Raw genomic sequence first — 54,185 nt, forward strand, 5'->3', positions numbered from 1 at the left:
CTGGGATTAAAGGCGTGCGCCACCACCGTCCGGCCTGTGTGGAACAATTTGAGGAGTATTGATATTAGCTCTTCTTTGAAATTTTTGTAGAATTCTGAGCTGAAACTATCTGGTCCTGGGCTTACTTTGGTTGGGGACTTTTGTAAACTGCTTCTATTTTCTTAGGGGTTAAAGGTGTATTTAAATTGTTTATTTGGTCTTGCTTTAATTTTGGTATGTGATACTTTTGATAATTTTTGATAATTTTGGTATGTGATACAGAAAATTGTTCATTTCCTTTAGATTTTCCAATTTTGTGGAGTACAGGTCTTTGAAGTATGACTTGATGATTTTCTGGTGTCTGTTGTCATGTTCCCCCTTTCATTTCTGATTTTATTAATTTGGATATTCTCTTCCCACCTTATGATTAGTTTGGATAAAGGTTTATCTATCCTGTTGATTTTCTCAAAGAACCAACTCTTTGTCTCATTGACTCATTGTATTGTCTTCCTTGTTTCTATTTTTATTAATGTCAGTCCCTAATTTTATTTCCTGTCATTTACCACTCCTGGGTGAGTTTGCCTCTTTTTGTTCTAGAGCTTTCAGGTGTGCTGTTAAGTCGCTAGTGTGAGACCTGGTTTTTTGTGTAGGCACTTAGTACTATGAACTTTCCTCTTAGCACTGCTTTGATAATGATCCATAAGTTTTGGTATGTTGTGCAGTCATTTTCATTGAATTCTAAGAAGTCTTTAATTTATTTCTTCCTTGACCCAGCAGTGCTCAGTTGATGATTGTTCAATTTCTATGAGTTTGTGGGCTTTCTGCAATTAGTATTGTTGTTGAATTCCAGCTTTAATCCTTGATGATCCAATAAATTACAGGGGGGTTATTCTAATTTTTTTGTATTTGTTGAGGTTTGCTTTGTTACTGAGTTTGTGGTTAGTTTTAGAGAAGGTTCCATGAGGTGGTAAGAAAAATTTATATTCTTTTGTATTTTGGTGGAATGTTCTATAGATATCTGTAATTCCCATTTGTGTCATAGTATCTGTTAGTTCCTCTATTTCTCTATTAAGTTTTTGTCTGGCAGTCCTGTCTAGTGGTGAGAGTGGTGTATTGAAGTCTTCCACTATTAGTGTGTGGAGTTTGATGTGTGATTTCAATTTTAGTAATGCTTCTTTCACAAATGTGTTTGAGGCATAGATGCTCAGAACTGAGACTTCATCTTGATGGATTTTCCCTCCTATGCATATGAAATATCCTTCTTTAACTCTTTTGATTACTTTTAGATTGAAGTTTATTTTGTTAGATATTAGGATAGCTATACCAGCTTGTTTCTTAGAGCCATTTAATTGGAAAATCTTTTCCCAACCCTTTACTCTGATGTAATGTCTGTCTTGAAGTTGAGGCATGTTTCTTGTATGTGGCAGAAGAATAGATTCTGTTTTCATATCCATTCTGTTAGCCTATGTCTTTCTAAAGATGAGACCATTGATATTAAGGGATTAATGGCCAGTGATTGTTAGTTCCTGTTATTTTTTGTTTTTGTTGTTGTTGTTGTTGGTATTGTGTGTATGTTTTCTTTCTTTAGGATTTACTGGTGTGGGATTATTTATTGCCTGTGTTTTTATGGGTGTACCTAATTTCCTTGAGCTGGAGTATTCCTTTTAGTACTTTCTGTAGATCTGGATTTGTGAATAGGTATTGTTTAAATCTGGTTTTGTCATGGAATATCTTATTTTCTCCATATATGGTGATTGAAAGGTTTGCTGTGTATAGTAGTCTGGGCTGGCCTTCCTGAACTCTTAGTTTCCGTAGAAGTCTGTCTAGAACCTTCTGATTTTCAGAGTTTCCATTAAAAAGTTCTGAAAGTTCTGTGTAATTCTGATAGGTCTGCCTTTATATGTTACCTGGCCTTTTTCCTTTGCATCTTGTAATATTATTTCTTTATTATATATGTTTAGTGTTTTATTTATTATGTGTCGAGCAGACTTGTTTTTTTGCTTCTTTTGGTCCAATCTATTTACTGCTCTGTAAGCTTCTTGTACTTTCATTGACCTGTCCTTCTTTAGATTGGGAAATTTTCTTCTATGATTTTGTGGAATATATTTTCTCCTATCCAAGTACTAACCAGGTCCTACCCTGCTTAGCTTCCGAGATCAGACGAGATCGGGCGCGTTCAGGGTGGTATGGCCGTAGACTGTGGAATATATTTTCTGTACCTTTGATCTGGACTTCTTCTATCCTTATTATTCTTAGGATCAGTCTTTTCATGGTGTCCCAGATTTCCTGGATATTTTATGTTAGGAATTTGTTGGATTTAACATTTTCTCTGACTAATGAATTTATTTCCTCTATAGCATATTCAATGCCTGAGATTCTCTCATCTATCTCTTGTATTCTTTTGTTTTCTGTTTGCATATGTAGCTCCCAACTGTTTGCCCAGATTTTCCATTTCCAGAATACCCTCTGTTTATGTTTTCTTTATTGCCTCTAGTTCAGTTTTTAAGTCTTTAACCATTTCCTTCACATGTGTGATTGCTTTTTCTTCATTTTCTTTAAGGGATTTGTTGATTTCTTCCAATTTTTTGTTTGTTTTTTCTTCATTTATTTTAGGGAATTTTTCATTTCCTCTTTAAGGGCTTCTGTTATCTTCATGAAGTTATTTTAAAGATAATTTTCTTCTGTTTTATCTTTGTTGAACTATTCAGGTCTTCCTGTTGTAGAACCACTAGTTTCTGGTGGTGTATTTATTGATCTTTATGTTGTTCAGTGTATTCTTATCCTGTTATCTACATATCTCTTCCTTCAATCGGTGCAGCTGGGGCCTGTGGCTCTGGTTATCACTCCTCTAGGTGCAGATAGGGCTATGGCTCTGGTGTGGAATGAATTCTGCCTTTCTAAGTCACTTTGATTGTTTCTCCTTTTCTTGCAGAAGTGTGAGTTTGTCCTCTTGAGAGTCTATTGCTGTTCCGAGAGTTCCTTTTTTTCCAAGATGCCATATTATTATTACGTAAGTAATGGTGGCGAGCCCCCTCATCAATGGCTTTCATGACAGCATATGACTGTGAGGGATACTTGTAGGATTGTGATGAAATCCCCCTGGACCTCAGACTCTGTTGTTTCTGTGGACATTCTGTGGAAGGTAAGCTGAACCATATCAGTCACTCTTCCATTGCTATTTCTGTCACCAGTTCAAAGAGACGTCTGAGGTTGTGCAGAAAGCTATGTGGTTGGACATCATCAAGAAAAAACTGAGAGAGAGAGGTTACTCCCATGTGGAAGAGTTTGCGCAAGACATGAGGCTCATCTTCCACAATCACAGGACCACGTTCAAGGTCAGCATCCCTTTCTGGCTGCATTGCATCTTCTTTCCACTGGGTTACTCTTTCCCTCAGTTTCTGCTACCTGGAAAGTCTAGTTTCCTACACCTTCCTGTAAGAACGTAGCATAAGCAGTAAGTCTGAGAGTGCCAGACACAGTGGGGGCATGCCCTGATTATAGCCTTCAAAGACTGAATTAAGAGGATTGTCTTGTATTGAAAGCCTGCCTTGTCTACACTATTGGACCTATCTCAAACAAACAAACAAACAAACCCAAAAAAGCAAAAACCTGACAGTGAGCTGTATTTTTTGTTTCGTTTTGTTTTATTTTTCAGTGTAAGATCTAGCAGGTATCTAGACACCATAAAGGTCCCCAGCATCAGAGAGTTCAAAGCCTGTCTACAGAGAAAAGTTAAGCTATCCTTCTATATACACACACATGAGAATCTATTTCTATTAAATAGTTTAAAAATATGTCTGTGTGTTTAATCTGGGCATGATAGTACAGTATTTAAATCCTAGCATATGGAAGGCAGAGACAGGCAGGTCCCTGAGCCTGAGGCTATCCTCAGAGCAGGTTTCAGGACAACCAGTGCTACATAGAGAAATCCTATCTAGAAGAAAATGTGTGTGTGTGTGTGTGTGTGTGTGTGTGTGTGCGCGCGCGCACGCGTGCGCGTGAAAGCACAGTGTATGTACTTGTGACTTTAGGTGCCTATGGACTAGGGGCATTAGATCCCCTAAACTGATATCACAGTTCCATGCCATGAGTGCTGGGAACTGAACTTGGGTCTTCTGTAAAATCAGTATATATTCTTAACCAATGAGCCATTTCTTCAGCTCCTAGCTTAAATCTTTGTGTGTGCATATAGATATGTGTGTTGTATATGTGCGCATGAGTCTGTTTATGTTCATGTGGAATTGCAGCTGCTTGTATCATAGTACACATGAGGACCAAGTTAGAGAACAACCATGGGCTTTGTTCACATTTCTCCTGATTTGATACCTGGCAACCTGTCAATCACCACTGTAGAGGCTGGGATTATGGCTGTGCACTACCACATACAGGTTTCTGTGGGTTTGGGGATCTGAACTTAGGTCCTCACACTTGTGTGGCAAATATTAACCCACTGAGTCATCTCTCCAGTCAGAGGATTTTCTGCTTCTAATGTTCTCCTAGGCCCAGTTCTTAGAAATATCAAAGTCTGTTTCCTAACATGTGGCTGGACCACGAAGTACACAGATTCCGCCAGAGGGTAGAAACGCCAAGAAGGAGATGTCTCACTACTAACAAGCACCATCATTCTCGCCTTTGTTGTTTTCTAGGACCTCAACTTTGGTGAAATGGGACTTAGACTGGAGTCTGAGTTTGAGAAGAATTTCAAGGAAGTGTTTGCTATTCAGGACACAAATGAAAGCAGTTGACTGATGTCACAGATGCTGCTGCTGTCCTGGCGCCATGTCCTTTTCTGGCCAGGTCTTCCCATCTGCAGCAGTGAACGTTCTTTACTGATGCCATCATCTCCAAGGGATTCTCTGGGATCACACGCAGACAGCTGCAACTGGGAGTCACACCTCCAGGTCTTGTGGTCCATCCCCCTGCCTCCAACTGGAATAAAGGGTGTGCTAGGTTGCTGCTCTCTGCTCCTCAAATCCAACTGGCTCAGCTCTCCCCCTGGGCATAAGTTGCTTACCTTGTCCCTACTCCTGAGAGTGCTTTACAACAAACCACAAGCTTACAAGACTTCAACTTATGTGGTGATACACTCCTGTAGTCCCAGCCCTTGGAATGCTGAGGCATGAGGATAGCTGTAAGTGTGATGCCAGCCTGGGCTACATCGTGAGTTTCAGCTACTCTGGATTATAAAGATCCTTATTCAAGAGCAAACAACTCACCAAATAAGACAAAAAAAGACCTCAACTCTGAATCTTTTTCTAGGAGTCTCATCCTAAGATGATTGGTCTTAGAAGCAAAGCCTCAGAGTAGGATTCTAGAGTTGGGTCACTGTCCAACCAAAAGGTGATTGTGACATGTCAATAGGCCCTTGTGTGTTAAGCCAGCTCAAAAAACAAATATTATTAGCCTGTAGAAAGGCACTAATGACTGTGTGAGCTATAGGCAAAGTGGTATATTTGCTAGTGGATGGAAAAAAAGTAACTCTAAGGATGATGGGATTTGGTGGCTGTTAGTACTTTTTACTAATAGATTGACAGGAACCAAGCATTGGTGATGCATGCCTTTAATCTCAGCTCTCAGAAGGTAGAGGTAGGCGGATCTCTGTCAGTTCGAGGTGTTCCAGGATAGCCACGGTGGTTACACAGAGAAACCGTGTCTTGAGAAACAAACAAACAAAAAAAAAAAACAAAAAAAAAAAGAAGAAGAAGAAGGAAAAGGAAAAAAAATAGAAATTTGACATGCTTAGACACAGAATCCCAAGTATTAAGGAAAGAGACACCCAGTCCTGCAGCCGTATTTTCAGATAGCAAAAAAGGCATGTCCCAGGCCCTTACATTCAGAAAGACAGAACTCCAAGCAAAGACTGTATTCTAAGTTCATAAAGTCCCTTGTGCCAAAGTCAGGGTCTTGAACCTCAGGATGAGGTAGTGAAATAGTTATTCGGGAGAACTGTGAACTTGTTTCCTTGGAACCTACTTGTTAATGAAAGAATTGCTTTGCTCTTTCTCGGAAGAGTTACCTCTGTCCCCTCTCTCACTTGAATGAAGACTACGGGTGGCCTTAAGGATGGCCCAAGTAGACCAGCCCTGGATGGGGCTTCAAGGTGTGAGAGAGGAGCCACACACCAAAGAAATAGCAAGATTCGCAGACAGGAGGAGCAAAGGAGGTTGTGTTTGCGGGTGGACACTGGATAAAAAAAGCTGAAATACTAAACTGGCCAACAGTATTAGCAATATTGATGTGTTCTTTTTTTTATCTTTTAAATTTTTTACTCATTATACACACCAACCCCAGTTCCCCCTCTATCCCCTCCTTCTGCTCCTCCTACCTCCCCTCAACCTATCCCCCATCCACTCAACCTGGCACATTAAGTAGAAGCAGGACTGTTTGGATGGAAGCTCACCCTAGCCCCTGGCATCCATATATCTAAAGAGTCTGGCTTGTTTGGATGAGAGACACACCCTATGCCCTGGCATCCAGTTATTCAAAGAGTCTGGAATGTTCAGGTGGGGGCTTCAGCCCAAGCCCCCTCCCCTGGAGCCGCCTCAGTCCAGACTCTGTCTTCCCACCCCCACCCGAGAAAGCCTGCCAAACGGTGACTCCTCCCCAGAGATACTCAAGACATGGTCACAGGGTATTTAAACTGTCTCCCAGAGAACAAATACAGGGTTTTCCAGTCTTCCTTTCCCGTCTCCTTTCTGGAGGGTTGAAAAGCCATCAGGAGCATTTGTATCTATTAAACCTAGGCTTTGTCTAATTGGGTTTGATTTGGTCTTAATTATTACATCTGTGCAGAGTCTTATGGGGGTACAGAAACTTTTCAAGGACCAAGCCCCTCCCCCCTGCATCTAGTCACATTGCTTCCCACCAGTGAAAGGAATATATGGTTCTTTCAGGGGCTTTTGTACACAACATCTGATCTAATGCTGATATTTGGAAACCCAAGTCTCCATCACTGTCTCCTGAGAGAGGAGGCTATAAAGAGGTCAGGTAGTGTCCCTGCTACAATGAGTCCACTGGATCTCCAGAAACACCCAGCAACCATTTCCCCAGTTTCTAGAAAGAGCCAAAGCCATTTGTGCGGCCAGCACTAACCAGGAAGCCGGTTCTTAAAGAAACTGCATCTCTGCTCAATACCAGCAAACAAAGCCTATCTGAAAAATACAGCTACCAAGAACCTCCAATTGACTCCCGTTTTTGTGGGCCTAGAAGCTTCCCCTTTTTTTGCTTTCTTTGTCTTTATGTGGAAGTATATTGCTGAACATTGGGTGCCATTATGTAACTAGAGATTGCGCGTTCATTTCCTGGCCACCCAGACCCGAATAATCATACAAAAGCTATATAATTAAAGCACCATTTGCCTAATGTCTCAGGGGTATCCCTAGCTATCTCTTATACCTTAAACTAACCCATTTCTATTAATCTGTGTATCGCCATGAGATTGTGGCTTGCTGGTAAGGTTCTGGCATCTTTCTCCTTCAGCAGCTTCATGGTGTCTGCCTGACTCCACCTTCTTTCTCCCTGCATTCAGTTTGGCTTTCTTGTCTACCTATATTCGGCCCTGCCATAGGCCAAAGCAGCTTCTTTATTAATCAATGTTAATAAAAATATTCATAGCAAGCCGGGCGGTGGTGTCGCACGCCTTTAATCCTAGCACTCGGGAGGCAGAGGCAGGCGGATCTCTGTGAGTTCGAGGCCAGCCTGGTCTACAAGAGCTAGTTCCAGGACAGGAACCAAAAGCTACGGAGAAACCCTGTCTCGAAAAATAAAAAAAAAAAATATTCATAGCATACAGAGGGAAATTCCACACCAAAAATGGCTATGGTTGGCAATCAGATAAAAACCATTCAAAGTTGCGTGAATCTTGAGTGAGAGTGGGAGTAGATTGTATGCTATCTTGCTGTGGAATAATCCTTCTTTACACTGTGAGTGTGTATTATTCTCGTGGGTTAATAAAGAACTAACTGGCTTAGAGTTGGGCTGGAAGAGATTGGGTGGGAGAGCCAGACTAGGAGGATGCTAGGAAGCAGAAGAGGAGAGAGTGAGGAATCAGAGGAAGTAGGACATGTACAAAATAGGTAACAAGTCATGAAATACATGGCAGCAAGTAAAGGAAAGGAAATGGGTTAATTTAAATATAAGAGTTGGCTAGTGAGCCTCAGCTATTGACTGAGCATTAACAATTAATATTAAGTTTCTGAATGGTTATTCAAGAACAGTTGCCAGCACAGGAAAACTCAGTCTACAAATGTCATTCCAATATGGGGCTGGAATTTCCTCATAAGACCCGACAAAGTCACTTGCTCAACTATATTCATAGCAGCATTATTTGTAATAACCAGGAACCCAGAAATGACCCAGAGGCCCCTTAGCTGAAGAATGGATAAAGAAAATGTGGTACATTTACACAATGGAGTATTACTCCGAGGTAAAAAAGTGACATTCTGAAATTTGTAGGCAAATGGATGGAACTAGTAAAAGTCATCCTGAGTGAGGTAACCTAGACCCAGAAAGACAAACACAGAATGTACTCACTCAGATAAATATTAGATACAAAGCAAAGGATAACCAGGCTATAATCCACAACTCCAGAGAAGCTAAGTAAAAAGGAGGACCCTAAGAGGGACATGGAGGGCCTCAGGAAGGGGAAATATTTAAGATCTCTTGGGTAAACAGGGAGGGGGTAGAAAGAGTGGATGGGGGAAGGTGGGGGAAGCAGGAAAAGAGAAGAAGGGGAAACTGGGGCTGGCCTGTAAAATGAAAAAAATTAAATAAAAAAGACCTGATGAAAATTATAAAAGGATTCTTAACACACAAAAATGGAGTCAAGCATAGCTTCTTGGTAACCAACTATTTCATGTAGACTGTTTGGTGGCAGGAAGCAGAAGCATGGTTCCTTTAAGACATGGTTTCCTTGCTTGTGCTAATGGTATGGATACAGCTCTTTTTGGAGTTCCTGCTACCAAACATTTAAGGGGTTCATGAGTAGTGGTTAGCATGCGACTTGGTGGTAGAGTGGACCCAACAACTTGCCAGATTTTGACTGGTAAATGTGTCTTTTCTCAGTACGTCAACCCTGAAGCTAAGCTCTTAGGGAACCAAGTGTGACAGAGCCAGCCACCACAGCAGAGGTGGATATCTTAGTCCACTGCTTAAAAGCTCATGTGGTCAGAAAAAGATGACAAATATGCAATATAGACAGATTCAAGTGGGAAAAGAAGCCTCCAAATAGGGTATAGTGTGTTTGGAAATGTACATAGGTTTCAGAGAGAAAAGAGAAGGTACAGACAGTCATGAAAAAATACATAGTTTTAAAATAATAAAGTCTTTAAAAAGGAAGTAAAGAATATACAGAGAGTCTGGATTCTGTATGTTATTGTGTTGTCTTTAGATTTTCTGATTTCTAATAAACAACAGCTACTAAGACACATTTGATTATGAAAGCTGCTAGAATAAGCCAACTCATATATTTTGAAAATGTCTTAAGTTCAAAGTTTAAGTCAAAAGGTATGCTACTTTGTGGAAGAGGCTATGCTTCTATTTCCACAGAATATGAGAATCTATGAATTTATTTCAGGTTAAAGAGAATCAAGTTTGATTGGGTATACTCCATGAAACCCTGGCTGTGGGTCTTAAAAAAATAACGTAGAAGAACTACAAGACACATAATGTATATTTTGCCTGCTAAAATATAAAACAAACATCATCTTTAACTGACTTGTGCTCATCACATATTCCATACTTGTAATGTATGTTATCTTTAAAAGTTTATGTGTTTTCAGAACGAGAAGATTAGACATCAAAAACAAAACAAACAAACAAACAAACAAAAAAAAAACAGATGGCCTAGGTGATCCAGCATCTAGAACAGCTCCAAGGCTGCTAAGAGGATCCAATTTCACAAAATACTCCAGCCAAAACCTTAAAATTATTCTGATTTTTTTAAAGGTTCCCCCAAAGATTACCAGTGCCCCCATACAACAGGAAGTAGTCTAGAAAATGATGTTCACATTCCCAAAAGTCAGGTTATTAATGTTTATTAGCATTTAAGGGGGATTGGTTATAGTTGTTATTGGTCATAGTCAGAAAAAAGCTAAATAAAAGAGTTAAATTTAAAGATCTTTTTCTAAAGGAAAAAAGGGGAATATATAGAAATGATAGGATAAAAGGGTAGATTATTGAATCTGTTTTTTGTATTTTGATTTTTTGTTATTTACTTATTTATTTTTGAATCTACTTTTAAACTAAAAAAATAACTACAAGTCTTAAAGATTTTACATTGGTATAGATTTTTGTATATTGATACAAATTTAAGGTTGTTTTTGTTAGAACATACTCTACATGTGTGTCTACTCTTGTTTAAGGTATTGTATCTATGCAGCTCATTTAACATTTAAATATAATGTACATTTCTAGTCCTTGGAAGTTATCCTTGCAAGCTTTTTAGCATAATTAAGAAATACAGGTTAATAGTCACTTATAATTATCAAACTTATAGTCATGTTAGTTATGTTTTCAAGATCAAACAGAGATATATTTAGATAGATAGATAGATAGATAGATAGATAGATAGATAGATAGATAGACAGACAGACAGATAGATGGTCTTCAGACACTTTAAAGACCTACAGAATATAGAATTTAATATGTTTAATAACTTAAAGCTTTTTCATAGCAGTGAGACTTGCCTGCTCCTGGCAGCACTAATCTACTTCAGAGAAGATGATGGGCATTGAAGAAACTCTTCAGGGAGTTTGTTTTCTTTATGGCAAAACTAGCCATTTGGGTAAAGAAATTGTCCTTGATGCAATTTTGGACAATATATTGTCAAAACTGGACCAGCAGGATACAAAAGAAAGTGACTGCAAGATTTTGCCAAGAGAAGATAGGACAGTCCTTCAAAATTCCCTGCTTCACAGAAAAAGTATGTCAAATGTTCTAGGCCTGTAGGCCAAAGATGGATATCGCAACATTGCAGAGGAACCTAGTGTGACTGTCCAGGCAGCAAGATGTCCCTACCATTAGGTAATATTTTACTCTTCTGGAGTCTTTGACAAAGTTGAAGACTAGTAAAGTTTTTCTTAGTTATGATAAAAGCTAAATTATTTATAAAAGTTTAGAGCCATAAAGATAAATAATATTTTCTCTAAATTTGCCACATACAAATGGACTGGATATTGCAACTGCAATTCTTACTTAAAAGCTGTTTTGCTATATTTAGTTTTACTATGTTAAGGTTAAAAGTTTCCTTTTTAATTAGTAAGAGAGGAGAAAGTGCTGTGGAATAATCCTTCTATATACTGTGAATTTGTATTACTCTCATGCATTAATAGATAACTCACTGGCCTATAGCTGGGTAGGAAGAGACTGGGCAGGAGACCCAGACTATAAGGAGTCCGGGAAGAAGAAGGGCAGAGTGAGGAGTCTCCAGCCAGACACAGAGGAAGTAGAATCTGTACAAAACGAGGTAACGAGAGTCATATGGCAGCAAGTAAAGGAATGGAAATGTGTTAATTTAAATTTAAGAGCTAGCTAGTAATAATCCTGAGTATTGGCCTAGCATTTATAATTAATATTAAGCCTCTGTGTGTTTATTTGGGAGATGCTGGAGAGACAGAAACTCTGCCAACACTATCTTAATAAAATGTGCTAATCAATGTTTTTGACCTAATAATGGACGATGGCTATTATCACCAGTAAACAGAGCAACATTTGCATGTCAGGGCTTTTGCCTTTTATCATCTTTTTTGCATTGGCCCTTTTTAGTTATTTCTGTTGGTGTGAGCAAGTGTTGCTTATGTTGACAGACAAAGCCAAGTAAAGACTCTGAAGTCAGCTCATGTCGATAGAAATGCAGGTTCTCCTGGACTGGCTGTGTGTCTTTGGGTAAGTTGCTTGTTCTTGTCTTTGTCCCATCTGTAACATGAAGATGTTAGACATATGTAGCTCATGGGATTGCTGGCTTCATATTAATCACGATTTATAAAGTTCTTGGCACTGTATGCATTTCACAAAAATAATAAACACAAACTTGCAAAATTGACACAAGTATCCTTGAACAAGTCAAGATTCATCACCACCCAGAGAGACTTTGTTTATACATATTATAGAAAAGGGGACACTGATGAAATTCATAATAGTGCAGAAAGGGGAAGGAAGCCTGGGATGCTGAGCTGGCAAAAAGCCCAGGAACCAGCTATGTTTGGACATTGATCGCAGAAACATCTGAAAATTCTTGTTAAAGGGTCTGATGATCAGCTACAAACTGTTAAAAGACAAAACAAAACAAACCTCTTTGTAACTCCTCACTCTAGTAGCTAACAACTCTTCCCAACACATATGAAATAGTAAGATAGCTGGGATTGCTCAAATGTGTCAGCCAATGGCCCCTCTACACATATACTAAGGATAGGTGGTTCACACAAAGGTACTAATAGGACATAGGGACTTGGGAAGCTGGATAACTGAGGAAAACATGGCCGAGGAATGGAACCAATCTGAGTAACATCCAGGGTGAGCCACTGTTGCCCAGTGGAGTGATGTGGTAACTTCAAACCAGTGTGAAGGGTGAAGAGCCAGCAGCTAAGCTCTTTGAGTCTGCTGGAACAGAATCACTGTTTCAGTTGCCCTGTGCTGTGCAGGCAAAGCAGAGTTGGACATTGTTCTAGAAGGGAAGATGTCTACTCCACCCTACTGGACAGTCAACAACAATGAAGGAGACTAAAGCTGTCTGTCATTCTTCCTAACTTCAGGGCTGCAGATGTTTACTGCAAGGTTGTCAAATACCAACTTTGACATAACTCATACATTCCAAGGTAGGTGCTTGAGGATTAGAATTATTAAGGAAAAAGAACAGAGATATAAGAAAAACAAGAGTCAGAAATACAGAATAGCATTGGGAGGGATGTTCAGTGAATATTTTTCACGTTTATATGTGAATGCAACAGACTTCATTAACATGATATAGGGAATAGACTTAAATTCTCTGATCTTTGCTCCATGTGGAGCAGATCTACCTCTATACACAAAATACTAATTAACCACACCCTAGCTCAGAATCTTTTGTTTGTAGCCACACCTGTTTTTAACAACTTTGAGAGAGCAACAATAACTCTCTCTGACTTCCAGTCAAGGTGGGATAGGCTTACACCTGTGTGTCCCCACATATTCCTCCCTTTTTATTTTATTTAATAAAGCCTGTGCTTCTGCTACAGGACAGATGACTGTGTCTGTCTTGGGAGTCATTTTCCCATGTTCCAAACTTACCTGTCATCAGTACATACATTCCATCATGTATGTCCTGTTTTGGATTGCCTGGGTGAGTACAGGGAAGATCTTACCCATCTCTCACTACCAACCTCTGTGAATAAAGGGTTAAGGGAGAAAGCATCTCTAGGCGCTGTTCACCTTTAAGCCAATTTTCTGTTAAGAGAGTTAAACATATGCAAGCAGATACTGCTTTGTGATACATATACTCCTGTGGCTACAATATTTCCTAATAATGGGATGGAGAGTGACCAGAGGTGAGATTGCCTTCTAAGGGCTTATCATGTCAATTTTTTTTCTCAGACAAGCTCTAATCTCTTTCTAATAATGAACTACTTTTTTTTTCATAATGAACTACAAACATTAACAGGTCGATACCATAATTCTAACATAAACACTCAATTTGTCAAATCAAAATTCTTTTATTTTTTTATTTTTTTTTTCAACTTCTTTTTTTTTTATTGAGAAAAAAAAATTTCCACCTCCTCCCAGCCTCCCACCCCTCCCCCCCTCCCCCCACTCCCCTCCCCCTCCCTCTCAAGTCTGAAGAGCAGTCAGGGTTCCCTGCCCTGTGGAAAGTCCAAAGTCCTCCCCCCTCCATCCTGGTCTAGGAAGGTGAACATCCAAACTGGCTAGGCCCCCACAAAGCCAGAACAAGAAGTAGGATCAAAACCCAGTGTCATTGTCCTTGGCTTCTCAGCAACCCTCATTGTCCGCCATATTCAGAGAGTCCGGTTTTATCCCCTGCTTTTTCAGTCCCAATCCAGCTGGCCTTGGTGAGCTCCCAATAGATCAGCCCCACTGTCTCAGTGGGTGGGTGCACCCCTCTTGGTCCTGACTTCCTTGCTCATCTTCTTCCTCCTTCTGTTCCTCATTGGTACTTTGGGAGCTCAGTCCAGTGTTCCAGTGTGGGCCTCTGTCTCTATCTCCATCCATCGCCAGATGAAGGTTCTATGGTGATATGCAAAATATTCATCAGTATGGCTATAGGATAGGATCATTTCAGGTTCCCTATCCTCAGCTGCCCCAGGAACTAACTGGGGACATCGCCTGAAGCTAAATAAGAAGGTGAACCCAAAGAAAAACATATAGCTATCCTCCTGGGTAGGGGAAGTAGACAAGATTGCCAGGCAAAAAATCGGGATCTCAAGGGTGGGGTGGGAGGGGGGCAAGGGGAGATGGGGAGAAAAAAGTGAGAAGGGTAGGATGGGGAGAACCTGGGGCAACGGGACGATCGGGACACAGGAAGGTTGGACAGGGGAGCAGGGAAGCACACATCTCAAAATTCTTTTAAATCCATTCTAATCAAAAGACAAGAAAAGGTTTCTGTGATGGTGAGCTTTGAGTCTTTTATCTCTCCTATAGTCCATCTTCATTGCTGCTTCTAAGTTTCAAAGACAAGTCTAAACTGTCCCAGTCTCTGAGCAGCAGTAAAAGCCTTTATGGCCCCCTCCTCATCTCTCACAAGGGGCTCAGTCACTCTTTGCCTCCATAATAGTGATCCATTGCTTTAATAAGTCTCTTTCCCTCAGGGGAAAATTTTCTGAGGTCGCAGTTCTCAGGTCCTTTATTTCAACAGCAGATTGAATAACATACTGGCAAAAATGAGTTCTGTATCCCAAGATGTAGTGTGGATAAACTGTTAAGCATTCAGTCAGTATTCTTGGACTGACTCCAAAATAAACAGAACACACTGAGGTATAGAAATTCGTGCAGTAAGTCCACCAAGAATCTAGGAGTCACCAATTGTCACCACAATCTTCCTTTTCTTCTCATACTGCAGCATGATGTTGTAAGAAAGTCAGGAACACAGATTCAGGAACCTCACTCTGACTCCAATGTCCCCACAGAAGAGTCAGACTTCTGCTGTACACGTCAGATCAGACTTTCTGGAAGCCATTGTACTTCAACGTCTTTCTGTGAACAAATACAGATATATCCTCAAGCCCATATTAATACAGGCTTGGGTCCCTTTCATAATCCAGTGCAAGGGTCTTTCCACCTTACTTTACCAAAGGTCACCTTGGTGCCATAATGCCAAAATCGGTCTACAGCAGATTGCTTATGGGCATCCATATTCAAAAAATTTAGAGTAAAAAAAAAAAGGCATGATTTGAGGCATTATGTGGTGACTGAGAGTACAATTCCCCTATTTTTATCTTTTGAAGTTGTGATTTCAAGGAGCCATGGGCATGCTCCACAGTTCCTTGTCCTTGAGGATTATATGAAATGCCAGTTTTGTGTTTGATATTCCATTGGGAACAAAACTGCTGAAATGTTTTACTAATATATCTGGAGCCATTGTCTGTCTTTATAATTTTAGGGATTCCCATATAGGAAGAACACTTTAAGCAAAGGGTTATCACAAGCTTAGAGGCTATTAAGAAACATGTATATTTATCAGTTGTCACATATACATGATATGAATAGCATCCATGTGTCATAATTGATTAGGAGGCAGGCCTCCATGATTTACTCCCAGATGAGGTACAGGTAAGTATTGTGGATATATATCACACGGCTTGACAATCTGATGAGCAATGTCTCTTGTTAATCCAAATTGTTTCCTTAAACTCTTGCTATTTTGGTGATGTAAAGCATGTGATCATTGATCAAGCTCAACTTGAGATAAAGCAATCAACTTTGTAAACTTATTGGTTAGAGTATTACCTTCAGCCAATGGACCAGGAAGAACATGCTCTGTAATGACCCACAAAGCATGGCAATTTCCTTTGATAAATGGAACCTTGAATTTGCTGGAACAACATTTTAACTTGCTTATTGCCAGTCCCAATGTATGGAACAGTTTCCAATATCTGAAGGGTTTTAAAAATGTAATGGCAGTCAGTAGATAAATTAAATGCATTATTTGCAAAAAAAAAAAAAACCCAAAACAAACAAACAAAAAACCTGGAATACTATACAACCGCTCAACTGTTTCAACTGAGGCCAGTTCAGTTCGCACCACATGTCCTTTACCACCAACAACACATGCTGCTCTTCCACTGGGAGAACCATCTGTAAAAATTGACAAAGCAACCTTTAGGGGGAAATAAAAGAATATAGTTGTGTGAATTGTAGCACCCTATCATCTGGGAAAAGATTATTAATCTGGTCTTGAAATTGAACAAGCACAATTGCCCAACAATCATTATTTTGAAATAACTAATCAATCTGTTGCTTAATATAAGAAGTGTTCATCACATTAGGTTCCCTACCAAAATATCGCCTAGATTCCATTCTGCTCTTCCATACTAAACAAGTTAATGCTTCAAAATAAGGGTTTAATACCTTGACTGGTAAGACAGGACGTTGTATCCACATAAGCGGACTGTTTTGCCATAAAACCACTGTGGGAGTAAGTTTTGTAGGTAATATACATGCTTGCCAAGGTTTATCATAATTAATATAATGTACCTACTGTTTTTGTATTGCATACTCCACTTGTTCCAGTACCTGTTTGGCAGCTTCAGTAAGCTGTCAGGTAGAATTCAGGTCATTGCTTCCTTTAAGCATCCAAGCTGTAAGTCCCCCTAGCTGACAGGTTTCCAAAGACACCTGGCTGGAGGTGCATTTGCATTTCAATAGACACTTGACTGCTTGTGGGCTATTTCTCAGCAGCTCAGCTATCTGGCTGGGAACCAGGATCTAGGCTCTCAGCTGAAGCTGGGAGCCAGGAGGGGTGCAAATCATACTCTGGATGCTGCTTGGCCCTGTGCTGCCTCTGGGTACTTGGAACCTGGAGGCATCAGTCCATCCATGCCTGCTGTGCCTGGGCTGTGTGCTCAGTGGTCCCAACATAGACTGGAACCAGCTGGCAAATTTAGCTCAGGTTTCCAGGTACCTGCCGCTGCAGCTGCTCTGAAACCACTCCCTCCCCCATCCACCACTGAGGCAGGCCATCTTCCTTAGGCTTCCAGTCTGAGCTTCTTCCTTTCCAGCTCTCTCCCAAAGAAGCAGCTTCTGCCTTGTTCCCTTCTCCCCACTTATTTCTTCCTCCCTCTGTTTCTCTTTCTCTCTGCCTCTCTGCTTTTCTCCCCTTTCCCTTCCCTTCCATAACTCACTAAATAAATACCCAACCTCACTCTGCCTACCCATCTGGGTCTCTCACTGGTCACATGACTGCAGCTCCTCATGGGACTGGTTGCCCAGCCAAGGTCTGTCACACACCAGGCAGCTCCCTGCCTAGGCTCCCTACCTAGGACCCTCTGGTCTTCATGACCCATAGGCCACTCAGGGGCTCCCTGCCTGGGGCTGGCTGCCCTTGTGATCCACCGTGGTCTTGTGCCCACTGCCCACCACCACACCTCGGGGACCTGCAGTGTTTCTGCCACTGCACCCCTCGGGGATCCACAGCATTTTACTTTTATCATAACACAAGCTCTGTAGTCTCTTTGATAAACTGCCACTTCTTACAAAGTTATATGCCCAGGGATATATGGTAGGAGGCAGAAGGAAAGCAGTGGTCTGAATTCCCTGGAAAGATAAGACTACTTGGTGAGTGTTAAATAAAGACCAGCTCTGATACTCTCACCCACTCTCCTTCAGAGAGAGAGAGAGAGAGAGAGAGAGAGAGAGAGAGAGAGAGAGAGAGAGAGAGAGATTTTCAGGCTTCACAGAACATCTACCCCAATTCTTTCAGGATTGCCTGTACTAACTTCAGTTGAAAGTCTAGCACCATCCTTGTCTTTTCCACAGGTGTGTTACTTACTTTACTGAAACTGGCTCATCATGTGAGTGTGTAAACACAAGGGTGTGTGGGTCTGAGTGTGTGCCTCTTAAAGGCATGCTTCATGTCTGCTGCTGCTGGGCAGGGCACACCTGTTGACTGAGTGGGTAAGGAAGTTTTGAGGGCTTTTTCTGGGTCCTCTCATGACTCCAGAACCAGGCTGGGTGTGAGAATAACCAGGATTCCTGTGCTGTGTTCAGTGAGGAATAAGGAAGCATGGTTTATTCCTCCTGAAGAAGCGCTTGAGACAAAGCTGTTACTTGGGTAATGATTTTGGATGCTATGTGAAAACCCAAATAGCCTGAGGCCTCTGCAGACAGAAGGACTCAGACTGAATTTAGAAGAGAATTATGAACTTGTGAGGCATTTGGCCCAGAATTAACTCCCTGTTTCCAATTGCCTGACCTTGAGAGCAGCCACAGCCCTATTCAGGGCAGACTAAACTTTGGTAGGAGGCTTTCTGCTAGGTAGAGTAATGGAAACACAAAAAGCATAAAACAAGCAAAACCCTAACAACCAGAATTTTTGGACAGTGAAGAGGAAATTTCAGAAAAGAGAAAGCCAAGGGCCTGGATGATAACAAGGTAAACAGAACTCTTTCCGAACTGAGAATTAAGCCTTGTCCTTCATGCTGTTTGCCATCTGAGCCAGTATAATCACACACACCCTCTGCTGTAACTAAAGCCTTCTACTTCTGGCTTAAGCAGGAGCTGGTAGGTACCTGCCAACCCAATCAGTCTTGACCCAGAATGGGACCCCAGGCCCTCAGAACCCATTTAGCCACCAGAAATTGGATTCTCACAACACCCAACAGAAAAAGCCGATGGAAGCCAGGCCATCAGCCACAGTTCCCAGTTGAGTTTTTTCTTCATGGCTGAGCTCCCAGGGCTGAAGTCTGGCTTCTCCTTCCCATTTTACATCACAGGATAAACAGTTTTAATAGAAATGTTAGAAATGGTTTACCTTCTAGCTGTTCCCAAGGACAGTGTGTTCATTCCCGGCCTGTTTTACTGGTTTATCTGCCCAGCCACTCGGTTAGAGGGGCCAGGCCATTCTTAGAAAAGATGCTGTGGAGGACATTTGGAGACAAACCTGTGTGGGTTTACAATGGGGGAGGAGTACATTCTGCTTTCAGAGTCACCTTCTCAGTGGGCTTCCTCAGCACCTGACAGCTCAACATTGTGATGTCCATTGCAAAGTTTTATTTAGGAAGATAATTGAACAGGAAGGATAATACAGAAGTCGGGAGTAGAAGGTTGGCAGGGCATTTACACAGAAGGGCAGAGGGGAGGGTGGGCTCTTTGAGCACTGTGCAGTTGACAGCTGGAGGGATGGGTGGTGGATGGAATACAAAGAACTATGAGAAAAAAATTGTGTGCTTATACTGTTGAGGTTGTTGGTTTGTATCATTGGTTGAAAAATTTCTTTTCAAAGTCTTCGCAGATTGGATTCCTACTGTGACTTCAAGATTGTTGAGCTTGCTGTTCTGAAAGGGAAATAGAAAATCAGTGATAGCTGTCACTCGGTAAGCTTGGCTATTCCAATGGGGAGGTTTAACACAGCTAAGAGAAGCTTTGGGTGGGTTGGGGGCTTAAAGATTGCTCAGTAGGTAAAGGCACCTGCTGCTAAGCAAACTGAGTTCAGTCCCTGGGATCCATGTGGTGGAAAGAGAATCTACTCCAGCAAGTGTCCTCTGACCTCCACATACACCACACCCTGCAAACACTGATGCACTGTCTTCCCACAAAGTCAACGGACAGAAGTGTAACCATTTTCTTTCTAAAGAAAGAAGTTATATTCCCTGAGGGTTTGGTTATATCTCTTTCTTGGGAAGACAGAAATAAAACTAGTATTGCAGGCTTAATTTCCCTTGCTCCAGATGCCTGAGATCAGCCGTAGTTTGGGTTTTAGATAGTGGGATATTTGCCTATACATGATGAGATACCACAGGAGTGGGATCAAAGTCAAAATCCAAAACTCATTTGGTTTATATAAATATTTCATATATAGGTCTAAAGCAATTTTATACAATATTTTTCAAATATTTTGCAAGAAACAAAGTCTTCATGGTATAGATTTTCCACTCTACCGTGTTGGCAACAGCAGAAATGAGCAGGGTCTTCCTTTCCCTACACTTTTAATCCCTTGGAAATTTATTAAGATAGATAAGGAGTTATGGAATTTGAAGGAGAGGCAGAATCTTAATGCAACTGAAATGCTATCAGGGCAGTGGTGGCACACCCTTCTGTCTCATCCTAGGGAAGTGGAGGCAGGTGGAGCTCTGTGAGTTCAAGACTGTTCGGGTCTATGTAGCAAGACCCTTCTAAAAGTATCCTTTCAGCAAGCCACTTGTCACGCTTAGTTAAAAATAAACTAAAAGACGACATTAGGGTCTCAAACTAGCCACAAAAAGTAAACTGGTAGAATGTTACTTATTCATTTTAGGCCCAACACTTCGGTTAGCTATATCTTATCTCACATACCCACCCTGAATTTGTGATACAAAGAGCTGTCTTTGACTGATATTGAACTAAAATAGAAGGTAATGGGGTTACATTAATGGCTCTTTCTAGGTTGATCAGAGACAGCAGAATATAGTTCCTACACCCCAAACTCATGTCACTCTGGACAAGATGTTTTCATGCCCACTTCATGCCTCAGTGGACAAAGATTCAATGTGGCAATGCCATTGTATCTCCTTCCCCACCTCTCAGTAGTCTACCTTGACCTCTGTCTGGTGTTCTAGACTCTGGCTGTACTTTCTTTTCACTAAAGCTGGCTTAGATTTCCTTCTTGTCTCCCCTCAGATCTTTGAGAAAGTGTTTTAAAGACATACCCCCAACCTTAGGTCACCCCATTCAATGACAAGTGGGATTTTCTAATTCTGTGGCAATTTTTTAAAAGATTTATTGCTATTTATTGCAATTATTATTAAAGTATTATTAATATTGGTATCCATCAGAAGGAAAGGCAGAGTGTCACTCAGCACTGCTCAGAGAAGCTGCTTCTTGCAGTAGATGGGAATTAACAGACACACAACTGGACAAGGTCCATAGACTGACTATGGAGCATTCAGTTCTAAATGGAATGCCTTTTTTGGAGGGGGGTTGAGACAGGAGTTCTCTGTAGCTTTGGACCCTGTCCTAGAATTAGTTCTTGTAGACCAGGCTGGCATTGAACTCACAGAGATCCACCTGCCTCTGTCTCCTGAGGACTGGGATTAAAGGCAGCCCCTGATGTGGCTTCTGGTAACCATATTCCCTTCTTTCCAAGAGAAGGATGTTCTCTTAACAGCTGAGCCATCTCTCCAGCACTGTGGCAAGAACATTGTGCTACAGCAGTAGGACATTTAGATACTAAGAAATTAGAGGTTTGGCAATGCGAGAAGTTCAATTTTCTCTCTTTAGAGATGAGAATGCTGTCTGTCTATAAAATACTTTTGTTCCCTGCAACAGTAAGCAGCTCTGTAGCCTGTTGCTCTCCACAGGTGAAAATCGACTGTCCTGAACTGAGCTTCCGGAGGTCCAATGTGAATCACTGCTACTTTCCCCACTTGCATCATGAGACTTTTCGAATCCTTTCTCAAATTTGACCTGTGTGGGCTTGCCCCATGATGAGGGAAATTGTATCATCTACCTGACCTTAGAAAAAGTGACTCACCTCAAAGAGAAAAGAAAGCAAAGCAGAGATTCTTACTATATGAGAATGCTGTGGCTCTGAAAGATGAGATGCATGTTCTCCACAAAACGTTGTACTGAGTGGTATGCCTTCTAGTTAAGCCTGTTCTTGATTTTGTTTATCCGCATGTGCTCCAGGAGGTCTGGAAAGTCCTCTTTCCTCTGTTGTGTGAAGAACTGAAGGAGTGCTGCCAGCGTAGCCCTGAGTTGCTCTTTCATGTACTCTGTTGTCATTTCCACACATCCCGGGTCTCCTGGCCTTCAGCATTCAGGCAAAATGCTTGGTCAGCCTAGGTGCTAGCATTTCTGGGGCCCCACAGCTGTTCATGTGCCCTCAGCATTCAGTTATGCCAGGGCCTTATGACCTATGTAATCCGTGTGCATGTGCAGCATGGCCATGTAATCTATATGTATGCATGACTATGTAAAACCCTATACACATGCACTGAACTACCTTTAAAATGTGGACATGCCCACCCCATGTTCTTCTTTGCCACATTTCTTTGAGACAGGCCTGTGCGCCAACCTCTTTCCTTTCTCTTTATGAATAAAATCTCTTAAAGCAGGTTTCGTTGTCTATTCTCGTGCATGGTAATATCATTGGTGCCGAGGCACATCAGGCTCCCCCACTGCCCAGGACTGGGTTCACCTACAACTGCCCATATTCTATCTGCCAGGCTGCTGGGTCACTGTGCACAACACCGGCTGCTTCAGTGGAGAGTTTGTTCCCTTCTGGTTGGCATATATACTTCCCTGAACCCATGGGAGTGACTGTTGGGTGTCCAACATCCTTCTGGTGTTCTAGAAAACAGGGGTATACTTACCCACTGATTTCAAGGCTATGAATGGCCCCTTTTGCTGACAGTCACCTCTGGCAATTCCCCACGGCTGAGGACTGCATGTATGTACACACACACACACACACACACACACACACACACACACACACGATTCTATCTAATGACCTACTTCCTGAGGAGCACAGGCAAGTTTGGGAACAGGCCAGAATATGTGCAGACAATTTAATGGTCTGTCCTTTAAGAGACAAGCCCTGCCCACTCTCCCACCTTTTCCACTGAGGCAAGCAGATTTTCTTTCTGCTTCCAGCCTGAGTTCCTTCCTTTCCTTCTCTCTCCTGAAGAGGCAGTTTTTGCCTTGCTCCCTTCTCCCCACTTCTCCCCTTTCCCCCCCGTTTCCCTCTCTCTCTCCCTCTCTTTCTGCCTCTCTGCTCTTCTCCCTTCTCCCCTTCCACCTTTCCTTTTCCCCTCCATAACCCACTAAATAAATATCCAACCTCACTCTGCATGGTGTGATAATAGCCCCAGACATCATGGAAGGAGATCTTGGAATAATTACCTTTTCCTTCATCATTGGTGGGTTTGGTAGAGATCCTTTCTGAAAGACAGAGATGTTAATGATGGGATAAGTCTTTGCTTTTATTTTGTATTTCTAACTGCTTTCTAGTTATTCTGTCTGGATGTACCATTGTTAAATACAAGTTGTCATGGTAATTACTCCCCATGTGCCCTCACACTGAGTCAAGGAGACATTTAACCACCTTTTTCTGGCCTGGTGATTTTCACAGTGAGCCTAGACAAGAGATGCTGCTTGATCTCCCATAACTTCCAGACACATTGAGGGCTGGTTTCTAATGCCCTTCTTTCCCCATGCAGAAAACCCCACCCTACACTTTGTCAGGACTGTCCTGTGACCCAGCTCAGGAAAGACTGTTCCATGACATGGCTTTTAGCCCTAAACCCAGAAATAGCCATTCCACCCCTTAGCTGCAGCATCATTTCCTGCAAACACCTCTCCCCCACAGCAGTAGTAGGGTATGAAGGTGCAGTCTTGCCCTGGCCAGAGGCTTACACCTGTACTCCCCATGGCTTCAGATGCAGCTTAGTTGATACACGATGAACAAAGTTCTTTGCTTTTTTGCGAGAACAACACAGGAAAAGGCCATCTGAGACACATGACAGAATATGTGGCAGTGCCAAAAGAGATAGGTTCAGTTGCCAAGGAAACCTCCTGAATTTCCCAATTCAGAGGGTGAACAGAAATGAAGAGCAAAGAACTTATTTAAAAATTATTTTTCATTTATTTACTCTTATGTGTGGGTAGATGGAGTTGAGGCTGGTCTTACTCTGTAACCTGTGCTGTCCTGAAACAACAGAGTTTAGGCCAGCCTTGAGCTCTGAGTCTCCCAGGTCTCCCAGGTGCTGGGATTACAGGTTTGGCTCACCATAATCAGGTGTTCAAGAACAAGTGTGAGACAATGACCAGGGAGAAGAACTGCTGGAACATTCTGTAACTCAGGTATCCACATGTGTGCATTATTTTCAGACGTGTAATTGTATTGTTTTCATCACCAACACTCCACATTTAAATTATATCCATGGTATCAAGGTTTATGCAACTAGTTAATGGTAAAGGTCACAGTCTTTTCATCCAAAGGATGCAAATTAATGCATTTAGGAGGATTAAAGTGTAATACAAGCCAGCCCAGGTAACACCTAAGTGCATACAGGTAACAATCCATGGTATGGAACCTAGCTAAGAAGAATCATAATGGTATTGTGGACACTGACATTTTGCTAACATCTGGTGGCAGTGAATTATGACAATAAAATCCTTGGTTAAAGTTATCAGTCACATGGAGAGAGCTTCTAATCTCTTGTCTTACCCCAGAATAATTGAAACTGCCTGTCACATAGAAGCTTTTAATCCACCGTCTTACCCAGGAAACATGGAAGCTATCTACCCCCAGAATACCTCTATCAAGTATCCCAGGGTCCATCCAAAGCATTGTATGCTTTTCTTCCAGTTCTTAGATTTTTCATGGTCTCCTCTGATTTCAAACTTCCTGAGAGTGAGCCACTCTCCAGTTTCACTCCGTATACTCTTCTCATGGGTGCCTGTAAGACCAAGACAAACTGAGCAGCCAGCTATGAAAATACCTGCTCTTGCCCATAATATCCTGGATCTGAGGCTGAGGTTTAGTCTCAGGAGGATGTGCATTTCCTTCTCCGTCATCAGGGGCCACACACTCATCCTGATAGGCAAGGACAGAGAATGACTACCACTGATGTTATCCTTTATGGTTTTCCTAAAAAGAATCCATCTATTTTGTGTGTTTTGTCTGTAAAGGTGTCTGGGTATATCATCTGTTCTTATTGTCCACAGAAGCCAGAAAAATGGCACTGAATCTCCTGGAACTGTAGTAATAGGTGGTTGTGAGCCAAGTGTGGTTGCTGGAAATTGAACCTGGGTCCTCTGGAAGAACAGTCAGTGTGCTTAACCACAAAGTGCTCTCTCCAGCCTTTGAGGTTACCTTTAAAAGATTGTCAAAAGGAATGGCTCTAAAACATGACCAGTATTCTTACTCTTTCTTTAACTGTGACCCAGTGTAGGTCCAACTTGCATTTCAGAAAGGTGAGTGAGGGCAGACAATTTCCTGCTGGACTCTTGTGAATCCAGCCATGAGGAAGCTGTCACCACAGCTACTTCTATAACATTATACTTCCAGGTCATGACAGTTGGTTATTCCTCTTATTTTACAACTCATGACTAGTTGATGTTAAAAGTGATTTAGGAAATGTTGTCTACATGGAACAGTTAAATTGCATGTAGGCAATAGAATCATGGGGAAAACACTTCTTTGTTGCTAACAAAGAACTACTTTGGTGCTAGGGAAACGGTTCAGTGGTGAAGGGCACTGCTGCTCTTGCAGAAGACCCAGGTTCAGTTCTCAGAACCCACATGGGGCTCTCATCCATGACTGCAGATCTGATGTCCTCTTCTGGTCTCCACGGTCCCCAGGCACACTCAGTGCACAGACACATATGCAGCCCAACACTCGTAGGCAGAAAATAAAAGTAAATATTAAAGAAAGAACTGTGCTGTGGAAAGGAAGATCAACCATGATAGAGGACCAGTGGCACTGTACTCTAACAATCACAATTTCCACAATGTTTTATGTCTATTATCTTTTTTATCACAGCAATGTGGTGAGAGAAGTTTTACTCTCATTTTCTAAGAGAGGAGGCTTCGTAGTAGGGAGCCTGATGCAGACGACAGAGAAACTGACTTGTGGTTGAGCTATGGTTTGAAGTCCCCCCGCCCCCGGGGTCATTTATTGAAATCCTGGTCCTTGACAAGGTGGTATGTGAGGTGGCACTAGATCATGGAGGGTGCTGCCTTTGGGAGGGATCAAGATAGTTCTCATGGGACCCAGTCACTGTCTGGCTTCCTGTCTTACGGTGTGATCTCTTCCTCCTACATGTCATACCCCTGCCATAATGCCACCTACCATCAATCTCTCTCCAAAAGCCAACATATGAGGCTGCCTGATTTTGGTCTTTTAGCCTCTAAATCTGTAAATTAAATAGAGCAGTCTGACTGAATATTTCAGTAGAGCAGAGAACACTGGACTAATAAACCAAGAGAGCTGAGGTTTGAGTGTATCCAAATTCCAATCCAAATCCTCTGTTTTTTCTTACTTAGCTTAAAGTCTGACAGAGGTTACAGCTAATGGACCCACTAAGGTTGATGCTGACTTTCTCAGACACATATACTTCCCATCCTGGTGGGTTAGGGCTTAGTCTAGTATGATATGCTAAATAGGCATCTTATCGCCTCTTTTCACAGGGGGAGGAAAGCCGACCTGATAGGCCAGGGACGTTTGATATTTAAATTCACAAAACTTCAGCTTAGGGTGCAGCTCAGTGAGAGGGCGTTTGCCTCAAAGGCACAAGGCCCTGGGTTTAATCCCAATAGTACAAGAAAGAGAAAAGGAAAAAAAAATTAAAAATATCCTCAGTGCTGCTCCTGTCTTGTGTTTGGTGCAGAAAAGAATGAGCACAGCAGGCCTGAGACTCCAAAGAAACGCCGCCTGGCACAGTCGGACTTCGGCTGTAGTCTGCAAAGGTGACTTTGGAGAGAGCTTCTGTCATTGCCAGAAACACAGAGTAACTCTCCATGCTGAGACTGTTTACACACAGCTCACTTCCCACAGGAGACCCTCTTTCCTTGTGAGAATTTGGATCTGGTGTGCGCTATGCAGATAGGGACCTGCATAACTCCATGCTGTTAGAATCTCTGGTCCTGGGCTCGGGCAGCTCCTTGGAAGAAAGTCTTTCACACTTTCATTGCTGGGGTGGTTGATTGCACCCTGTGTGTCCCAACTAGGAGAGCAATGTCAAGAGCTTCTGGCTCCTCTGGACTTGGCCTCTCACGCCCTCTTCTCGTTTGTAACTTGACCTCAAATCCTCGCTTCAGTAACGGATGTGACGTTGCCAATATCCTGAGTCCCATAAACTGACTCTAGGATGAGACACCCCCAACACAGGTGCCCACCCCATACATGGTGCCATTGTCCAGGTGAAGAGCAAAGAAGATCTAAAACTCACCTTTCTTAAATATCTCCCTATACAGAGTCCCCTTAGCACTACCACAGGTCACCGGAAGCTCAGGAAGGTTAAAATCCACATCGTTTTGTCTGGGATCTCTCGGACCTGCAGGGATATATTTTGCTTTATTCTAGAACTATGCACGCCCTTCCCTCTACCCATTTTGGTATCTTCTTTCTGCAACTAATTCCCAGGAATTAGTCACACTTGAAGGGATTTCTTTTATGAATGATTAGGTTCTTACAGATAACAACCTGCTCTGCTCCTAACCTCTGAACAGCATAGTGGCTGAAGCCTTGTGTGTCAGAATCCCAGCTCTCAAACTTGTTGGTCACAGCAGCCACTGTACAGTGACTTATCTACGAATATTTTGAATAGATCGTTCTCATTATGCAATGGCTTTGGAGTTCTGCAGATGGGAATGATAACTCTCAAATTTTGTTCTGCTGTTGGCATCTTCGGTAGAGGGGGATGGAAGGGGGCACCCAATGAGGTGATGTCATCACTCTCCTTTCATCTGATTTGCTGTCTTTCTCCTCTCCTGAGCTTGCCTGAGGCCTCAGGTAGTTTCTCTAGAAGATTTTGCAATTCTAAAGGAGCCCTGTATACCATTCGATGGGTGTTTGTTTAGACACAGAAAGCCATGAGGGTGTTTAAATTTAAACAACATGGTGTTGATATGGCTACCTGATATGTCAGCTCAAACATGGCTGACACTGTACATGGTGGGAAGGGGGATGACAATGAGATAGCACATTGAGTTAGCTGACACCAAGTGTATGGAAACCCCAAAGTAAATAGTGATGCCATGTTTTAGATAATCAGTTCTGGCAGAGTGCAGCTTTTGCGTGGTTCTGTATAAATATGGCCTAGCGGCCACCTTTAGCAGCTTGCCTGCCTGTATGTGTCTATTTGCAGGCTTGTGTGCCTACCTTCACTCACCCTGCCTGTCTATGTCCCAGCACATGCCTGGTGCCTGCTGGTGATGCCTGTGTCTGGCAGTCTGTGTGTATGTCTCATTTGTGTGGGATCCAATTTCAATGAACCTGATATTGAAGGCCTTAAGATGAGCTTCCATATTAGTGGCTCCAGTCTTTCCAGCCAGTTTAAAGGTTCCATCAAAGACACTGTGGGGATGGGATGGGGTGGGAGGAGCACCCCACAGCTGCTTCAGAGCAGTTTCACAAAACAACTTAGGCCCTGGTGGGGCACTCAGCTTAACTCACCTGAAATGGGAAGCCACATTTTTTTTTTTAAAAAAAATGTGCATTGGTATTTTACCTATATGTGTGTCTGTGTGAGGGTGTCAGATACCCTGGAGGGAGAGTTACAGGTAGTTGAAGGCTGCCATTTGTGTGCTGAGAATTGAACCCGGGTCCTCTGGAAGAACAGAGAACTCATAACTGCTGAGCCACCTGTTAGCCCAGCTCTTCTAGTCTTAATACCCACCTTCTAATGCTGAAACTGTACATGGACTATTTAAAATAACAATGTAGCTACAACTACCACATGTTATTTCAAACAATTTCATTAATAATGCTATCATCCGAAGAGAGAGAGGTTGTCAGGGTGTGAGTCTTGGGCTTTCTCAGAGAATCATCAAGTGTCAGGATGACTGTGAACAATGTACTAGGACCCCAAATCCTGGGTCAGGGCTCTTGTCTAAGCATGGAGTACAGTGCACAGAAGGGGACATGGAGTGTGATCCTGCCAGTGTCAACCTTCCCTACTCCAGTCTTCCTGAGAGAAGCTACACTTCTTTTTCTGTCTTCTTTTTATTGTTGCTGTTTATTTATTTATAGAGATAGGGTCTTACTCTATAGCCTGTTGGCTTGGGGCTCAGTATATAGCCCAGGAGAGAAGGTACATTTTTCTGAAAGTAGTTGTCAGATATTTCCTTTAAGTCATAGTAAAGGTTTGTCATAAATCTGGTCTGTAGATAAGTCAGGGAAGGTGAGATTATCACACTCATTAATGGGTTGTGTAAAGATGAAGTTTATGGCTAGAGGCAGTCAGGGGTGGCTACTGGCTAAGTGGGAATCAGCAAGAGAATTTATGAAGAAGCCTGGAAGGAACTCTGGAGATAAGAACTTGATGGGTGTATTTGGGAGACACACAGCCCAAGGTGACAGCACTAGGTTGTTGATCTTCTAGAAGGTCCATGTATGTCTTAATTACAAAGCAAGTCAGTCACTATCAACCTTGGGTACTGCTTCTGTTGAACTAAGTGGAAAATTTATGGTCATACGCATACATGCAAATACACATATAGACACATATAATGAGATAGCAGGTTGGGTAGAGAAAGAGGGGAAAAGGAGATTGAAGGAGAGGCAGGAAGGAGGGAGAAAAGGAGGTACTAGCTGCTCTCCCTAATCTTCTAGTTGTTAACATGACAGATGCTCCATAGGCTGGAGAGGTGGCTATCCATGGTGCTTACCAAGTTGCTTGGAGAGTTATAGACTGTGAAGTCATCCAAAGAGCTGGGGTGACCTTGACAGCCAATCTAACACGCTACTTAACCTACAGATGAGTTCAACTGAGGCATAAGGGAAGAAGTGACTGACTCAGGTCTGTATAGTGACCTCATGGGGTTGATCCCGATGAGGGGCAGCAGTGCCATCTATCACTTACAAGTGTTCCTCCTGTTTTGCTTTATGACTCATTCTGTCATCAAAAGTTTAACAGAGGCTGTAGTGACCTTGTCTAATCACAGACATATCAAGTCACTTGTTAGTGGGGCTGTCATCTTTTGTCCCTGTCCCCAAAATACTTTGGGAACTGACTAAAATGGGTATATTTCTCAACAGTTACCATGGCTATAATGACTTGTTATTGGAAGTATGTAATAAGAAGAATGAAAATTTAGTACTGAAAATGTATCATGATTTGTTTTTAACCTTTTTTAACATTGGGATTTTGATGTTCTGAATTAAGTATTCTTCAAGTCTATTTCTCTTTTTCCCTGAGAAAATAGGAAACTGTTGGGACCATTTGGAATCCTGGCCTCCAGCTGCTCTTCCCTGCTAGTGACCTTTACTTGGCCTTCTGATTTGAGCTACTGAAAGCTGTGTTTTTACCAGCTCTGCTTCCTGAGCACGTGTTGCCTTGCCTTGAGGATCAGGGGATGAGGGTTTCACCTCTTGGCCCACCTGACTGTGTTGGGTATATAAGCCTCTGTGGTACTATTCAATAAAGGGGCTTCTTTACCAGTGACTAGAGGTGTGTGTCTCTATCTGTGCTGTCTCTGTGTGTCTTTGTGTGTTTCAATCTCCAGCACCTTTCCAGAGGCTCACGAATTGTATGGTAGCTCATAGAGTGCAGTTGGGCATCATGTGCTACACTTGGAGGTTCCACTGAGATCAAGAACTAGGGAACGCTGAGAGGTCGCTCTCGGAAGGTGAGGGTGGATTGGGGTATATGTTCATCCTGATGTTATTCGCTGGGTGGATTGGGGTATATGTTCATCCTGATGTTATTCGCTGGGTGGATTAGGGTATATGTTCATCCTGATCTTCTTCGCTGGGTTTCATTTCCAGGCCATGCAGGTGCGGCAAATGGAAGTCCAACCAAGAAAGAGGGGTAAGTGGACAGGATCGTACCTGGCTGGTGGGGACGTATTGGGGAATTAAGATGGAGAATACACAGAGAGTCTGTATTATGCATATTATTGTGTTTTCTTTGATTTTTTTTGACTGTGAAGGAGCTAAGTGCAGAGAGACATTTCATTATATGGGCTGCTAAGCTAAACCAGTATATATGTTCTAAAGGTATCATGACTTTCAAATTTGGGTCTAAGGATATGGTGCTTTGGAAAAGAGGTTCTTCTTTTGTTTTCACAGAAGGTTGCTGTAAACACCCTCAGAAAATTACTTCACTCAGCTGTTGACAGAAATGAACCTAGCGCATAGGATATACCATGAAAGACCTGATTAATAGTGCCCCCATACAGCAGGAAGCATTTTGGAGAGAAAAAAACTGCACCCATATTCCCAAATATTGTTTATAAATGTTCTTTTTCATTTGAAGGGGGATATGATATAGATATGAATAATTTATATTGGTGTAAATTTTGATTTATTAAAGTAAATTTAACATCAATCTTGCTATGTGTGTTTCTGATCTTGATTTAGGTATTGTGATTGTGTAGCTCATTTGAAAATGTCACGTATGATTGGGAAATATAGGTTGTTAATGGATGTCATCGATAATGGTCAAACTTGTAGTCATACTGGTTGGATTTTCTAGAAATACAGAGATAGAAGCAGTTAAGGAAGTTTTACAAGAAATCCAGGAAGAAGAGACCCACCACTCTCTGTGTTCTATAGAGGACCAGGAAGGGAAAAAAGGGGGCATATGGTGGTGGTAGTGGAAAAAATATTGGAAGAGGATTAATAGAAAAAAATCTGCTCTGCCTGGTTTAGAGGGCAGTCAGCCGCTAGGCAGGAGTCTGATGATTCCAAGTTTGTAGAGGATAGTGAGAAATCATCGTAAGATGAAGAGGAAATGATATGTAGGGAGATAAGAGATCTCTGTAGAAAACTGAGAAAATGTAAAGCAAAATAAGAAGATTTACCCCCAACTCCCTCAGCCCCACTGGCTTATAATGATGAAGGGTGGTGGTCGCAGTTAAGTAGGGGCTCTAACATTGAACAAAATAAAGGAGTTTGCTTCCATCATACACACATGGTTGCACCAGTAATGGAGGTGCCAGACCCCAACAACCCAGGGCAAATAATTCACCAACATTTTACACTACAATTTAAAGAAATGAAGCAATCGAAGGAAGTTGTTGCTACATATGGAACCCAAGCACTCTTCACAGTGGCCATGGTAGTCTTTCTCTGCTCTGAATTTAACATCAAGTGATTGGCAGCAATTATGTCATGCTGTTTTATCTAGGGGAGATTATCTCCTATGGTGAGGGGAATATCAGGAAAATTGTATGCAGACGGCCTGATTAAATGCTCAAGCAGGTCAAGCTCAATATAATCTAGATATGTTGACTGGGGCAGGGGCTTATGCTGATTTGCAGCAACAAATTCTGTATGATCCACTTGTATTCATCCAAATAGCTGCAGCTGCCACTAAAGCTTGGAAGGCTCTACCTAACAAAGCAGCTGGGGATCAATTATCAACTATTAAATCCCATGTTTCTGGTTTAGTTCTTTCCTTCTTTTTCTTTTCTTTTCTTTTTTGTAGTATGGAATAGCATTTTTGGGGGAAAGATATTCTTGGTTGTTCTTTCAGAAACTGTGGCCTGAGCCACTGCTGGGATGACCACTCCAGTGCTGCCTTGTTGGTTCGGGTACCAGCCATTATACCACTGCCAATTACTGAAAAGACTATGCAGACTGAGATGGCCCTGTATCGAGAGAAATGATATTTTGGATGGTTGCTGTCATTGCAGTGTCTACTGCTGCAGCCATGGTCGCAGGACTGGCAATGGCACAAACATCGTTGGTGTTGGACACCATGGATAAACAGGTGAGACAAGTCAACGACGCTCTCAAAGACTCAGAATGCCCTGAATGTCCACATTAAATTTGGACTTTCGAATTTAAGTCAACAGACTGCCCTATTGTAGGAGCAGGCGGACTTATGGCTAGTACAACGAATGTCTTGTTCATACTTTTATCATTCCATTTGTGTGATATCTGTTAATATTGCTAATGCCTCTTATGTGGTGAAACAGCTCAATGGTTACTTGAATAGCCCTGGGAATGTTACAATTAGCACACCAGATTGTAATTGTTTTAGCCAAAGGGTTGGTAAAATACCATAGCCCAAATGGGAGGCTGGGTCCAGTGGTGATTGGGGACCCTCTTGCTGGCAATCTTAACACCTGTTGCCATGGGCATTTATTTGTCTCTGAATTCTGCGTAAGATCAGACAGTCCATGAGAATGCAGCATATGGTCACTTAGCAAGTCCTTCTGAGCCTGTTGGCCAGTAACTTGGACATATCCCAGGTTTGGTTGCAAATACTGCACAAACAATGAAGACTCCTCCATAGACAGGCAACTTCTAAAGAAGAGGGCCCGCCTAAGAGAGGAAAGGGGCCTCCAAAAGATGGGTAAGGGTTTACTCTTCTGAGATGACCTAAGACAGGATGGTCTTTCGTCTTATAAAAAATTTAGGGGGGAGATGTTGGGACCATTTGGAGTCCTGGCCTCCAGCTGCTCTTCCCTGCTAGTGACCTTTACTTGGCCTTCTGATTTGAGCTACTGAAAGCTGTGTTTTTACCAGCTCTGCTTCCTGAGCATGTGTTGTCTTGCCTTGAGGATCAGGGGATGAAGTTTTCACCTCTAGGCCCACCTGACTGTGGGTATATAAGCCTCCGTGGTGCTATTCAATAAAGGGGCTTCTTTACCAGTGACTAGAGGTGTGTTTCTCTGTCTGTACTGTCTCTGTGTGTTTCAATCTCTATTCTCTTGCCTGAGGCTCATGAATTGTATGGTAGCACATAGAGCACAGTTGGGCATTGGGCGCTACAGGAAACAAAAACAAAACCAGATCCTTCTAAAAGGTTACAATATATGTAGTAGTGCTTTTCAGTCTTTCTTTGTTACTGTAACTTGTAAAAAGTCTAGTACATAGTAAGAAATATATAGTCTATAAGTTTGTAATTACCAAGTCTTTGTTATTTAACCTGCTGTTCTGGCATTATGTCAATTTGACAAAAGCTAGAATCATCAGAGAGGAGAGTGCCTCAGTTGAGGAAATGCCTCCATAAGATCAGGCCACACACAAGCCTGCAGGGCATTTTCTTAATTAGTGATTGATGGGGAGGGCCCAGCCCATTATGGGTGGTGACATCCCTGGGCTGGTGACCCCGGGTTCTATAAGAAAGCAGACAAATCAAGCTATGATGAACAAGCCAGTAAACAGCACCCTCCATGGCCTCGCTTCAGCTCCTACCTCCAGGTTCCTGCCCTCATTGCTTTTGATGAGCTGTGATCTGGAAGTGTGAGTGTAATAAACCTTTCCTCTCCAAGTTGCTTTGGCCTTAGTGATTCCTCTCAGTCACAGTCACCCAAACTAGGGCACCTGGGTTTACCCTGATGCCATTTTCGTGGCCTTGACCTTGATTCACTTAATTTACTCTTGCATTAACACAGAAATATCTTCAGGCAGTTTTGTTTGTATCCCAAGGGACACTGTGAAAATAATAATAATAATGAGAATTAACACTTTAGTGCTTGCTGAGTGCAAGGCATTGGTGTGAGGCTGTATGGTTTGGATTTTAAATATCTCCAAAGGCTTCGTGCTTAGAGGTCTCCTACGTTCAAGCTACACCTAGTTCAGATCACTTATTGTATCTCAGCTCCTTCTCCAGCACCATGTCTGCCTGCTTGCCACCATGTCCCACCATGATCATAATGGACTTCATCTCTGAAATGTAAGTCACACAATGAAATGTTTTCCTTTGTAAGATTTGCTGTGGTCATGGTGTCTTCACAGAACAGAAACCCTGACCAAGACAGTGTGTACGCACAATCACACCCAGCCTAACATGTTTTAGGAAATATAACTCTTATGCTGATGAGCATTAATTCTGCTTATGGGATTATTATCACTCCTACCTTGGAAGTGTAATCAGGTAGGTGAAGATACACTTGAAAGGAGAATCACAAGTTCGAGGACAGCCTGGGCTACATGGGCAGGCTTGTCTAAAAGGGAACAAAGAACAACATAAGAATTCTCACTTAACTATTGAGAGAATTGTTCATGCTTTGTAATTAGCTTAAGATATTTAAAAAAAAGGTGAGGAATCTTGGGCTTAAACAGCATGGGTTAGAAACTGTCATAGAATATTAAATCTATTATCTCTCTATCTATATCTATCAATCACCTGTCCATCAATCTGTCACATGTATGTTTGTATGTTTATCTACTTTATCTATCTATCTATCTATCTATCTATCTATCTGTCTGTCTGTCTGTCTGTCTGTCTGTCTGTCTGTCTGTCTGTCTGTCTGTCTTTCTGTCTATCTATCATTTACCATCTCCTATTTCACTGCTTTTAGATGAAATCCTTTTCAGTACTTTTTTCTTTCTGTCAATAGAATTGAGCTTTTCTTGTAAGGTTATATAATATAATTTCACAGATTAGATTTTTAAAATGTAAGTCTTCATACAACAAAAGTAATTGCAGAAAGAGTCGAAGGGAAAGTCCCCGATGAATGGTGAAGGAGAGAGCACCCTGCTCCATAAATCTACTGTAGAGATCTGATCTGATGAAATGTTCAAGCAGACTCAGTGAGGGCTTAGGTCTTACTCTCTAGTAGAGCATGGGGTCTCATCTACTCATAAACATATCAATTAGTTCTGTCCACCAATATAATTTTGTCACTGAAAGAGTGGTTTGAAAGGGTCTTGCAATTAGAAATTAATGCTATTTCTCATGAAGCTAATTTCCGGAGAGACCCATAATTCTGGATTATCTTTCTTGATAATTTTCGGCCATGATATATAAAGTTACTCTCAGGCCTCTAACCCATATAAACATTTATAAGATTCTATACTAAATCAGCAGCAGTGTAATTCTCTCTCATCCAGGCAGGTAATAAAATGACTTCAGATTTCCTATGCAAATTCTCTCATGTGAATTCATCCCAGTTTTCAGGTTACTGGAAAAATGTTAGTAGAATCACAATTATTCAAAATATTCCTTTTATTGTATAGAAATCATATAAAGACAATTCATTATGGAAGAGTACTAGGTAAAATATTAGTAAATGAGTAAATCTCTATTTTTCTCAAATTAATCTGCAAGATGAATGCAGACCTAGTCAGAGATTCCAATGGACTAAGTGGGCAGGGGGAAATAACCTTAAATTTATTCTAAGATCCACCCCTAGCAGGTCATCTAGCTTTGAGCTCTCCTTTCTTTTCTGTAGCTCTGTCAGGCACCAAAGGTGGAAGTAGTGGGGGACCAAGGCATGAACAGGTAAAGAACTGAGGGCCAAGCAGCATCTCCAGCTACTGCAAAATAGCATAGGGAATGGTTTTCAGATTCTTTTTTGTTGTTGTTGTTACTGCTTTTTTTTTTTTTTTGAACAGGGTTTCTCTGTGTAGTCCTAGATGTCTTGGACATCAATCTGCAGACCAGACTGGCCTCGAACACATGGAGACTCATCTGCTTCTGCCTCCTGAGTACTGGGATTAAAGGCATGCACCACATGCCAGGCTGTTTTCTAGATTCTCATTTTATACAAAATGAAAAAGATTTTTCATTTTATACAAAATGAAAAAGATTTCACATTTTATACAAAGAGGAAAATCCCAAGGGGATTACAGATGTAAACATTAAAAATGGCCATTTCCTGCCAGGCAATGGTGGCACACACCTTTAATCCCAGCACTCACGAGGCAGAGGCAGGAAGATCTTTGTAAGTTCAAGGCCAGCCTGGTCTACAAGAGCTAGTTCCAGGACAAGCATCAAAGCTACAGAGAAACCCTGTCTCAAAAAAAAAAAAAAAACCAAAACAACAACAACAACAACAAAAATAATAACAAAAAGACAAATAAAAAAGAAATTAGAAACCTCTCAGCTGTGGGCTCCTGTAAAAAGTCAAAATTAAGTTATACACTTTCTTATTACAAGAAACCAGGACACAGTCACAATGAGATCAAAGCAAAACCAAACTCCAACTGCAAATATCTCAGTATCTAATGTCTGGGATCCACTTTTGATCTCTGGGGGCTTGGGTCACTTCCTTGTCTCCACTCTGTGCAGCACACACAGTTTGTCTTCTAGGCTCTGACTGGCTCTGTGCCATTGCTGCTGCTGTTCTTGGTGATCATCCTACGGTACTGGCATCTCTATAATGCTGGGGTCTTCTGCTGTAAATGGGCTGTACTTTCACAAATAGTCCCTCCTGGGGTGTATTCATGGTACCAAGCCTCAACTTCTCTACATGATCCCTTTAGTCCTGGGTCTTCAACTGTTGCTGAGGCTGCATCTTTACCAATGACCTCTCCTGGCCTCTCAAAGTGCCAAGCCTCAGCAGCTCTCCATGACCCCATCATCCATTCAAAACCAATAACACCTGATTGACTCTTAGACTATCAAGATCAGTTTCCAGTGGGAGATACAACCTTGGCCACCTCTAAAACACATCTTCTGTGTGCTGACTCTCAGCAAACACTTCCTGAATTTCACCTCAGTAATGTTGGTCTCTTATTTATCACCTCTAATTTCTCAGCCCCTGAAATCCAGCATCAACCATCCCAGTAAAACAAAGTTTTTACTTTGCTGGTTCTGGCTTCTGGCTAAGCCAATAAGAAGATAGAGCTAATGAACCAAACAGTGATTTTATTAATACAGTTTCTGTGTGATTATTTCCTGGCTAAACTAGCTGGGATGCCAGGATGAACAAGCAGTCTCCTTGCAACAACTGGAGCCAATGTGATGGACTAAATCCACTTAAAAACCTGAGGGAGATTAATTTTAAACACAAAAAATACAAAGTTTAACAAATCTTTTTGCTGTTTGCTGGTGGCATGCCATAGCTTCTTTAAGCAAGGTTTTCCTGACTCAGCCATAGCAAAATAAAAAGAGTTACACGGTTTTAAAATGCCAGCTTTCTGGGCTATGCTGCTAGCATGAACTCTGGCTCTTGCAAGAGACAGATCATTTGGATGGGGTTTGTGAGTAAAGTGTGACAGCTTTCTTGATGGCAGTGTGGACTGTTTAATGCCTGGAAGTGGGGTGGTGTGCATCTCAGAGGCACAAATGGCTCTGCCATGCTGAACTGTGCAGAGCACCAAGCAGGAACTACCATAGTTATCATAGTAACAGCACAGCTTAAGTTTTAGACTGGGCAGGCAAACAGTTGGTACTAATGGCACAACTTAAGTTTCTAAGAAGTGCTTAGCATTTTAAGAAGTGCTCCTGGACAGTAAAGAATTAAAATTCACAATAGGACAGATTCAGACATAAATGAATCTAAATGGGTCACAGTGTTGGATAAATGTATGTAGGCTTGGAAAAATTGTTTTGCCCAACTGGCGACTAAGATGAACCTAGCATACAGGATACACCATTTAAAGACCTGATTAACAGCAGCCCTAAACAGCAGGAAGCAATATGGACAAATCTATGCCCATATTCCCAAATATTGTCTATAAATGTTTGTTTACATTTAAAGGGGGGGGTATGATATATATACATATATATATGAATAATTTGCATGGGTATAGATGTTGGTTTATCGATACAAATTTAAGGTAAATTTTGTTATACTGTGTATGTATATTTCTGCCCTCTATTAAGGTATTGTGTTTGTGTAGTTAATTTGAAAAATGTAATGTATAATAAGAGATATATGCTAATAGATAGTCATCTATAATAGTCAAGCTTGTAGTCATGTTGTTAGATTTTCTAGTTGTATAGAGATATATTTCAGTTAGATAGGTATTCTTCAAATCTTTGAGAGACTTTCAGAATATGGCATTTAAAATGTTTAAGAACTTAAGATTATATCCTTCTGGAGTCTTTGATGGAATTGAAGAATTTATAGTTATAGTTTTTCTTAGTTATGACAAAAGGTAAAGTAGATATAAATATTATAACTGCAATTCTTGAATGATATCTGTTATATGTAATTTTACTATGTTAAAGTTAAAACCTTCCTTTTTATTTAAACAGAAAGGGGGAGGTGATGTGGGAGTCCCTTCTGTGTGTTGCTTGTATAGCTTACTGAATAAAGAAACTGCCTTGGCCCGATAGGGCATAACGTAGGTAGAGGAGAAGACAGAACTAAATTCTGGGAGGAAGAAAGCAGAGTCGGGGGATGCCATGGATCTGTGGCTGGAGGTGGATATGCTGAAATTTTTCTCATAGGCCATGACTTCGTGGTGATATGCAGATGGATAGAAATGGGTTAAATAAAGATGTAGGAGTTAGCCAATAAGAAGTTAGAGCTAATGGGCCAAGCAGTGATTTAATTATACAGTTTCTGTGTCATTATTTTGGGGCTAAATTAGCTGGGTTGATGGGATGAACAAGCGGTCTCCTTGCAACAATCACAGTTGATTCTTCAGCTACAACTATCCAGATACCTGCAGAGTCTTTACACAAACTAGCCCAGTAAAGTTTTCATTTCCCTCTGAAACTTTAGAAGGCAGGCCTCCATCATTTGCGCTGCTCTCAAAGTTCTTATCTTCAAAGATCCCACAGAACATCCCACAGAACTCTTAACACTCAATGACACTTCTAACCCAAAGTTCCAAAGACCTTCCACAGTCTTCCCCAAAGCATGGTCAGGCCTTTCACAGCGGTACCCTACCCTTGGTACCAATTTGTCTTAGTTATGGTTACTATTGCTGTGCTAAAACACCATGACCAAAAGGAGCTTGAGAAGGGAAGGGTTTATGTGGCTTATACTTCCAGATCACTATTCATGGAAGGAAGGCAGGGCAGGAACTCAAGCAAGCCAAAAACCTTGGGGCATTTTCCTGATGCAGATGCCATGAAGGGTTCTGTTTACTGGCTTGCTGGCCTCAGTTTCTTATCCTGGTTTTCTATAGACCCCAGGAACATCAGCCCAGAAATGACACCATCCATAGTGTTTTGGGCCCTCCCATATCAAACACTAAAGAAAATGTCTTACATGTTTGTCTATAGCCCAACCTTATAGAGACAGTTTTTTAACTGAGGTTCCCTCTACTCAGATGACTTCAGCTTGTGTCACATTGACATAAAACCATAAAACTATCCAGAAAAATCTCCCTGTCTGTTTTCTATTTTTATTCCCCCCCCCTCTCTCTCTCTCCAGCTTGTTCATTCCTGACTGCCCAAACCCAAAACAATCATACAGAAACTGTATTAAGTAAAACATTGCTTGGTCAATTACTTAAGCATATTTCGAGTTAGCTCTTACGTTAATTAACCCATCTCTATTAGTCTGTGCATCACCATGAGGTTATTGCCTACCGGCAAGGTTCTATGTCATTTCTTCTTTGATGGCTACATGGCACCTCTCTGACTCCAACTTCTCTCTCTCTCTCTCTCTCTCTCTCTCTCTCTCTCTCTCTCTCTCTCTCTCTCTCTCCATATACATATCTTTTCTAGTCTGGCTATATTCTGGTTAAGCCATTGTCCCCAAAATGCTTCTTTATTAACCAATGGTATTCACAGCATACTGAGGGTAATTCCTCCTCCTCCTCCTCCTCCTCATCATCATCATCATCATCATCATCATCATCATCATCATCATCATCATCATTTATCTTTCTCTCTCTTTCTCCTACCTGTGTGTATGTGTGACTTTCATTAAGAAACTATCTTTATGTCAGGCTTTGTCTTTATCTCTGCCTCCATCATGTATGCTGTTTCTCCTCACATTTCACTGTCATGGTAACTAAATGCCAGCTCTTCTGACACTAAACACACAATCATCTCTGCTACTTAGTTCCCTGTGCTAATTCTGTGCTGCACACAGAATCTCTCAGTCTCAGACTTTATCTCCGAGTGTCCAGTGTAACCAAGAGGCACACCCTTCCTATTCTTTCTCCTTACATCACCCAACAAGTAGTCCCTGACTCCATCAAGGAGCTCAGCTGAGTCTTTTTGGCTTCCTTAAAGTTAAAGACAGAGTGTGTGCAGGTATCTCTGAGAGGATTTTGTGCATACATGTTTAGGGGAGATGTAAGAAAATAGAGGAAAAGCCTACTACTCTCACTACCACATCACAGGAAAACAAAGATCAAGGCACCATAGTTAACTTCTCCATCAGACCTAATAGGCTGCATCCCTTCTAACTCCCCGTATTCATTTAAGGGGATTGGAATCACTAGATGTGATGAAAATGATAGCCTAAGTGTGGAGGTGAGGCAAAGGGATGTCCTGAACATGGTCCTGCAGGATGTTTGGCATCAAATGAGCTGAGAAAAAACATACAGGTTCCCAGTGACTACACTCTCAGCAAACATAAATCCAGGCTTTTCTTTCAGGTCATACATTAGTCTGCTACACTTCCCGCCTGTTACTCTGCCTCTGCATATGTACCAGCCCAGCTTTCTCAAGTCTCTCCTCTCCTGTGCTGCTTTTTATCAGTGATGCTCTGATTTGCTCCTTTGTTTCTCTGTCAATAATTTCTGGACATTCAGTATAAAAACTTGCCTCTCTTCCTTCTTTTTTGTGGTCTTGTCTCCATTCATTAATTCACAGATTGACAACTATGGTTGAACTCACCACTCACAGTGATGACTACAACTGCACACCACAGTGAAGGCAATGACTGACCATCATAGTAACCACTGTGGCTGGGTCTTAGTGAAAACTATAAGTGCCCATCATTATGACCACTGTGGCTGATCATTACAGTGAAAACTACAACTGACCACATCAGTGACAACGACAGTAATGAGTATGACCAACTATCACAGTGAACACTGCAATTGACCAGCACAGAGACCACTATTAGTGACCCTCACAGTGAGCACCTAGCTGACCATATTAATAGTTACCACAGTGACCACTATTACTGACCACCACAGTGAACAATACAACTGAGCACCCTAATGACAACCTCAGTGACCTCTATGACTGACAATCAGTGAGCACTACACTGACTATATCAGTGACCAACAGAGTGACCACTATTACTGGTCATCACAGTGAACAATATAGCTGAGCACCATAATGACAACCACAGTGACCACCATAGTTATGGTGGTCAGTTGTACTGTTAACTGTGATGGTCAGTCATTCTCTCTCTCTCTCTCTCTCTCTCTCTCTCTCTCTCTCTCTTTCTTTCCACACACACACACACACACACACACACACACACACACACACACACACATGTACATACTATATTTTTATATAGTGCTACATTATTTTATATAATATATATAATAAGGTCCTGTGTAAGTGCATATCCATATGTGCAGGTACATGTGTGCAGGGGATATACATGCGATTGCATGTTGAGGCCAGGGGACAACCTTGGTGCCATTTTGCAGTCACACTCCTTTTGAAACAGAATCTTTTCATTGTCTTAGATTTGCCATGTAGGCAAACTGTCTGGGAGATTGAACCCCAGGGATTCTCCTGTTTCCACCTCCTCTAAGCAGGGATTACAAGATTATAGCACACTTTTTATTTAACAAACAAGGTTTTGGGGATCAAATTCAGGACCCTATAGGTATTTTATCAGCTGAACTTTGTATCTAGCTTTGTGTGTCTGTGAGTGTGTGTGTGTGTGTGTGTGTGTGTGTGTGTGTGTCTCGGTTGGTAAAGTGTTTCTCACTAAGCATAAGGACCTGAGTTCAGATCCCCAGTACTGTGTAAAAACCTGGGTGCAGCACTGAGCATCTATGATCCCAGAGCTGAGGAGATATAGACAGGTCCCTGAAGCCCATTCACCAGCCACCCTCACTGTATCAGTGAATTCCAGGTTCAATGTGATACCTTTGTCTCAAAATGAGGCAGATGATATAGGTAGGTCTCCTGTCTATGTGTTAATTTCATTGCTTAATAAAGAAACTGCCTTGGCTTTTTGATAGGGCAGAACTTAGATAGGCAGTGTAGACCGAACAGAATGCTGGGAGAAAGAAGCAGAGTCTTGCAGACGCCATGCTTCTCCTACCCAAGATGGACGGTGGTTAGAATCTTGCCAGTAAGCCACCACTTCGTGGTGGTACACAGATTATTAGAAATGGGTTAATCACAATGTGAGTTAGCCAATAAGAGGCTAGAACTAATGGGCCAGGTAGTGTTTAAATGAATACAGTTTCCATGTAATTATTCCAGGGCTAAGCTAGCCATGCGGGAGCCGGGTGGAGGAAAACCAGACCTGCCCGCTGTTTGGCTCATTACTACAGGCAGAGAGATTGAAGATGATATTTAACATCAACTCCTGGTATCTACACATATCAGAGGAAGACACACATGCAAACAGCAGCCTTATGAGTATGTAGGAAGGCTCAATCCTGCCAAATTGAAGGATAACTAGGGAGAGGGATAGTCCTGCCAGCCTGTGAGGGAGAGGGTTGGGTAACCCTGCAGCCAGTGTGAGAAGGGTAGGACAGACCTGCAGTTTATTTGGGAGGCATAGAGACAATGCTGTCAGCAGGCCAACCTTGCCTTTATCTGAGCTGTTGGTCAAACTTGTTCCAGAAACTGTCCCCAACACTGGGGGTGGGGCTGGGGCCAACTTTGCCCTGGTAGCCATTCTCTTCTATAATTATTTTTTAGACGTCATGCCCTTTCTGAGGTTATTTGTGTACCATCTGCTTCCATTTCTGTTTACTATGGAGTCTTGGGCAGGGTGGGTGACAATCTTTAAGGTCTCAGGGCCCTAGATGATCATGTGAAATGAAGTGACCTCTCCACTCAGGATAAACTTCATCCTCTTTACTTGGGTGAAAAGTTTGTACTGTTGACTGTTTTTGAGACCTCTGTGCCATAGCCGATGGCTCCAACTCACCTGAACCAAAAGCATCACGTGAGTGATCCACCATCCAGGCTAACACTCATTTTACTTGAAAGGATGTCTAAGCTTTAGTTACAGAGAGAAGTATTTGCTACATCTAGAATTTTAAATTGTTCTTACTTGTCCTTCTTTGTCTTTTCTTGGTGCTCGAGCTGTCAGTATCAGACATATCTGGAAAGAAAAGGGAAAAGAAAACCAACAATGTAAAACCAAAATGCCCACAGGGATTCCATGACATCTTAAGTAGTCAGTATTGACTATATCTACTTAAATGGACAGTATTTGGACTACAGATGCATTCATGATCATTTCTGTTTCTTTCCTTCCAAAAAGGATAGAGACCCACAGCCATTAAATCCTTACTGCAAATCATCCCACAAATTCAATACTTGGAGGCTGAGGGGTCTGGCCATGTGTAAGAAGAAGACCACTGTCGCTCAACTACGGCCATCTTATTAAACCCCAATTCATAATGATTTTGAATGAATAAGTGAGGACATGGCTGCTCCTAGGTATGGTTGAGGAGGAGGTTTATTGTAAATGTGAGGGAGATGTTCTGGAATAATCTTTTCTGTACACAGCAAAGATGTGTCTTTGCCAAGGCACCTTCTGATAGGTTTAATAAAGGAGTTGACTGGTTGGTAGCTAGGCAGGAGGTATAGGCAGGACAGCCAGACAGAGCATGGTGGGAGAAAAGAAGGGTGGAGTCTCAAAAGTCAGGGAGGCAGAGAAGAAAGCAAGATGAATGTGCTGTGTGTAAAGAAGGTACAGCCACTTGGCAAAGGGTAGATAAGAATAACAGGCTAATTTAAAATGTAAGAATTAGCTGGTAACCAGCTTGGGCTATCACCTGAACATTATAAATAATAGTAAGTTTCTTAATGTTTATTTGCTGAGATATAGAGAAACTCTGCCTACAGGAAGAGAACAGCCACAAGCATCTGGAAGGGTCCAGACTGAACCAGGTCATGGAATTGGGGGTGAGGGGAGGGGAGATCTGGGACTGGAGACAGCCAGTGGCTAAGAGAGCTAGAGACCAGGAGACCAAAATGACTGAGCTTATATAGGATCAGAAGCTGGGGGAAGGGAAGCAAAGCCCTGTTCCTGGGAGGGAGAAGTTTAGGGTAGGGGTGAGGTGATAAGTATTGGGAGGAGCCACAGGTACTAAGACAGACTTGTCTTGGGTTTCATTGACACATTATAGATTTCTTTATATTTAAAAAAAAAAGGTCCAGATGAGAGAATGGTCTCCCAGGGGCCCTGTTGTGCAGTGCTGTGTGGTCAGAAGCAATCACAGCAGAAAGCTTGAGACTCTGATGTCCTGGGTGCAGATGATCCGGTCTTTTGCTTTTCACCCAGATCACTGCTTAGTACTCAGCTCCAGGCTTCTGATAGAATCATTTTTTTTCCTTCTTTGTTGTTTTGTTTTTGTTTGTTTATTTCTGAGATAGGGTTCCTCTGTGTAGCCCTGTCTGTCCTGGAACTCACTCTGTAGACCAGGGAGGAGGCACAAATCCTTAATAAATAAATAAAATTAAAAAAAGCAAATCAATAGCTATAAGAGGCCATCCTTTTGGTAACAGAGAAGGCAAAGGAATTCCAGATTGTAGTGGGCCCATAGGTTGAATTACTTTGTTGACAGCTTTTAGATCTGTCACCATTCTCCATTTACCAGATTTCTTTTTTACAACAAACACAGGAGAATTCCAAGGGCTGGTTGATTCTTCAATATGGTGAGCATCTAGTTGCTCTTGCACCAGCTGTTCCAATGCCTGTAGTTTATCTTCAGCTAGAGGCCACTGTTTGATCCATATTGGCTTCTCAGTTAGCCATTTTAAAGGTAGGGCTGTTGGTACCTCTAAAGGTTTGGTATTTGCTGTATGTTCTTGTACAGCCTGAATGGCTGGTGACCTTTTTTCCATAATATCTCATCATATCTTTCCCAGAATTATGAGTTCCTGGAACTACAGGAATGTTAATCTGGGTATTCCATTGCTGTAGCAGGTCTCGGCCCCATAAATTTATTGCAATATTGGCTATATATGGCCTTAGTCTTCCTATTTGCCCTTCAGGTCCTATGCCTTCAACCCATCTTGTGCTTTGTTTTACACGAGATAGGGTTCCAATTCCCAGGAACTGAACATCTACCTCTTGAAGAGGCCAATTTGGATGCCAAGATTCTGGAGTAATGATACTTACATCTGCACCTGTGTCTAATAAGCCCTCAATAAAAGTGCCATTTATACAGATTCTTAGCTTTGGTCTTTGATCGTTAATAGAAGTCTGCCAAAATATATGTTTACTCTGTCCTACTGGGTTTTTTTTGACTCATCCTCCATGAGTAATTCATCATTTAGACCAGTATTACTTTTTTCAGCAGAAATTGGAGCTTTTAATTTTCTTGGTGAGGCACATTCTCCACTGTGACTGGGAATGACTGGGCCATTGTTGGCTTGGGGGCCTGCGAGAGGCCCCTCAAGGAGTTTCCCAATGGTATCGGGTTGCCTTGTCTGTCTGTTGTTGACCTGCGTTTGTTGGACCAATGTCGGCCTTTACCGCATCTCCTACATATACCTGAAGGCCTAGGTATCCCATTTTTGTCATTCCCAGAGGAGATATTATTCCTAGAAATTCTGTGCCTGCAATCCCTTTTCAGATGTCCTAATTTACCACAATTAAAACACCTGGCAGTTTGATGTCTCCTCATTGCTGTGGAAATCTCTTCTCCTACCCAAGATTCATCATTATAACTAAACGTCTCAACATTCATTGTATGCTGAATGCATTCATCCAAAGGTGCTGATCTAGACTTTAAAGGCCCAATTATCTTTTTGCATTCTATGTTTGCATTCTCAAAAGCTAGAGATTCAAGACGCATTCGTCTAGCTTCTGGGTCTGTTACCCCTATGTCCAGAGCCTTAATTAATCTTTGCAAAAAGTCAATAAAGTGTTCTCTCTGTCCCTGCCTAATTCTGGTATATGATTCAACCCTTTTTGCCGGATCTTGTATCCTATTCCAAGCATTTAAAGCTGCTTGGTGACATAGACACAGTACTTCATCTTCATAAACAGCTTGGACCTGTGGATCAGTATATTATCCTGCACCAAGAATTTGATCTTGGGAAACCTCGACACATTTGCTCTTCCTTGCTGTTCCATATGCTTGGATTCTTCTCTGAAATATATTCCAAACATCAAGGAAGGTCCATGGGGGGTAGCTCTAGCATTAGAAGCCCAAGTCCTTATCATTTCCTTTACCTTATGCAGAGTGCAAGCCAAAATTAACAATAGCTTGCTTAATTTCTTTTAGATCATTCATTGCTATTGTCATCCATCTAGCTTCTCTGACTCCCTCTGAGCCTTTAGAAGTTGACGCTTTGTCAGAATTAAGTATAGGGTATGCCGCTAAAACCCTGGGTAAGCCAGTTCTAATAGCTGGTGTTGGCATTGTATCCTGTCCTTTTGCCTTATTACTCTGTTCACCAGCTCCAATCATTTCTTCAATCATTTCAAGTCTTTTTATTATTGTCTTTATTATTGTCTCTTTTGAATCCTGAATCTCCTGACCTGCATGAGTTTCTAGTAAAGATTGTATGGTTCTTAGGAGTGCCATATTCTTCCTAAATGATAGAATATGCAAAAGAATACTGAAACCTAATAACCAGTAAATTAAGTTATCCCCATAGTCATATAAACCTTGCATGATATAACCCATTGTATTGATAACCAGAACAGTAAAATTCGTGTTGGAAATGAAAACTGCCATATTACCTATTATCCAGCAGGTGGTGCTGTTGCCAAGTCACAATGAAAACAGGGTCCTGTTTCAGAGTCTGCCTAGTATTTGTTAAAAACTGGGAAATGCAAGTTGCTCAACAAAGTAAATGTAATTAAATTAATTCCGTACACTGAACCATAAACCCAGAATCCAGGGGTAGAGAAGAGTAACCTGGAAGCCATGTATGCCTCCACGTGACAGAGTCACCCCGAGTGGTTGCAGCTTTTGGCAACTGGCAACCGCGTGCTCTGGTTTGCGTTGCTTAAGAGCTGTGCTTGCAAGGGAGATTTAAAAAACGACTCAGAAAAGAGCGAACCACGCGGGCAGAGACTACGTGGGCCTGTGGAGTTTAAATCCACGTGGGGAGGCAGACAATAGCGTACGTGGGGACTTGAAGTCAATCTGAGGTGTCTAAAAGAAAAATATAAAGAACTGCAGCAAGAAAAGCCAGTGCATGATAATTTATATTAAACTGCTGCCTCCACGCACAAGACACTGGTCACAAGGCTGCCGCAAGGCACAGGCTGCGGTTGAGGAAGGGAGGGTTCGCGCCAAGCTGAACTCGCGGCCGGCAGCTGAGCAGGGGAAGGAGAGGCCCCAAGTAGGGCGCCAGATGAAGGCGTAAGTCACAAACAATGCCACACCAGTTTGGAATTATGATTAATAGGGTGGTATTCATTTAAAGGGGAAAAAACTTACAGATCACCATCCCAGACAACAGCCCTCTGCGCAACCAGGAAGGGAATCTAGCTGCCAGCGGAGCAGGAAGTAAAGAGAGAGAGGAGAGGGAAGTGGCCGCTTTTTTAAAGGGAGAGAGACCACGCCCAATGGGCTGGTATCTCAGCGGCTATAGGCTGGAGGAGCAGAAGGACCTCCCACAACAATTGCTGGTGGGAATGCAAACTTGTGCAACCACTTTAGAAAGCAGTGTGGGGGTTTCTCAGGAAATTCGGGATCAACCTACCCCTGGACCCAGCAATTCCACTCTTGGGAATATACTCAAAAGAGGCCCTAACATACAACAAAAGTATATGCTCAACTATGTTCATAGTAGCATTGTTTGTAATAGCCAGAACCTGGAAACAACCAAGATGTCCTTCAATGGAAGAATGGATGAAGAAAGTATGAAATATATACATATTAGAGTACTACTCAGCAGTAAAAAACAATGACTTCTTGAATTTTGCATGCAAATGGATGGAAATAGAAAACACTATCCTGAGTGAGGTAAGCCAGACCCAAAAAGAGGAACATGGGATGTACTCACTCATATTTGGTTTCTAGCCATAAATAAAAGACATTGAGCCTATAATTTGTGATCCTAGAGAAGCTAAATAAAAAGGAGAACCCAAAGAAAAACATATAGGCATCCTCCTGAATATTAGCCTTCATCAGGTGGTGAAAGGAGACAGAGACAGGGACCCACATTGGAGCACCAGACTGAAATCTCAAGGTCCAAAACAGGAGCAGATGGAGAGAGAGCACGAACAAGGAACTCAGGACCGTGAGGGGTGTACCCACACACTGAGACAATGGGGATGTTCTATTGGGAACTCACCAAGGCCAGCTGGCCTGGGTCTGAAAAATCATGGGATAAAACCGGACTTGCTGAACATAGCGGACAAGGAGGACTACTGAGAACTCAAGAACAATGGCAATGGGTTTTTGATCCTACTGCACGTACTGGCTTTGTGGGAGCCTAGGATGTTTGGGTGCTTACCTTACTAGACCTGGATGGAGGTGGGTGGTCCTTGGACTTCCCACAGGTCAGGGAACCCTGATTGCTCTTCAAGCTGACGAGGGAGGGGGACTTGATTGAAGGAGGGGGAGGGCAATGGGAGGCGGTGGCGGGGAAGAGACAGAAATCTTTAACAAATAAAAAAAAAAAGAAAAGCTGGCACGAAACAAGCCAAGCTAAGGCCGGGCATTTATAATTAATAATAAGCCTCTGTGTGTGATTTATTCTGGAGCTGGGTGGCTGTTCCCGAAAGGACCTAAGAATAAAGAGTAAAAAGAGCAAAAAATCCAAAAGAGTATAAAGAGTAATAAACAAAACAACCACCAACAACACTGTTATTTGTACTCAAAGTTAATTTTGTGGCCTTGCATCAAATGAGCCTGTGTTCCCAGGACAGTCTGAAGGAATGCTTCTCTTGTATTGAACCTGGTTCCAGAGGCCCTAGTCTGAGACTGAACCCATCCTGGATTGCGCTTTTATTCTTTGTGGTCATCTGTTCATGGCTCTCGAGCACCAGAAGCTCTAGTCTTCTCAAGTATAAATGAACAACAACCTAGTTACCAGGGCTCCCTGCTAAGGTTCTGTGATGACCAGATACTACTTTCTTCGTTAAAATCATATATATATAAACTTAACATATGCCAACATATTAATCATAATTTAGACAGGGATATCTGTAGTTGCTTTTAAAAAAATGATTTAAGGATTCTGAGGAGCCAAGTGCAGCCTCCTAGTGAGCACCCTCTGTCCCGAGCAGCATGATTTAGGTAGATCAGGCATGAAGAGCAAACTAGTGAAGAGGATCTGGAATTTCTTAATGCATCCAAAGCCTTCTGGCAAACCATTGCCAAAATCCAAAAAAAATCTTCAAGCCAAGGTAGTAAAAAGGAACGGAATAGTTCTGGAACAACAAGGAAGTCAAAGGAAACCAAATGTCCTGAAATTCTGTCAGATGAGTAGAGTAGTGACGAAGATGAGAAGAAAAATAAGGCGGAGTCTTCAGAAGGTGAAGAGAAAGAAAGTGAAGAGGAGCAACTACCAAACAGACAGCTATAGAAGAAAAGGCAAAATCAAAAGCTGCTGCTGAAAGTAACAAGTCTGTAAAAAGTGCTGATGTTATAAAGGCAGACAGCAGCACCACCAGAAGAATCAAACAGTTCCAAAAAAGAATCTGAATCTGAAGATAGTTCTGATGATGAACCATTAATTAAAAAATTGAAAAACCACCTACAAATGAAGAGTTAAAGGAAACAGTGAAGAAATTACTGGCTGATGCTAACTTGGAAGAAGTCACAATGAAGCAGATTTGCAAAGAGGCACATGAAAACTATCCCGCTTATGATCTAACTGAGAGGAAAGATTTCAGTAAAACCACTGTAGAAGAGCGAATCTCTTCAACTAGAGGACAGATGGCTGCTCTCGTATTGGAAGGTCTGATTTATACCAACAAAGAGGATGTGTTTTCTTTTTTAAGTCAATTGTTGGTAAAACTCGCTGCTGACCCTTTGAGTGTTAAATATATTTGAGCTTGCTGTTTTAACTTGCATTTCCTTGCAATTTTCAGTTTAAGTCTTGCATGGAAGTAATTGTTTCTTGCTTTTATAGTTGTACATTTTGGATTTCTTTAGTGTAAGGTCATAGATTTCTGAACTGTTGTGGATTTTAGTGCACTTAATGTTAGCTTAAGACACTTTTAATCAAAGCAAAAGCTATTATAACCAGCATTTATATGTGTAGAGACTATTGCAGTATTTAGTATATGAAATATTTTGAATACACCTTCTGTCAGTGTGAACATAGTGGCAGTATGTTCATCATATTAGAGCACAGCTGCTCAGATGGCCGAGTTGGAACTTTTTCTGCATGCATATATATGTCAAATTGTCAGCATGACAGAAGTGACAGATGTTAGTTTTGTATTTTTAAAAACCAATTTGTTGTATATAATTTTTAAAATTTCTTTTGTGCAGATCAATTTTTAAGCTCATGTAGGTAGGTGTCTTTACACTTGTAACTAAAGAATGTCAGTGTTCAGCCAGGCAGCATGACAGAGCGGTCAGTGCAGTGGTGGCAGCACTGGAGGGGACTGTCCAGTTCTGCTTTGCTCTCAAAGTGTCATCAATTTGTGGTATGTTAACTGTCATAGAAATTTTATATTGAGGATAAACCAAAATCAACACATCAGAGTTTCAAAAAACTGGGAAAGGGTGAGCACACTTGGCTTATATATAAGTCAACTGATAGTAACTAGTAACTAAACTTCTTTGACCGTTATAATAATTATGATTAAAGTATCAGATGTAATGTCAGAAGATGGTATATGAACAGTGTATGGTAACTCCTATTAAAAGTGTCAGATTGTAATGCTGGCAATGTAGGTATCTTTGAAAGCATTTCTCAAAAACCATACATTAAATTTCTTTGATGTATTCTAGGAATGAAATCTGTTTGATTTTTAAATTTTGGTCAATCAAGTAAATATGGTCTGTTCCTGAATTTAAATTTTGTCTTTTGACTGTCTTAATAACCTATTTCTGAATTATAAAAGTAAGCTGCTTTGACAAGTGTGACAATTGATGTACCAACTGAGTGTTTAATTTCTGCATCATAAATCAGCTATATTAATGTTGAGCATTAACAGGTATCTTCACATATTTGACTTTAGTATGCAAAGAGTGAAATGGAACAAGTAACTAAATGGGGACTGAAAATTGGCCTTTACATTTTAATAATTTGTTATAAATCTTGGCAATCAAGAATAAATTGTTATTTAAAAAAAGATTTAAATGTTTTATTTTGCACATGATTGTTTGCTTGTCTGTGCATCACATGCAGGCTTGGCACCTTTGGAGATCAAAGGAGGATGCCAGCCCTGCAGAGAGAGTTTCAGTGCTGGGAACCAAACCTGAATTCTCTGCAGAAGCAGTAAGTGCTTTTAACTGCTGAGCCATCTCTGCAGCCCTTATGCTGTGGGACAATGGTCTGTACCCTGTCACTTGTATTGTCGTTAATAAAATGCTGATTGACCACTAGCAGGCAGGAAGTAGAGGCAGGACAATGAGAACATGAGAACTCTGGAAAGAGGGAAGTTTAAGTCCATCCCAGCCTCAGAGGAAGCAAGATGTGACTGCCTCGCCAAAAAAGGTACAAAGCCACATGGCTAACTCAGACAAGAATTATGGGCTGATATAAGTTATAAGAATTAGTTAATAAGACGAGCCAATCAGTTTATAATTGATGTAGATCTCTGTGTGATTCTTTGGGACTGAATGACTGTAGCACAGGGCAGATCAGAGAAACCTCAGACTTATCATATCTGCTTGATATGTAAATAGCACAAATTATTGTTTGTAGACTTTCTAAGCTAATGACAAATGACAGTGTTATTAATAAACAGAAGAATTCTATTCTTATTATACTCTATAAACTATAGAGCCACTGCAGAAACTAAACTCACTATTTCAACTCTTTAGTATTAATAGGTACAATCTCATGGAGTAAAGAGAGTGTCCTTTTACTATTATTTATTTATTTATTTATTTATTTCTTTATTTATTTATTTATTTATTCTATATTTCATTTTATCTCTCAGCTGGGCTTGTCCAGATAAATCATTCTCTGGTGAGTTTGGATTTTCTGATAAGACTGGAGAAGAAGAACGCAAAAAGTGCTACCCTAGAGTTGCAGCATCAAGGCTTATGGAGAATGCTTGGATACAATTCGAGCCATTACAGTTCAATTTGGACATCCCATAGTCCAGAAGTTGCAATTCTAGCCAACTTCTGGTACAATCTAGTGTCTTGAGCATGTGATTTCACAGGCCCCCTTTCCCTCATTTGATTCTAAGTCATGGATATTGATCATTGTACCAAATAGTAGAATTATCTGGAATCCCCTGGTTGTGAACAAGAAATCAATTTAGTAGGAAATTCCCTAATAAGAAATTTTAGAAATACCCTGAATCTGCTTAAAAAGCTTGGCCTCCATCCATGCACATGGGTCTGCTTTCTAAATTACCAGAACAGTAGGTTAGTGAAACCCCATTTTGATGACTAAGGCAGATGGAATTCACTGTCAAGGTACCAGCTGAAATCCCCTGGCCTTTTTCTTCCTGAGACTTGACTTCCTACTCACCCCACCCCATTCTTACTCATCTTTTTGAATTCCCATTATCTCTTGTATTTCTTGTAGGGAAACTTGGAAAGTCTTATGTTAAAGAGCCTGAAGAGATAGTTCCGTTGGTAAGGTTCTTGACACACAAGCATGAAGACTTGAGTTGGATCTCTACAATCCATGGTGACTCATACATGCAATCCCAGAGCTAGAGAGATTCATTGGCTAGACAGTGTAGCTAAATTGTTGAGTTCTAACACCCCCCCCACCAGAGACCCTCTATCAAAAAGCAAGGTGAATGTCTCTTTAAGAGTAGCACCTGATACTCACCTCTGGCCTCTACAAGTACACACACATGTGAATGCACACACACACACACATACACACACACACACACACACACACACACACACACACAGACCATGAAAATCTTATGTTGAACAATTGCCATTGATCTGATACTTCCCACATTTCTATGAAAAATATTATTTTGCTTTTGAACCAGAGACACAGAGAGTATTTGTAGTCTAAAACCTAAAACACTTTTCTACTTTTAAAAGATACATGAAAGCCAGGCGGTGGTAACACATGCCTTTTATCCCAGTACTTAGGAAGGTAGAGGCATGCAGATCTCTATGAGTTTGAAGCCAGCCCGGTCTACAAGGCTGGGTCCAGGACAGGCTCCAAACCTACAGAGAAACCTTGTCTCGAAAAAACAAAAACTAAAAAGCAAACAAAAGAAACCCACAAAAAAGCAAAAATAAACAAACAAAAGACAGGTGAATAACTAAAATGAAGGCACCTTTTCAAAGTGTGTTCTTTTGTAACCTTAAGACCAATACACATTTTCATTTGACCTCAGGTTTTGTCCTAGTGTGTTTTCCCTTGAGCACATGCCTCAAGTCTTCTGGATCTAGGAAAGGAAACACCAAGGGGCACACTATAGAATCTTAATCTTCACTTTAAGCCACAAACCTATGAACACCTGATTTTCGATAAAGGAGCTAAAAGTATACAATGGAAAAAAGAGAGCATCTTCAACAAATTGTGCTG

At 41.5% G+C, this 54,185-nt stretch overlaps 2 protein-coding genes and 1 pseudogene across 2 annotated transcripts in view; 2 read left to right on the forward strand and 1 right to left on the reverse strand.

Annotated features, from left to right (window-relative positions):
* Window positions 1–4,948, forward strand: part of LOC101984685 (nuclear body protein SP140-like) — a 93,317-nt gene extending 88,369 nt beyond the window's left edge. The window contains 3 exon segments of the mRNA XM_013351691.1: window positions 2,912–2,989; window positions 3,171–3,314; window positions 4,626–4,948. Coding sequence (XP_013207145.1) covers window positions 2,912–2,989; window positions 3,171–3,314; window positions 4,626–4,724 — 321 coding nt within the window. The 3' untranslated portion in view covers window positions 4,725–4,948.
* Window positions 4,949–19,344: 14,396 nt separating this feature from the next.
* Window positions 19,345–43,672, reverse strand: LOC106144190 (nuclear autoantigen Sp-100-like). Its single transcript, XM_013351692.2, has 6 exons — window positions 43,624–43,672; window positions 27,057–27,161; window positions 24,421–24,563; window positions 23,005–23,043; window positions 21,668–21,907; window positions 19,345–19,457 (listed from the first exon to the last, which is right to left on the reverse strand). Exons 1-5 carry the CDS (start codon window positions 43,670–43,672, stop codon window positions 21,746–21,748), a joined length of 498 nt encoding a protein of 165 aa, XP_013207146.1. The 3' UTR covers window positions 19,345–19,457; window positions 21,668–21,745.
* Window positions 43,673–47,735: 4,063 nt separating this feature from the next.
* Window positions 47,736–50,545, forward strand: LOC101984979 (annotated as a pseudogene).
* Window positions 50,546–54,185: the final 3,640 nt, after the last annotated feature.

The sequence above is a fragment of the Microtus ochrogaster genome, linkage group LG4 (genome assembly GCF_000317375.1).
Source record: "Microtus ochrogaster isolate Prairie Vole_2 linkage group LG4, MicOch1.0, whole genome shotgun sequence".
NCBI classification, from domain to species: Eukaryota; Metazoa; Chordata; class Mammalia; order Rodentia; family Cricetidae; genus Microtus; species Microtus ochrogaster.

Excerpts from the sequence above, each read along its gene's own strand:
- LOC106144190 (XM_013351692.2), bottom strand. The coding sequence starts at position 43,672 with ATGTCTGATACTGACAGCTCGAGCACCAAGAAAAGACAAAGAAGGACA. Across the intron at positions 27,162-43,623 it reads GAAAAGACAAAGAAGGACAA|GTCCGAGAGATCCCAGACAA; the intron begins GTAAGAACAATT and ends ATATCCCTGCAG. Across the intron at positions 24,564-27,056 it reads TAGGGAGATATTTAAGAAAG|GCACCCATGAGAAGAGTATA; the intron begins GTGAGTTTTAGA and ends TTGGTCTTACAG.